Consider the following 72,089-nt stretch of genomic DNA (forward strand, 5'->3'; position numbering starts at 1 on the left):
ATTTTACTGTGCAATAAAGTTTAAATAAATAAATACATACATACATTTATAAAATAAACATAGATATCAATGTAGTAGTTATATAATAATTAATTGTGCATGTACTCGATACTAACAAAGACCGATTTTACGATTTTTTTAGTCTAAATAATATTCCATTTTGGTCACAAACTAGTTTCTTACATTAGTGTTATGTAAAGCAAATACCTTTAGACTCAATCGATCAGCTTACAAAATTAGAATAATATTAAAATATGGTATTCAGCATTTTTTCATCACAACTGAATATATCTATTTCTTTATAGCTATATTATTGTACAAAAAACAGGTGCATATAAACAGGTCAATTTCGGGGGTGCATATTTATGAAATCTCAAAGTAAATTCTGTAGATACTTGTGTATTTATGTGAATAATAATAAAAAGGGGAGACTGTTTAGTATGTTTGTCGAAAAAATATAAAAACAACGAAGTTGCGGGAAGTTAAATGTTCCTATATAATTTTCAATTGATCTGATATTTTTTTTCGTGGCCATAAACGGATACTTATACCTTTTTTTTTTTAAATAGACAGAGTTTTCTCTCGTGAAATATTATGAAATATTAATTTTTGGAGGAAAAAGTAATCCATTATTTCATCACATCAATATAATTCGTAACTGCCAAATGTCAAAACGGTTAGTTGGTCAATTTCGATTAAAAGTAACAAACAATGAATAATATATTACAAAAATAATAAAAAAATATATATTATATAACTGTAAGTCGATACCAATATGTCTGTAACTATTTACTTCTTCAAAAATGGAGGACATCTTTAATTCAGATATATTTTTAATGTTTGTAACCTCGTAACTCCGTCGTTTATAAACCTATTAGAAAAATTCATTTTTTATCTAAACTTTTAGATTGAATAGTTTAGTTTTAAATCAATTTAAAATTTCATCCCAACCATCTGGACGAGTGACCGTCCTCCACCGTGCGTTTTTCAAAGCACTTTCTTCCACGCACAAGCACTCTTTGGAATCAACTTCCAGCAGCAGTATTTCCGAACCGATACGACAACATAACCTTCAAGAAAAGAGAATATTCCTTTTTAAAAGGCCGGCAGCACACCTGCAATGCCGTTGGTGTTGTGGGTGATCATGGGCGGTGGTAGTCACTTACCACCAGGTGAGCCGCATGCTCGTTTGCCCCCTGTGTTGTAAAAAAAAATTATTTTGCCACAAACAATTTCTTTTGTAGAACACATTCTATTTTTGTTGTGTTTGTACCCTGATAGGGTAAGGATTGTACGTATTTTACGTTTATATATTAAAGTACTACTTAAGTAAGTTAGTTACTCATATAAAAATATGATTGAGTAAACTGCGAGGGAAGATTAAGTCTTATTTTCTTCATTAGTACACCTGTACGAAGCCGGAGAGGGTAGCCAGTTAAGAATGAAAACTTAAAGGTAAAGAAAAGTCTTTATTTTTTATACAACTTAGAATGGCAAACAAGCTGACGGCCCACCTGGTGGTAACCGTCGCCTATAGACATGAGCAGTACCATGCACATAACAGAGTATACTGTTTCGCCCATGATACCTCCCATGCGTTGCCATTCCTGAGGACTCATGTGTTATTCCTCTGTAAGCGCTTTAATATTTACTATTATTGGAATATTGAATTCTTACTTCGTCACAAGAGGAACACTTATTGTGAAGGATACTGTTTGAAGTATGTACTTACAAACTCATCACACGTACGTATATGTAACAAGCAAACTAAGCGGGTTTAAGCAAGCGACCCTGCTTAGAGGAATCGCTTAAAAGCATTGTCTTGTTTTCACCCTCAAATAAGATGTCGTATTGTTTCGTCTCGGGGAATTCTTGGCCAACTCTGCAAAGTTTTTCGCGTATGTATTTCATCATGATAATATGTGCGGAGGGTAACTTTATGAATATTAAGTTATCCTTTCCCTTGCTTGGATAAAAAATAGTCTTTGTTATTTATAAATAACATATTGGGGTCTCACATTACACTGTCTGACAAACTTGCAAAGAAACTTTTACTTATTTTGAAATAATATTATATATATATTAATCGATATAGAAGGATAAGCAAGCTTAAATGGCAATGGACCGGTCACATAGCTCGAAGAACCGACAATCAATGGGGAAGAAAGATTCTTGAACGCGGTGTAGGACCACCTCCCACTAGATGGAGTGACGACCTGAAATGCATTGTACAAAGTCAGTGGATGCAGGTGGCTCGGGACGGTTCCTGGTGGCAGTCTATGGGGGAGGCTTACATCCAGCAGTGGATGAATAATGGCTGAAATGATGACGACGATATTAATCAGTAATGTAGAAAGTTTTTCATGAAAGAAATTATCAGTGTGTTTGATACACAGTTTACCTGATAATAAACGAAAAGCTAGAAGTGTCACTTAAGTATTCCTACCCTTTGTTATATTAAAACTTTAAGTCACAGTAGAAGTAATTATATATATATATATATATATATATATATATATTGTATATGTTATTTATTCATTTATTAAATATATTATTGACCACATTACAAAAAAAATATTTGATACAGAAGTTGGACTTAATGCTGTGTGGCATTCTCTCCCAGTCAACCTTTGTTTTAATAAATTTTAAAATTTTTTATGCAACTTCTAAACGAAAATAGAAAAAAAAACAAACTGACAGTCCACCTGATGTAAAGTTTAACCGTCGCCTCTAGATGTTTTTCAAACACCTACGGTTTTCACCTAATGATTAACTAGTATAGAATGCAATATGGCATTAAGTTCGCCATATGTACGAATTTTATTGTGCACTAGCGACACGCCCCGGCTTCGCGCGGCTACACATTATATCACGTCACATTAGAAACCTCTAAAATTATCAGTGTTTCTCTACAATATTATGTATATATTATACATATAAACCTACCTCTTGAATCACTCTATCTATTAAAAAAAACCGCTTCAAAATCAACGGATTTTGAAGCGGTTTTTTTAAAGTAGTTATTAGTTAGCGTAGTTTTAAAGATTTAAGCATACATAGGGACAGACAGCAGCGACAACGACTTTGTTTTATACTATGTAGTGAAAAACAATAAATAAATAAATATAAATAACCCACAAACACTACAGACTACAATGCAATGCCGAAAATACAGCCATACAAGTACAGCTGTTTAAAAGCCGAAACACGTGTGAGATGACTTGCAGTAACCCTCAGGTCGTTTGAATTTAGAAATTTACCACGGACTTTGTTCACTAACTTACGTGAGATCATGCAAACCGGTTTACACCTGTTCTTAGATTATATAGAAATAGTGTCCCCATAGAAATGCTTCGAGAAACACGAATAAATTTTTTCATACAATTTTGCTTGATAAATAGTTTATGTTTCCTTTATAACTTCTATATTTATTTTGTCTTATAACTTCTGCATCTTTTTAATGCGTAAACGCTCATTTTTTTTTATTAAATAATACATCAAGACGCATTGTGTGCGTAAGTATATAGAACACTGATTTTTACTGCATAATCTATGATTGTTGCAAGGATCGTGAAGTGTGAAGCAAATTGCGACGTCCCACTGATCAGCCGCTACATTCACGTCATTCGTCATATTTTACTGGAATTATATACTGTCACCTCTTCTTTTCGTATACACACATCTGCAATGCCGTAGGTGTTGTGGGTGACCATGGGCGGCGGTAGTCACTTACCATCAGGTGAGCCGCATGCTCGTTTGCTGCCCCTGTGTTGTAAAAAAAAAATACAAAAGATATTGTAAATTTATATATTTAATTTACTTACATATTAAAATCATATCCGAATCAAGAACAAATTCGTTATTACTGCACACCCAGTGAAGTTAATTTGGAACTACCCAATCTGCAAGGTCAAACTAACAGCTGACATAAAGTTGACCCTTTTTGAGTTTACTTTATCTATATAATGTAAGCACCTATTACAGTTTTGTATACCGGATAATTTTAACTAGTAAACGAATACAGTTCCTAACGAGCCTGTCGCCGGCACAGCTGCCATAAATCGCGGCCGAGTTGCGACAATAATTGCGATCGTAAACGCGACTGACACGCGATGCATTAAAAAAAAAACAAAACTACTAACTCTATTGTACCATATATTATAAGAAATACGAGAAACGAGTGTCTGTTTGTCAGTCTGTTTGGTTACAGTTGTGGTTTTTTTTTGAATGGATAATAATGGAATTGTACGAGTACACACTGAAACACTCAGGTTCTGAAATGAGCTCCCTGCCGAGGACTGTCCGACTCGACCCACTGAAACTGCGCAGAGATGTTGTATCTCTGTGCATCTTCTACTGAATTTATCATGGGGAGTGTTCTGAGGCATTGTTCGGATTGATACCTGCTGCTGATTTTCACCACCGTACAACCCGCCACAAACTCAAATTTCATTCCAATCATTTAGACGAATGGCGGTCTTCCACTGTGCGTTTTTCTAGGCACTTTCTTCTACGCACAACCATTCTTTAGAATCAACTTCCGGCAGTAGTTTTCCGAACCGATACGACAACATAACCTTCAAGAAAAGAGTATATTCCTTTTTAAAAGGCCGGCAGCACACCTGCAATGCCGCTGGTGTTGTGGGTGATCATGGGCGACGGTAGTCACTTACCATCAGGTGAGCCGCATGCTTGTTTGCCCCCTGTGTTGTAAAAAAAAAGAGGTATTCCTAAGAGACTACAGCATTCTTCAAAAGTAGAGTAAAGAGGTTTCTTAAAAAAAAGAGGGTCAGCAACGCGCGCGTAATACCTCTGATACTGCAGGTGTTCATAGGGTACAGTAACTACTTACCATCAGGTGGGCCGTATGCTTGTTTGCCACCTGAGTGGTATATAAAATTGTAACCTTGCCTGCGCTAACGGTATACGCTGGCGGGACACCAATGAGGGATATAGGTAATATGAAAAGACAGATCAGTTAGCCCTTCGTGATGGATACACGTGGAATTCAGCACGATGGTTTCCAAGGGGACCATGTGGAGGTCGATCTGACAGGATATATTGCTAGGAATATAGGTAAGCTTAAACCGGTAGTTATTACATTAAAATAAAATTTTTATGAATTCGAGCTTTCTCGACCTAATTACACGTAATTAGATCGAGAAAGCTCGATTAAGTTCGAGATCGTTTAAATTTATTAAAAGGTAGATCCAAAATGTTCTTCAGTATTTTAGTATAACATTTAATGCCCATTCTCATAAAGGACCTATTTTTTTTTTGATGGATGAAAATGATATGGTAGCTCCTCCTGTGCTAACGGGATACGCTGGCGGAGCACCAGTGAAAGGTGATAGATGAGAATGAAAACAGGCCAGTTAGCCCATCATGATGAATTCATTAGGAATTAACCATGATAATTTCCAGGGAGAACCGCGAGGAGGTCGACCTGGTTGGATATATTGCTAGCAATGGGATTCTCAGTCTCCATTACTAACAAATCCCTTTCCCGTCTAAAAGACCTATTAACTCTTTCTAAACGATACTTCGGAACAGTAAGTTCGTTCGCTTTAATATAAACCCGTTATTAGTACAGTGCACATAAGTAGATATTATTACTACAATTTATATATATTACTACGTATTATACCAACCCCTATAAGAGAGTACCAATTCAAAATACTAGAATACTGTCTCGGTAAACTATAAATGGGCATTCGCCTCCAATTTACGTACAATTTTTGTAGGCTTTCATTTCATTCGCTCGCGAATGTAGGTCCTAGCCTATTGTTGGCTGACGCATTGTGATATTCAGGCTACTGGCAACCAACGAGCTATTTTTCCATTCTCCATTATGAGCGGTTATTATTCTCATTGTTCCCGGCACATACATATTGTCTTAATAAGGCTCTAATGCGAATAATGCTAGGTAGAAAGCCAGTAGTCTCGGCAGACATAAGTATATTAATTGTTATAAGACATGAGGGACCAGAGGGAGACTTTGTACAAAAGTCGTTTGCTTGTGTACCTCTGTCCCATTCGTGTTTCAACCGTGAAGCAGTTATATTTGCATGGCTGTGTTTCGGTTTGAAGGGTGAGATATGGCGGTGAATTTACATAGTACAGAGGAATAACACCTGAGTCCTCAGGAATGACAATGAATAGGGGGTATCATGGGCGAAACAGTATACTCTGTTATGTCCATGGTACTGCTCATGTCTATAGGCGACGGTTACTACTTTCCATTAGATGGGCCGTCAACTTGTTTGACATTCTAAGTTGTATAAAAAAAAACATACACTAGTATGGGCTATTTCAATAGAATTTATTAAAAAACTAACCAAGTCCTGAATGAATGTACGAGGTCTGTCCGGAAAGTTCGTATAAAAGTATTCTGGAATGCGATAAAGAGGAGTGGGGAGGCCAGGTAAGCGCAGGACCCCTTCCTTATGTCCCTAACAATGCTTCAGTTCTGGTCTGACCGCCGTGCGGTGCGAACTGGCTTGTCACGCCATCTGTGAAGTTACCTCTTAACGAAACCCCGTCGGCATGGAGCCCGCTTCCGTTGAAGAGCAGCGCGTCGTAATCAAGTTTCTCTCGAAACTCGGCAAGAATGGCCGTGAAAGCAAAGAGTGGAAGACATCCGGGGAACCACGAACAAAAAAATCAAGAAAATCCCGCTCAAATGTCAAGACAATGTTGATTGTTTTTTTCGATGTTCGGGGGATTGTCCATCAAGAATTCGTCCCTCCAGGCCAGACAGTTGATGGAAAATTCTACGTCGATGTGCTCAGACGCCTCAAAGCTCGTGTGGCACGAGTTCGTCCAGAATTGGCGCGAGAGGGGCGTTGGATTCTTCACCACGACAATGCCCCTGCCCACACCTCTCTTGTTGTCCGTGAGTTTTTGAGTAAAAATTCCATTACGGTGACCGAACACCCCCCTATTCGCCGGATTTGGCCCCGTGTGACTTCTTCTTGTTCCCAAAAACCAAATTGGTACTTCGGGGGCGGCATTTGGGGGACATAAATGAGATAAAAAAAGCTACGACGGGGCAGCTGAGAAACCTACAACCAGAGGACTTTCAAGGAGCCTTCTCACAGTGGAAACGGCGTTGGCACAAGTGCATTATGTCACAGGGGGAGTACTTTGAAGGGGATAAAATTGATTTACCTGAATAATTGTAAAATAAAATTTTTAAAAAACTTTTATACGTACTTTCCGGACAAACCTCGTATTGAAATCGTTATTTCTTAAAAACAGATATTTCAATTATCTTAACACTACATACAAATTGAAATTTGCTGTGCCGAAGTATTATTTAAAAAAAAAATTTGTAAGATTGGGTATTAAATATTATAAATAGATATGCAAGATATTTCAGAATTTTATAACCAGAATTGTCGTGTTGTAACCATGAATACACATTACTTTCATGTTCTATGGGAATCATCACGATGAGCCAATAGGTTTAAATGTTTTTTTTTTTATGTTTTTATCTACATCTTGTCCACGTCACACCAATTGTTAGGTCCTCAAGCTAAAATCCCCTTTGTTATGAAAAACTAATCGAGAAACGAACCCGAGATCTCATTTACGCAAATCAGTGGGCACGTTGCCCACCGCTCCGCCACGGATATCTTCAACAATATATTTAGTACTCCCAAATACAAGCTAAAATATTTTAATTAAACACAATGGCCGTCATAAAATTGATCTGTTATAGAGAAGTCCGTCGTTAGGGAACCCAGGTGACACCTTTCATTAATCTCCCCGGACAAAACTCCCAAGAATCTTAATTTGAAGTTTCTACACCTCTTTATCGGAACTATGCGCAAAGAATCCCCGAAGAGGTATTCATTAAAACGAGATAACGGGTGCTTCCACTCTGTACATTCTGCTTTAATATTTTGTATGTCCAAAGTTTTATTGTTAAATAGCATTTTATATTAATTTAAAATACGAGGTATTTATGATATTTTATTAATAGAAAAAAAGTATACAAAAGTCCAATTTGTTCTTCAGAATCATCAGACTTCAAATCTAAATAATTTTATTTCCAAATTTAATAACATAATAGATATAAAATAAGACAACTATATTCGATCTAAGTAAATTAGTACCAATATTTTAAAAGACAACGCTCCTGCAGGCAATATAATTATAAAAAAATTATAATTAGACACAATCACAGATAATATAATATAAAACAAACATTATTTATTTTATACCTATAATAATAATAGTCCACTTCTTATATCAAAATTATTTCCGTGAATATGGTCAATAAGAAATAAATAAATATGTAATATAATTTATTAAAAGTCTAAATAGACATATCACGTAAACGATCCATTAAAAGTGCTTAATTATTATTTTTAAGTAAATTAATAGTTTAAATTAACATATCATAATTTTCAATCGACTAAAACCAGGGGGAAAAGGGATTGTTAGTAATGGAGACTGAGAATCCCATTGCTAGCAATATACCCAACCAGGTCAACCTCCTCACGGTTCCCCTGGAAACTATCATGGTTAATTCCTGATGAATTCATCATGATGGGATGGATTCATCACCCTTCACTGATGCTCTGCCAGCGTATCCCGTTAGTGCAGGCGGGGTTACCATACCATTTTCACCCATCAAAAGAATCGACCAAAAACGCTTACTACCCCCTAGTTTGGTACAAACTTTTTAAAACCTTACATGATTAGGTCACGTACAAACGGGCCTGTATTGTTTATGATTATTGTTTCATATATGGTAAGGCTGATTTTCAAGGCAGCTCATTATGATCTCTTACACCTTTTTTTATATTATTCTTTTATGTATGTTATTGTACTGATGATTTCCTGGGTGAGCGTATCGGAAAACTTTACAGCTCATCCAGTTGATTTAATAAATAAATATATTATATTATGTAAAATTATCAGGTTCTCAGCGATCCTAAGAAGCTCCCAGTAGGCTGACTTACACGAATTATCTATAATTAGAAACAAACCGTTTGACGTCTTCTCGTATGACTTTAAGATCCCAGCTGGATTGTATCAAAAGTTAGCCCACAAGTCTAGCAAATTCTCAATCGAGCAAACCTTTATCTGGGGGAACGGAGTTGTTAGTCATGCGGACTACCAGTGCCATTGCTAGCAATATACCCTGTCAGGTCGACCTCCACGTATTCCTCCCTGGAGACCATCGCCCTTAGTCCTGGGTGCATTAATCGCGACAGGCTAACTATCCTGCCTTTTCAATCTCACCTGTCATCCCTTACTGGTGGGGGAAAGGGGACTGTTAGTAATGAGGATTAGTAACCCTATTGTTAGCAATATACCCTCACAGGTCGACATCCTCGCAGTTTCCCTTGGAAACCATCGTGATTGATCCATTAGTGAATTTATCACGATGAGCTAACTGGCCTGCCTTATCATCCCTCACTGGTGCCCCGCCAGTGTATACCGATAGCGTAGGCAGGGTTACCATTTCATCTTAAATCCAATCCCTTACTAGTGCCCCACCAGTATATACCGACAGCGCGGACGCAGTTGCCATTCCATTATCATCAATTAAAATCCTTTATGTGACACAAATTCCATAAAAATTACTCATAAACGCAATAAATACTTAAATTCTTCAAAAGGGAGGTAAAGAGGTTTCTTCAGGGTCGGCAACGCACGCGTAATACTTCTGGTATTGCAGGTGTTCATAGGCTACGGTAACCACTTACCATCAGGTGGGCCGTATGCTTGTTTGCCACCTCAGTGGTATATAAAAAAAAATTATATCTACACTAAACATAAACCTATTCTTTACCCGTTGAGGTTATAACTTCATTTTCTCTATTGCCTCTCAAAAAGCCGAACAAGAAAATCTTATGTTTAAAATTCAGCATCGTTGCATCCAAAAATATTAAGAATTCCAAAGATGAAAGTTTACTACCTAAAAAGTATAAGTAAACGTCGAAGTCGGATTAAAGTTAGTAAGCCGCCGGAGATAAAATATCTTCGCCATTTGGTGAATGGCGGAGTCGTTCCTTCGGTTCGGATGCTAAAGGTGAAGTTCCGAAACACACGATAGCCGAGTGATACAGTTTTATAAATTACTACTTTCCTGCGCGAATCGCCAAACTTTTAAACTCGTTTTTGTGAGAAGTTCTTGAATCTATATGCAAAAATTGAGGGATTTATATTATATTACACTACAAGAAAAATCAATAAATTGCAATTAACTGAAGTCATTTTGTAATAGTTCCCATGGTACTCTTAATTTCCTTGTGCCATTCGTTTTTAAAAGAATAATTGATTTAAAATTTTCAATCGTAACAAAATTAATGTAAAATTAAAAAGAATATCCATGATAAATACAGAGCAATGATAACTTTCTACATTTCGAAGTCCTTTAAAAACTACGAGACAATATGTTTTTAATCTTTGTAATAATAAGTACTTGGAAGCTTGAAATCAAATGAAAAAGCTAGAAAAAGAACGGAATAAGTAGATGGAACCAGAATCAAATAAAAAAGCTGGAAATAGAATAGAAGTAGATGGAACCAGAATCAAATAAAAAAGCTGGAAATTGAATAGAAGTAGATGGAACCAGAAAATGAAACTTAAAGAAAAGTCCATTAAATTTTGTCCCAATATTATAGTTAATTGCACTGCAAATAGCCGGGTGTCGCGTGTATTAGATTTAACCCCAAGGTGCTCGGGCTTGTTGAGGGTAAGTTAGCAAAGCGTGGCGTCTAATGAAGTTTCCAAGTTGCTACAGTTGGGGGATTAACTAACTTACTGTTTAGATATTAAGTTCGAAATTCCCCCGTGTTGAACTTAGAAGCGTTAATGTGACCAGCAACATTTTCGAACAGAATAGGTTAGTTGAATGCTCCTATTGAACGTTAGAAGTTTTCACTTGATATGATGATGTGCAGTGGAGGATGTGAGCCTACTATGACTCACAGGACAGGTACTTGATATAGTTTTTTTTCTATTCTTTCTTATTTCTACTTATTCATTTAATATTCGACTCGACCCACTCAAACTGCGTAAAGATGTTACATCTCTATGCATACCAGAAGGAGACTTTGTACAAAAGTCGATTGCTTGGATACCTCTGTCCCATTCGTGTTTCAACAGTAAAGCAGTTGTGTTTGCATAACTGTGTTTCAGTTTGAAGGATGGGATAAGGCTTAAATTTACTGGGTACAGAGGAATAACACCTGAGTCCTCAGGAATTGCAACGCATGGGGAGTATCATGGACGAAACAGTATACTCTGTTATATCCATGGTACTGCTCATGTCTATAGGCGACGGTTACCACTTTCCATCAGGTCATTCAACAAACTGACGGCCCATCAGCTTGTTTGCCATTCTAAGTTGTATAAAAAAAAAATCTTTTACCGAAATTATCATTCGCTGTGCTCTAAGGAATGGTTCGAATTGACACCTGCTGCTGATTTCACCGTGTGTTTTCAATGCACTTTCTTCCACGTACAACCACTCTTTGAAATCAACTTCCAGCAGCAGTATTTCGAAACCGATACGATATCATAACCTTCAAGAAAAGAGCATGTTCCTTTTAAAAGGCCGGCAGCACACCTGCAATGAGTCTGGTGTTGTGGGTGATCATGAGCGGCGGTAGTCACTTGTCATCAGGTGAGCCAAATGCTCATTTACCTCCTGTGTTATAAATAAAAAATATTTATTGCATTTATACTTTATTGCACACAGTTATAAAATACTAAGAAGTACAACAATGAAAAGCAAATATACGAGTACTAAGGCGAACTTAAATCTACAAAAGTTCTCTTCCAGGAAACCCCAAATGGAAAGAAGCATCAATGACAGCGGGTAGAGCGGTGTACAGTATTATAACCATTTACAAACATAAGAACTAGACAAACTTAAGTTTATACATAACCAATTATGTCATATTTAATTCTTCCTTCTTTCTTCTTCTTTCTTTGTTTCTCTAATAACCTAAAATTAGTAATGACTCTCCAAAAATACTCTTTTTCATCATACCAAATTGTTTTTACATGTATATGTATTAAATCGATGAATAAAAAATATTATAAGCTTTAAAACGTAGAATATGTAGCGTATTTGGTATAGTACGCTGAATCATATCTTAATCACATTTATTTATTTATTTTATTTACACATACACTAAACAAACATTTCACTTAAATAATATCATTAATTAGATACAATCTCTCTTTAAGAACAATATAAATTATACATTTTACATATAACAAAACAACATAATAATGAAGTTTACATAATTATATAATAATATTACTATTTTAGTTTGAAATTAAAATATAAAAAAATTTAAAAAAATCATTAAAAATTAATGTAGCATTGTTTGTGCAAAGGACCTCATCAAATGGAATTCTCTTCCAATGGCAGTGTTTTGTATGTGTAAAAAACGAAATGTTTTCTGTCAATTTTAACTCGGCTAATAACATTAAATCCGTATACATTTGTGATACAAGTTCGTGCCCACTCTACTAGGCAATCCGCCAGCATTATGAGGCAATATCGTTAAAATTTTACTGGGCACACTTAAAGTAATGCGATATTTATGACGTAGGAGAAAGGAGAGTTTATTGTTTCATGCTCGAGGAGACGAATAGGGCCGGCAATTTATGTTGCCGTTAACTTAATTGTTATAGTAAACTTGGATTATAACCGCACAAATCATTTGTATTATATGAACTGTAATTGTCACACTACCAGAAAGAGACTTTGTACAAAAGTCATTTGCATTACCTCTGTCCTATTCGTGTTTCAGCCGTGAAGCAGTTGTGTTTACATGGCTGTGTTTTGGTTTGAAGGATGAGATATGGCGTGAGTTTATAGTGTACAGAGAAATAATACCTGAGTCCTCAGGAATGGCAACGCATGGGGGTATCATGGACGAAACAGTATACTCTGTTATGTCCATGGTACTGCTCATGTCTATAGGCGACGGTTACCACTTTCCATCAGGTGGGCCGTCAGCTTGTTTGCCATTCTAAGTTGTATAAAAATAAACTAACATTGTGGTGAGTTTTGACGCCATCAAATTCAGTTTACATGCAATAGAAAATAATCAAGTAAGGTGACGTCAATATTTTAAATTAAATACGAAATTAACGATTTTTTTTGGCTTGAATATACCGTAATTTTTTTTTATACAACTTAGAATGACTAACAAGCTGACGGCCACTTGATGGAAAGTGGTAACCGTCGCCTAGAGACATGAGCAGTACCATGGACATAACAGAGTATACTGTTTCGCCCATGATACCCCCATGCGTTGCCATTCCTGAGGACTCAGGTGTTATTCCTCTGTACCCAGTAAATTCACGCCATATCCCACCCTTCAAACCGAAACACAGCCATGCAAACACAGCTGCTTCACGGTTGAAACACGAATGAGACAGAGGTACCCAAGCAATCGACTTTTGTACAAAGACTCCCTCTGGTATAACTAATAACTCAAATATATATTTCATTGTTTTCTATATTGCAACATACAGTATAAGTACTGCATTTAGGTTATCGCACACTCCATTAAATATCAAACATCAGGAAATAACTCAAACAGACTTGACCGACCCGTCAATCGAGTGACGCACGGTCAATGTCGACGCGATCCATCATGGCGGACGCGGAAAAAAACGTATGTTTCAGCGCTTCAGCGCCATACATCACTGACAAGTGGCCGTCAGCGCTGCGAGTGGCAAAAGTCACAAATTACCACCGTAACCTTTCACTGACCTTTTTTATAGACACAGGGTGGCAATCAAAATGCCTCTGATGGTAAACCATCGCAATTATGAATGCTTACAACACCAGAAAGAATTATATTGCTTGAATGCCTGAATGTGACAGAAAGTGACCTCTATAAGAATATAATATCAAATGGAGGCGAATGTAATGGGCACACACAATGCATTTTATTTATATTTCTTTTTATTATTATTTTTAATAAGGAATTCCGCGACTGACTCTTGGCCACAACAGAATATCAGTGTTTTGCTCTTTTGAGGGCAAAGTAATAAACTGAGTTGTGACAATTTTGTGTTACTATGGCACGCTTGTTGATTTATATATTTTGTTTTGTTGCTTTTTTATTTTCATTCTTTTATCTCTTTTGCTGTGTATTATGTGTATGTTTTTTTTAATTGTAATTTGTGTGCTGTAAGTAATGTAAATAAATTATCTATCTATCTATCTTATAAGTAATAAGAAGATAACTCTCCATTTCTAACAGTATATCAGCAACACTGTCAAGTCTATCTCCACGTTCTGGATTTCCCTCCCGCTGGTGAATTCATTACGATGGGCTAACTGACCTATCTTCGCTTGTCATCACTCATTGGGGGGAAGGGATTGTTAGTGATGGAGACTGAGAACCCCATTGCTAGCAATATACCCAACCAGGTCGAGCTCCTCGTGGTTCCCCCTGGAAACTATCATGGTTAATTCCTGATGAATTCATCATAATGGGCTAACTGGCCTGTTTTCATTCTCATCTATCACCCTTCACTGGTGCTCCGCCAGCGTATACCGTTAGCGCAGGTGGGGTTACCATACCATTTTCACCCATTAAAAAAAAATCATCACTCACTAGTACCCCGCCAGTGTATACCATGCACGGGTAAAGTCGTCATTCTATCAGAAAAAGAATAGAAAAATATAAACAATGAATTACCAAAATCTCATTTTGGAGTCAATTGTAATACATACTAAATTAGACCACTTGTTATTTTAGTTATCTATCTAGTTATTTTAGAAAATGTATAATGTTATATTTAAACAGAAAAAAAAACATGAAGAATCAACGGACCTAATGTCTAAAGAAATATAAATACATAAATAAATATCAAATAGTGAAATATATTGTGAGACGTTTAGATATTATCTTGAACTCAGCTAGACTATGGACGTAATTGTGATGAAGGAGAAGCAACAGGCGGCAGAGATCCACATCATGTCCAGGTGTATGTTTGTTCATAAATTTATATGACGACATTACTCATAATGACATTACTCCTTACATTGTTCATAATGTCATATTCGTGTTACATGCTCTCATTTTGTCCTATAATCTAAACCATAATGTTATTAAATCAAAAACAAAGTAAATTAAAAACAAATTTTTAATTTAATTATATATATTTTTGATATCCGATAGCGCGGGCGCGGTTACCATACCATTTTCACCCAACTAAAAAAAGAGCTTTATCGAATCAAAAATAGTCATATAACGTATTGTTTGTAAACGTCTAAAGTCACACAGACAAAGTCACGGTTAAAAGCTAGTATGACAAAAATTTAAAAGGAAACTACATCCGAAATAGTAATATTACCGTATCCAATTCCAACGGGTAATAATCATAAATTTAAATTACGTTCGCTAAGAACTATTATCAACTTTGCATGAAAACAACTTAGTAAACTAGGTAGGTATATGGAGCACTAACGTTTTATAACCGCCATGCAGCTCGCCGTTACTGTAGTAATGAACAATTATTCTTATGTATCCTAATATTAGGATAAGTGGAAACTCTGTATTATATTCTTAGATTATATAGATAGAGCATCGAATCTCAAAAACGTGTCAACATTCTGTCAGCTAATTGTCAAAATAGCTGACTCGTTTTTTTATCAATGTTCTACCTACTTATCGCATACAATGTGTCTTGATTAGAGATGGGCAGTGGGAAAAAACCCAACGGGAGTATACCCAGGTTTTTTCCCATTTGGGAAAAAACCGGGTATTTATATGGGAAAAAACCCAATAGACGGGTATTTTCATTATTTACCGTAATTATCACGATCTTAAAAAAATTTATATATTTTTTTATGTTTAAAACAAATGCAGCGAAAAATAGGTAGATTGTGATGCGTACATATTTTGTGCCAGCGTATATAAGGCACTAGCTATTGACTGTTGTTCGAAACGTCAAAATGTGTAGCCTGATTCAGAAACTAGAATAAAACCAGCAGTTTTTTATAACAACAAAAAGACGTCTTCTTGTTTTATCATAAGATTTTTTTGCGCATTGTGATGGAATGTTACTTAATTGCAGAAAGAATCTCTATTAAAGCTTTTAAGAATATTTGACCAAAAAAAAATAAAACAAAGATAGATACTTACTAACAATTATTTATTACACTTTATAAAAGTTACAACACTTTTGTAAAGTTTTTTACAATTGAAAATTTTTAGTCACTGTCGCTACTGTCATAGTCATTAAATATATTATTAATATTACAAAATTCTATTTCTTGTGTATATCCACGAGATGTTGAAGGTTGTTCTTCATTTATTGGGCTACCCAACGGACTTGATAATTGCCTGGGCGTAGATAACGACTCGTCATCATCGTCATTGTCATCATTTTTATGTTTGTGTAACAGGTTCCAATTATACGATATAAAAGCTATTTTTGCTGCCCTGTCTGTAGTCAATCTATTTCGTTTATGACTATGTATATGCGCATGCGTGCTAAAAGATCGTTCAGTGGCTGCTGAAGTACAGGGAGCAGTAAGAATACGTACTGCAACCCTACTAAGCAATTTGGACTTGCAGAGTCCTCTCCACCAAACTACCGGGTCAATTTCAGCGACATTCTTCCATATAAATGGTCTGCTCCATAAACCCTGTTTAGCTCTATAATTGGCTAAATCTACACCAACGTCAATATTGAGCGATTGGCTCACGTCGTGTATAAATTCCATTGCATCCACCTCGTGTTCTTCTTCTAATTCAATGCCTTGCGATCTTGGATCTAATAAATATGCAGCATAATGAATGGGTTTCAAACAGTTATCTGCTCGCCTAATTACAGCATTTGTAATATGTTGTTTATGATGCTCATTTAGAACAGATATATCTGGAAATGCAAAATTTAATGTAGACTTAATATCTTTGAAAGCCATGTAAACTTCATTTATAAGTATTTCATTGCCTTCCAGTTTGAAAATTTTGTCTGTTATAGGTTCCAGTAGCTTTATACAATTTTCTACCATGGTCCAAAAATTTAAATCCAATAAATTTGATTTTATTTCGTCTAAAATAGTGGCATCTTCGTGAACAGCTAAAGTCTGTAATGCAACTTTGGATTTTTTTAAACTTTTTAACGCAGTGCAGTAACTGCCCCAGCGGGTTTTCCCTGGCAATTTTAATGTTTCACCTGAACCTTTTTCTTTTACAATCTGAGCTAATAAAGCGCTCATACTTTGGTTTCTTTTTATTGCTTTTATCGTATCTGTGGCAATCGATATGAACGCATTAATAGGCTCTAGTTTTAAGCAATCTTCGCAAAGCAAATTCAATGTATGCGCTACACATCTCAGCGGTATTATATGTGCATATGAATTTTTAACTATCTGAAATGCTCTTTGAATATTATTTGCGTTATCTCCGATAAGAGTTACAAATTTGTGGCCTCCATACACTTTTATAACTTTGATTATTTCTTGAGATACATATTGGCTTGTATGTCGGTTTGTAAGAGTATTAAGGCTTTTAATAAAAACAGGCTCGGGTTTTGCAATAATGAAGTTGATGATGCCTTCATTGCGCTGATTACTCCAGCCATCACATTGCAAATGCAAATCATTTATAGACTTCAGTTCGTCTGTAATTTCATTGACCATTTCATTATAAATAGTTTCCAAATGTGTTGTGGAGATAGCTTTTCTAGATGGTAACTTATAAAGTGGTTGCAAATTGTCAAAAAATCGTACCCACAGCGGATGTTCAACGATGGATAAAGGAGAACCGCTAACAAATATTGCCTTCGATAAGAGCTGATCTAGATAAAGTTTTCTTTCTGTTGAAATTTCTGATGAAGTCGTAATAATAGAAATTGTATCCGTCAAACTTTTATCCTGTGACAATTCATGATGTGATTCCTCTTGCAAGGGCAGATTTGTGGCAGTTGTGCTAGTAACAGGTATTTTCTGTAGTTTGTTTTTGATAACAGTTGGACATCTATAACATTTCAACAGATGGCTGGTCATCTTGCTAACATTGCCGAATTGGTAAACTTTATCACAGTGTTTGCATTTTACTGTTTTACTGGTTGCCGAATGAAAATAGTTTTCCCATACATCAGTATTTTTCTTTCTGGGCATGATGTGATCTAAGGAAAAAAAAATGTAAAAACAGTAGAAATGCATAGAGTTGTTCTAAAGTATTGTATATTTACAGAGTAGGTGAACATTCGGAACTAATATGAAATAAATATAAATGGCCAAAAGAAGGAATTTATATTTTGCCCAATTTGCCTAAAACGCCCGAGCGTTTGGCCATTTCTATACATGACTCATTTCTACTTTTGTAAAATATTTATTTCCTACAGTAAATAAACTTGGAAAATCAAAATATATCAATTTCAATGAATAAAAGTACAAGGTTTGCAAGGAATCCACAAATATAGTACCTAAAACTTTTATAGTCTAATATAACAATTATTAAAGCTTAAACTTACCGGTAAATTACCGTTCATAAAAAGAAGTAGGTATCGAAGTCCGTAAGAGTAGCAGTAGTTGTCAATCCAAAGTAAAAAACGTATTTAATCACTAGGAAATCAAAAGTCCACAAAACAAAATCCAAGTCGTCAATTAAACCAACAAATTAAAGCAAGTGCGAACAGTACGAAGCCAAAACAACGTGTGAGATAGACAGATACGCGTACGCCACTGCTAATACCTGCTACCCCGCCCCCCTACCCGCATACGTAGTTTCGGGTTACTTGTCGCTACACATAAACAGAAAGGTTTTTTATTTAATTTCATTTAATTTAATTAGATAGCATGGAGTACATGTATATAAAGTATTTATTAAATTATGAAAGTAAACAAAGTTAGATTAGCTCTAACTAGTACTAATAGTACTTAAATAGTATGTATCATTTGATATATACATGTATCTACACATTACCTAGATGTTACATATGCTAAATATGAAAAAACCCGAATATTTTCCCATTCGGGAATTTTCCCCGGGTTTTTTCCCTATTTTTTCCCACATTAGGGTTTTTTCCGGGTAAAATCCCATCTCTAGTCTTGATGTATCTATATTTATTTATTTAATAAATAAAATGAGTTTTTGCCCCTTTTTTTTGCCCCCTGCAAACGAGCATGCGGCTCACCTGATGGTAAGTGACTACCGCCGCCCATGATCACCCACAACACCAACGGCATTGCAGGTGTGCTGCCGGTCCTTTAAAAAGGAATATGCTCTTTTCTTGAAGGTTATGTTGTCGTATCGGTTCGGAAATACTGCTGCTGGAAGTTGATTCCAAAGAGTAGTTATGCGTGGGAGATATATAAACGTGCAAAATTTATAAAACAAAATATACAAGTTATTAAGGAATCACTCATAACTACTCATATTTATAACAATGTCTTGCACAATTGTCTGCATGTGCTACCTTATATCCTTTAGTTGCCTCTTAGGACACTAATTATGGCCACAAATTGTTTTTTCCTATAAAAACACCACATAAAAGGTAGGTTTGTTTTTTACCTCTTAAAACCCCAAGGGCTTAAACAATTATTATGAAATTTAGTATATAGATACTATATGGAATGGAGATAAAGTCAATTCTTTTATCCGCTCAGTGAAAATATCCCGGTAATGCAAACAAAGTCAAAAATCTGGATATATTATTACTATGTCAGTCATTTAGATTTTTTTTCTTTAAGAGTTTCCTCTTGTCGGTGCAACTAATTCATGCATCTTCCTCCAGCCATTTCTATCCCAGGCCATATCCTTTATCTCCCTATACGACATGACACCTAGTGTTTCCTTTATCTGTCTCATGTAGTTAATCCTCGGTCTTCCTCTTCCTCTTTTGCCCTCTATCTTTCCTTCTACTATGCTCTTAAAAAAATCGTCATGGCCCAGCATTTTGCCTCTTCTATTTAGATTAAACATTGGTAAATCACTCAGTTGGTTATCCAACCAATTCATATATTATAATATACATATAATTTTACATATATATGTATAGCTGAATAGTTCAAAACTTTAACACAATAGTCTGATATTTAATGTCATTAACAAGCCACCCTTGACTGGAACTGAGTGGTACTGGCCACCAGGGGTGAGCGGGACAGACGGACAAATGAGATTACAGCTTAATTCCCTGATTGATGTGACCCCAGCGTCAAGCGGAACTGTTCTATAATCAACAGAACGTATATAGATAAGACCAGCAAACTGTATTGAATCTAATAGAAAATAAAATATAGATAGATAGACGGATACTCTTTATTGTTTCCTCCATAGGATTACAATAGTAAACTTATTATAGATTTTTTTATACAACTTAGAATGGCAAACAAGCTGACAGTTCACCTGATGGAAAGTGGTAACCGTCGCCTATAGACATGAGCAGTACCATGGACATACAGAGTATACTGTTTCGCCCATGATACCCCCCATACGTTGCCATTCCCGAGGACTCAGGTGTTATCCCTCTGTACCCAGTAAATCCACGACATATCCCACCCTTCAAACCGAAACACAGCCATGCAAACACAACTGCTTCACGGTTGAAACACGAATGGGACAGAGGTAAGCAATCGACTTTTGTACAAAGTCTCCTTCTGGTAAAATATATTATGACAATGGCGACTAGAAGATAAAACATTAGACAGAAGAAGCAAAAGGCTGTACCTTTTGCTTATATTATTATGGTAATAATTTTATTGATAGTTAAATAAGTGTGTGTGTGTGTGTGTGTGTGTGTGTGTGTATCTAAATATGTCAATAAATTATTATATGAATACTTAGCATACTTTACCTCATCACACTTAACTTTCGCGAAAATATCATCAATTTCGTGTCTGACAATTCTCTAAAATTTTATTTATTTAAAAAAATCTATCAAAAATATCTACTTTTCTAGCATTATAAGGTACCAATTTATCACAACAGCAATAGAAATAATAACAACCGTAGCTATAGGTGCACTATGTATTCGTAATTAACACGGGTCTTGGCTAGTTACGTGTCCAAGCTACGTTGCCTATCCTCCGGTACGGAGCTGCGAGTACATAGTGCCCGTGTCAAAACCGTCCCGCAGTTAATATTTCACGCGGTAAGTCGACACAGATTTATGGCATCAGATCCGTTGCTACAATTAACCAGCTCGCCGCCAGGTTGCGCTTGTGTAGCGGCCTGCCGGAACGCGTCCTAATAGTGGCCGGCGAAGTACAGTACTAAATTCACTTGTTGATTTACTAACGTTAGTAATGTTTTAGTAATTACTAATTACTAAATATTTGACCTGGAGAGAAGGGTTATTTTCCATATCTTATCGTTATTTTATCTATATCGTTATTTTCCATTCCGTATGGTGAGTGAGGGAGTCCGGAGGCCCATCCTATACCCATCCCCTTCCTTATCCTAAAATCCTCCCCCAACTCCGTCCCCCCATCTTTCAATACCATGGCAGTAAAAAAAAATAACGTACCCCACAGGTACCAGCAGCCATGTTGCTGGAGAATCCTCCCTCGAGCAACCACGCTCGGGCTGCCCTGCGTATTCTGGGGGGGGGCAAAATTCCGCTCTACTTCTGCGGCATCCCCTTTGCTCAATGTGAGCCTCTGTAATATTAGGGGAATTCATTCAAACCTGAACGCTGTCCACCACCACCTAGAAAAATTGCTCTTCCTCACGTCGACACAGATATCCCCTCCTAACGAAACATCATACCTGACCTACCCGGGGTATAAGCTTGAACATTGTTTTGTTTCGCGTGCCGGCGTATGTGCGTATGTCAGAGAGGATATCTGCTGTAGACGCCTTGGGACTCTTGAAGGTACGGACCTGTCCATTCTATGGCTGCGCGTAGATTGCAATGACCATCCCCGCATCTATGCGTGCCTATACAGGTCCCACAGCGGTAACATCGACCAAAATTGAGCACGTCCAAATGGCTACAGATTCCCTGCTTGAGCAGATTCCTTCCGCTGAAGTCGTGATTGTTGGCGACTTTAATGCCCACCATGCCGAATGGCTTGGTTCGCGTACAACCGACTATGCGGGAAGATCTGTTCATGACTTTGCTTTGGCTTATGGTCTGACAATTGTTTCCTCGCCTACGCGAATCCCTGATGTGTTGGACCATTCACCTTCTGTGGACCTTCTGCTGACCACCCACCCAGACAACTATGTGATCTCCGTCGAAGCCCCGCTTGGATCGTCGGATCACTGTTTGGTGCGGAGCGAAGTGCCTCTTACGAGTCCGACTCCACCTCGTTCTACGGGTAGACGTCGCATTTGGCACTACAGGTCGGCAGATTGGGATGAGATGCGGATTTTTTTCGCATCTTACCCATGGAGGCAGGTTTGCTTCACACTGGATGATTTGCCGATTCCATTGCTGATGTGGTGCTTCAGGGAATGGAATTATTTATTCCTAACTCTGTGGTGCCCGTCGGCGGGAAATCCCAGCCCTGGTATGGAGCCTCCTGTAGAACAGCATTTCGTCTGAAACAGGAGTGCTTCCTAACCTGGGCTAAAGGTGTGGCGTCGCGAGATCCTAACACCAGTGCTCTTAAAAAGAAGTATAACTCTGCCTCTAGGTCTTTAGTTATAGCCACAGCGAAGTCAGAGCATATTAGTAGAATTGGCAAGAGACTGGCTAGTTTGCCCTCTGGGACTCGAGCTTTCTGGTCTCTTGCCAAAGCTGCACAAGGGAATTTCTGTAAGTCATCTTTTCCACCTTTGCGCAGGGAGGATGACTCGTTGGCCCAGAACGCTAAAGAAAAGGCCGATCTTCTTGGATCCATCTTTGCGTCAAACTCGACATTGGATGACGGGGAGAAACCACCACCGACCATCACGTGTTGTAGGAGCTCTATGCCTGACATTAAATTCACGCATCGCTCAGTGCGTAGAGCACTTTTTTCCCTCGAAATCCATAAGTCGAGTGGGCCTGATGGTATTCCTCCAATTGTGCTTAGGACGTGCGCACCAGAGTTGGCTCCGGTTCTTACGCGTCTTTTTCGGCTTAGCTACTCATCGGGCATAGTCCCAAAGTTTTGGAAGACTGCTCTGGTGCATCCGATCCCTAAAAGGGCGATCGCTCAGATCCAGCTAACTATAGGCCCATAGCTATCACTTCCTTATTCTCGAAGGTTATGGAATCCATCATTAACCGTCAACTGCTCCGGTACCTAGAAGAGCACCGGCTGATCTGTGATCGCCAGTATGGCTTTCGACAGGGACGTTCCGGTGATCTTTTAGCTTACTTAACACACCGATGGGCAGTGGCAATCGAGAGTAAGGGAGAGGCCTTAGCAGTTAGTCTGGATATTGCGAAGGCCTTTGATCGGGTGTGGCATAGAGCGCTGCTTTCAAAGCTACCTTCATTTGGGTTGCCTGCGAGACTGTGCATTTGGGTCGCCAGTTTTCTCAAGGAACGTAGCATTAAGGTCGTAGTCGACGGTGCATGCTCTGATTTAAAACCTTTGAATGCTGGTGTCCCGCAAGGCTGTGTACTATCTCCGACTCTGTTTCTTCTGCATATCAATGATATGTTACAGATAAGTAATATTCATTGCTATGCGGACGACAGTACAGGAGATACATTATATACCGGTCATGCAAAGATCTCGCGGGCACATACCGATGAGTGCCGGAATAGACTTTTGTCTGAAATCGAAACTTCACTCCATCAAGTTTCGATCTGGGGTGAACAAAATCTTGTCCAATTTAACCCCAAAAAGACACAAGTCTGCGCGTTTACCGCAAAAAAGACGCCGTCTGTCGTATCTCCTCACTTTCAGGGCACTTCCCTTGATAAAAAGTCAAGTCTAGGAATTCTGGGCGTTGATATATCTTGCGACGTCCAGTTTTGCGGTCATCTGAGGAGAAGGCTAAGATAGCTTCAGGAGTGCTCAATAGGGTGAGACGATATTTCATGCCAGAACACCGCCTGAAATTATATAAAGCCCAAGTCAGGCCGCATATGGAATACTGTTCTCACCTGTGGGCAGGAGCGCCACAGTACCAACTCCTTCCGTTAGACCGCATTCAAAGTCGGGCGGCTCGAATTATCGATAGTCAACGCCTTACTGTCCGACTTGACCCATTGAAACTGCGCAGAGATGTTGCGTCTCTGTGCATCTTCTACCGAATTTATCATGGGGAGTGTTCTGAGGAATTGTTCGGATTGATACCTGCTGCTGATTTTCACCACCGTACAACCCGCCACAAACTAAAGTTTCATCCCAATCATCTGGACGAGTGGCGGTCTTCCACCGTGCGTTTTTCAAGGCACTTTCTTCCACGCACAACCATTCTTTGGAATCAACTCCAGCAGCAGTATTTCCGAACCGATACGACAACATAACCTTCAAGAAAAGAGTATATTCCTTTTTAAAAGGCCGGCAGCACACCTGCAATGCCGCTGGTGTTGTGGGTGATCATGGGCGGCGGTAGTCACTTACCATCAGGTGAGCCGCATGCTCGTTTGCCCCCTGTGTTGTAAAAAAAAAAAAAAAAAAGGGACTCTTAGTAATGGGATCTAGTAATTTATTTATTTATTTTCATTTATTTATTTATTTATAAAAGACACACCAACAATATGCTCACAATAATTAAGCAGACAATATACAATGTTATTAGTAAGTAAAAGAGAACAACTACTATTAAAAAATGTTTAAAACTAAGTTTGAACAAAAAAATCTTACTCCTCACTACCAAGCTTAAGGCCACGTCACTTAAACGTTAACACGTCAATTAAAGGTGTTTTCTCAAACATACTCGGAAATGTGAGCATTATTTTGACAATCTTCTTCGAGGTAAATCAAAATTGCCGTACTGGCCAGATACATGCGGGCAGTGGCCGGCAAAACTTGTATAAAAATCCATATCTGTCGTGTTTTGCGACCAGATAAATTACTATGTAAACTCATATCTGTCCTGTAATTTAAAAATGGAATGACTTTTTACTTCGGAACATGGCTACCAAGGAGGTAACTAATACAAGGTTTTATTTAAATTTCGAACTGGTTTGCAAATAGAAAACTGTTTATTGAAAAAAAAAACAAAGGAACATGATGGCGCGTGAAAAATTATTATTGTTCGTTATTTGTCATTGAACTTTAAAATTGTGTTTTGATTTCCGCGCATTGTTTGAGAAAAGTACTATACAAGCCTTGGCCACAACTAGGCATTGATGACACTCACGTATGTGCGCCTCGGCTACGCCTCGGCCCACATTTGTACGTTCGTCCATCAATGCTTCAGTTGCTGGCCGCTGCAGTAATGTACTAATACAGCTCTCACAGATAAGCGTCAATGTATACTCACTAACAATTATACAATTAGAAAAGACCCAACGACCAATCCATATTATTAATAAGCCTAGTAAACTGCACTAAAGAATTACCAAAGATGTCGATATCATGGTCAACGTTTACGGCTTAATTCTACGCTGGCAATATACTCTGTCAGGTCGACTTACACGCGGTTCCCCCTGAAAATTATCGTAGTTATTTCTTTTAGGATTCATCACAGTGGGGTAACTGACTTGCTTTCGGCATCGCCTATACCTCGTCATTGGTATCCCGCCAGCGTATACCGATAGCGCAGGCGAGGTTACCATTCCGTTCTCACCTATTGAAAACAGTATTCAACCTTATTTATACAAAAGGAGATCGAAGTCATTAGCATAAAAGAGTGTATTACCAGTAAAAAATAAAAAAGGTCGATTGCTTGGGCACCTCTGTCCCATTCGTGTTAAAACCGTGAAGCAGTTGTGTTTGCATGGCTGTGTTTCGGTTTGAAGGGTGGGATATGGCATGAATTTCTGAGTACAGAGGAATAACACCTGAGTCCTCAGGAATGGCAACACATGGGGGGTATCATGGGCGAAACAGTATACTTTGTTGTGTCCATGGTATTGCTCATGTCTATAGGCGACGGTTACCACTTTCAAATAAAAGATTTTTCCATATTGATTTACAACTGACAAAGTTATGAGGTAACAATCATAAAAAAAACATTTAAATTGAAAAATTCTTTATAATATATATTCTTTATTGCACTTGTAAATTATATTGTTAATGCATTTATAAATATTGTGAGCAAGGGTGGACTTATCTCTAACAGAGATCTCTTCCAGTCAACCCAATGCAGTTAGAAAGCATGTTGTTAGCGGGCAGCTGAATTGCTACAACTATTAATATTTAGAGTACATAAACAAATATACAGTTAAATAAAATATTAAAATATATAATAATTAATATTGCATAAATACATGTACTATAAATAAATATAATACCTACCTACTTATATATTATAATAAATGTTAAAATTAATGAATATACTACCTATATTAGAAATTTATTTATTTATTTATTTACCGGCGAGCGTGTATGAAAAGATTGATGAATGTGGAAGAAGCGAAAGTGGTTTGTTTGAATCGAAGCATTTGTCGTTCCACCGTTTCTGCCTACCCTAATGGGAGACAGGCGTGACAGATATGTATATATGTATGTATGTATTAGAAATTGAGTTTAAAGATTTTAAGGTTTGACAGTTCAATTAGAAATTTAAAAAATACGTAGCTCAAGGGAAAAAATGTAATTTCAACCTTAAATATAACAATTAGAAAACATCACAATCGTTACAGACCTCAGCAGGAAGTTTAAACAAAAACTGGACGAACCCAACCATATAACAGTCCTTAATAAAGGCAGTACACCGACAAATATACCCAAAACTGGGCCCCAATTACCATTAGCAAGTACACTGTCCTCCCTGCATAATACTACGTACAATACATACACAGTACAGTGTTAATTGCAGAACTAATGTTCACTACAGCTTCAGTGCAAATTAATCTTACATTCAACTATTTAATTTATTAATCTCGTAATTATTGTTTAAGAATTAAGTCTATCATAGACAGGGACATCGCTATAGACAGGGAGTTCACCCTCATACCTTACAGCCTAAATGGTCGCGTACAACGCGGTTTCAGAGATATTTTCTCCTACGAACACTCACGTTATAGAATGAGCTCCCTGCCGAGGTTTTCACAAGAGACTACAGCATGGGGTTCTTCAAAAAGGGGGTAAAGAGGTTTCTTCAGGGTCGGCAACGCGCGCGTAATACCTCTGGTATTGCAGGCGTTCATAGGCTACGGTAACCGCTTACCATCAGGTGGGCCGTATGCTTGTTTGCCACCTCAGTGGTATAAAAAAAAAGACTTTATGATAAGAAAAACCACGACTCCAGTCGTAGCGAAACCAGTTACATATTTTGATTTAAAAACTAAACTACTAAATTTACCAATCTGAAAGTATATCCTTTTTTTATTTTATACAACTTAGAATAGCAAACAAGCTGACAGCCCACCTGATGGAAAGTAGTAACCGTCGCCTATAGACATGAGCAGTACCATGAACATAACAGAGTATACTGCTTCGCCCATGATACCCCCCATGCGTTGCCATTCCTGAGGAATCAGGTGTTGTTCCTCTGTACCCTGTAAATTCACTGCCATACACCTGGTTCCCACCATTCAAACCGAAACACAGCCATGCAAATACAACTGCTTCACGGTAGAAACACGAAGGGGACAGAGGTGCCCAAGCAAATGACTCTGTTATGTCCATGGTACTGCTCATGTCTATAGGCAACGATTACCACTTTCCATTAGGTGGGCCGTCGGCTTGTTCGCCATTTTAAGTTGCATAAAAAATTTAAGTTACACTATATACAAAAAACAAAACTCTCACAAAAGCTACAATATCGGTGACTGGAACTGAGCAATACAAACACTGTTACTAATTGCACTGTACTGTAGCGACGTAACAGTAGATCGAGGTTAAATAAATGTTCCGGCAAAGGATTTTGCAATTATCTTCACTCATGTAACAGTGGTATTGTCCTGCCGCGGCCATGTTATAGCCACGCCGGCAATCGATATCACGAACTGATAAACCTTACTAACCTTACTTACTTGGGGGAAAGGGATTGTTAGTAATGGAGACTGAGAATCCCATTGCTAGCAATATACCCAACCAGGTCGACCTCCTCGCGGTTCCCCCTGGAAACTATCATGGTTAATTGGCCTGTTTTCATTCTCATCTATCACCCTTCACTGCTGCACCGCCAGCGTATCCCGTTAGCAAAGGCGGGGTTACCATACCATTTTCACCCATCAAAAAAAAACCTTACTTACTTTCTAATAGAAACATGTGTTAATCCATCTTTTATAACTTTTAAATATATATATATAATTGTTATTTTTCTGAAAGAAAGGCTAATATTTTCATATATATTTGGGTGATCAATTTGTACACAGTAAGCCAGTGTATTGTGGAGCTGGTTTAGCTCTTAATCGCCTAATGTTTCTTCCAACAAATCAGCATGTACTTGTATATGTGTACATTGTACAAAAGACAATTGCTTGGGTACCTCTGTCCCATTCGTGTTTCAACCACGAATCAGTTGTGTTTGCATGATTGTGTTTCGGTTTAAAGGGTGGGATATAGCGTGAATTAACTGGGTACAGAGGAACAACACCAGAGTCCTCAGGAATGGCAAAGCATGGGGGTATCATGGGCGAAACAGTATACTCTGTTATGTCCATGGTACTGCTCATGTCTATGGGCGACGGTTACCACTTTCCATCAGGTGGGACGTCAGCTTGTTCGCCATTCTAAGTTGTATAAAAAAAATTGAGAATATTTATTCTTTTTTAAGCCGAATGAAAATAACCTGTAAATGGATATTAATGCAATTATTTCACATGCCATAAGAGATTAAGAACATTTAGTACAAAAGTCGTGTGACCAATGTCTACCTTCCTACTGTCTCGCTCGTGTTTCTACCACAAATCAGATATGCTGGCATGCCCATATTCTTATTCTTAGTTTAATATGGAATTGAATTTAATTAAAGAATGTGAAGAAAACAAGTAAAGCCTGTTTGAATCTAAGCATTTTACATTCTATTGTTTCTGTCTACCCTAACAAGAGACAGTTGTGACAGACATGTATGTATTTATGTGTGATGTGGAATAGAGCAGTAAAATACCCGTAAAAGAACTATGTGGTGCCGACATAGAATAGGCCACCCCTTCCTTTCCTGTAAGTATCGTTAGAGGCAGCTAAGGGAGATTATAGGTCGAGGGATGGGCAGCAACGTTTCTTTTTAAACATTACTAAAGCCTAACGCGGTCGCCAACCTGCCTGCCAAGCGTGGCAACTGGCAAATCCCCTCAAGGGGAGGCCTATGTTCAGCAATAAAAAGTCAACGGTTGATATCATCATCATCATAGCAGTAAAACTAAAGAATACGGAAATATAACACCTTATTTCTTAGGAACAGCAATGCATGAGAAGTGTGTGTGATGTAACAGAATACTCTATGTTTTTTTTTACAACACAGAGGGCAAACGAGCATGCGGCTCACCTGGTGGTAAGTGACTACCGCTGCCCATGATCACCCACAACACCAACGGCATTGCAGGTGTGCTGCCGGCCTTTTAAAAAAGAATATGCTCTTTTCTTGAAGGTTATGATGTCGTATCGGTTCGGAAATACTGTATTGTATAATATCCATTCCATTCATACTCGTATTTAATCTCAACGGTTACCAATCCATTCATTAAGAGAGCCATCAACTTGCTTGCCTTTCCAAGTTATATAAAAAAGAATTTCGAATGAAAATAAATAACACCAGCCCCATACTTACACGCTGGCGCGATGGTATCCACGCCAAAAATTTCAAACTTTTTTTACTTGCAAATCGAATAACGCCGTTTATTACATTTCCCTATTGAGTGACGATAACTTTTTAACCCGGCCTGACGTGGGGTGAATAACTCCGTTGACAGTTGTAAGGGGCAAAGGCTCGAACTTCAGCCCCACTTATTGACCTCGGAGGGACGGAATGCATTCACCGTACATTTATAACGTATCTTTGACAGGTCTAAATTCAGTTTGAAAAAGAAAACAGCGGTACAAAGTTTTCGGGAAAATAAGGGGGAAAGTTGTCGAGTGATATTTAAATTTTATCTATATTGTTGTTATTCTGTCTGTCACAACTGTTATGTGGAGACGTCGAGTTATCGTAAAATAAATATTTTTTTTTTAAAGATATGTATGACATCAATATTATTTTGAAAAAATGTAAATCGTTTTGAAAAAAATTACTGTTAAATTAATACAAGAGTAAATTACATAGATAGACATATAATTTATATGCGTTACATACAGCATACATACGCAAAAGAAAAGAAAGAAAAATAATACATATACAAAAAAGGAAAATATATAAAAGAAGTGGCATAATTTTTCCGTTCGTGCGTGTGCTATGGCGACACAAAATGTGTGACCATTCAGTTTATTGCTTTGCCCTTCAAAAGAGCAAAACGCTGATATTCTTTTGTGGTCAAAAGTAAATAAGCTAACAATAAAAGAAAATTATCAATGATTTATACAATATACGACAATGCGACAGTTCATTTAATTTTTTTTTTCATTTAAAAGTTTCCTCTTGTCGGTGCAACTAATTCATGCATCTTCTTCCAGCAAGCTCTATCCCAGACCATATCCTTGACCTCCCTATACGACATGACACCTAGTGTTTCTTTTATCTGTCCCATGTAGTTATTCCTCGGTCTTCCTCTTCCTCTTTTGTCCTCTATTTTTCCTTCTACTATGCTCTTAAAAAAATCGTCATATCGTATAAGGTGGCCCAGCATTTTGCCTCTTCTATTCTCTATTATTTTAATTAATGTTCTTTTCTCGTTCACTCTTTTCATCTAATAGGTACATGTAATTCTTTCATTTAAAACAGAAAGACCCTTCTTTTTGGATATCTCTTATGAATAACCAAACGAATATATTGATTTACTAATTCTGAAACCAAGATATAATATTCTTATTTAATATACAGTCAGATTTTTCTAGTTCCACAAAAAAAAAAACAAATAAAATTAGTTCTGAGAATAAAACAAAACAGTTCTTCGTATAATTTATTAGTTCTTTATAAGTTTTTGTTTTTCTTTCTCTATATAAGTAAAATATATACTTAGTTAATATAATAATATCACTTACATCCTAATATTATCAATAGAACAGTAAATTTGTTTGTTTGTTGTTGCCACTTTAACGACTGAACCAATTTTCATGAAATGTGATATACGCGTAATAATTGAGACGAAGACGAGCATAGGCTATTTTTAACTTAGTTGGCCAATGTGTCCCGGTCGTACGGATCAAGTCACGGATTTAAATCTTACTACGAATACAAACACGAAAGTTGTTCAAAATATAAAGATGTATGTTTGTTAATTTTTTACCCAAAAACTACTGGACGGATTTAAATAAAATTTAAAATAAATATAAGCAAATAAATGTCCAACTCGACCCACTGAAGCTGCGTAGAGATGTTGTATCTCTGTGCATTTTCTACCGAATTTATCATAAGGAGTGCTATGAGGAATTGTTCGGATTGATACCTGCTGCTGTTTTTTTTTTTTTTTTTTTATAAGTGATAATTAAATAGTAACCCCGCCCGCGCTATCGGTATACACAGGCGGGGCACCAGTGAGGGATGATAGGTGAGGATGAAGCAGGTCAGTTGGCCCATCGTGACGAAATCAACGAAAATTGTTCACGATGGTTTCCAGGGGGAACCACGTGGAGGTTGACCTGATAGGGCATATTGCTAGCAATGGGGCTGTCATACTCCATTGCTAACAATCCCTCCCCCCCCCCTGCTGCTGTGTTTCACCACCGTACAATCAGCCACAAACTAAAGTTCTATCCCAACCATCTGGGTCAATAGTGGTCCTCCACTATGTGTTTTTCAAGGCACTTTCTTTCACGCACAACCACTCTTTGAAATCAACTTCCAGCAGCAGTATTTCCGAACCGATACGACAACATAATCTTCAAGAAAAGAGCATATTCCTTTTCAAAAGGCCGGCAGCACACTTGCAATGCCTCTGGTATTTTAAATGATCATGGGTAATCACTTACCATCAGCTGAGCCGCATGCTCGTTTGCCACCTGTGTTATAAAAAAAACACTTTATATTGATTCACGCGAGCGGAGCTGCGTGATACAGCTAGTAAAATGTATAAATGAATACATCAACAAATGCAACCACAATTCCTTCCTAAGCAGATGTAACCGCCAGCTATCTAATCGCACGCCAGCGACGCTGAGTTGAATCGTAGATTAAAATGAGTTAGTGCCACAAACATGCACAAATTACTCCGATGCAACGGAATGTGACCTCTTGACCCGTTTCGGGGACCCCTCAGTGTGACACTGACGGGACCGTTTCCTGCGGTGGCGGCGTCTACAAGTTATAAGCAACTAATGTTATTAAGTTATAAGCAAGTAATATAATTTTCATGTTTTCTTCTTTTTTTGTCTATTAGTTTTATGAATGTAGGTAGATAGATAGATGATACTTTTTTTTATACAACTTAGAATGGCAAACAAGCTGACGGCCCACCTGATGGAAAGTGGTAACCGTCGCCTATAGACATGAGCAGTATCATGGTCATAACAGAGTGTACTGTTTCGCCCATGATACCCCCCATGCGTTACCATTCCTGAGGACTCAGGTGTTATTCCTCTGTTAATTTTCACTACATCACTACGTCTTCATGTATTCCTTCGAACCTTTATATATATATAAACTTAACGCTATAAAATTACACGTCCAGTTATGCTCCTAAACATCAATACAATTTTCTGACGTCAATTAATTTTAAAATTTTGTTTCTACTTTGATGGTAAGTATCGTTGGTATATGTACTTAAAAATGGCACCAAACTACAAAAAATATTTAATATTTACAATCGTCACAAATTATTTATTAAACTAATTCATAAACAGTAATTTATTTATACCCCACAAGGCTGAATTAAAAACAAAATATAATTTTTAACTAATTTTTTATGATCAAAAGTGTAATAAAAATTATAGATGACAGATAGATAGATGTATAATTTATTCATATTAATATTATATATACATATAATCTGCCCTTCATACGTTTTCTGTTTTTACCCAATGGTTAGCTGGTAGAGAATGCCATATGGCATTAAGCTCGCCACTTGTACAAAGTTTTATTGTGCAATAAAGACTAAATAAATAAATAATATACACATATATGTGTGCGTGCACGTATGTGTGTGTGTGGTGTATATTTTAGTGATATATACACATAAAGCTAATGTAAAATACTACGTTTTCTATCTGTGTACCTGTATGAAGCCAGGGCGAATTGCTAGTCATTAATAAAGCATGAAAAACGTGATAAGTCTATGAATCAACACGTCTAAAACATACGAGTATGATGAATTTGCAAGATACGCAGACACATGTATGCAGAACAGCTATAGTTAACACGCCAACTGACATGTCGAGATTTCAGATGAATTTCATTCAACGTTGCCACGGATGGACGACCTTACACTATTTATACATACATATACAATTAACACATTTATGAAACAAATTACTGAAATTAACCTTCCATATTTAAAGATTACGTCCCACAAAAAACAGACATCAATTGTGACAAAACCATTTATATTGATTTAAAAACTAAACCACTGAACCGATTTTGATAAAATTTCTATGGAAGTAATCCATTAATATATCCTTTCAGATAAAAAAAGAACTTTCCAAAACGATTTAGAACTGACGGAGTTATGAGGTAACAAACATAAAAAAATACAACCAAAGCGAGTGGGGAGAAAGGGATTGTTAGTAATGGAGACTGAGAATCCCATTGCTAGCAATATACCCAACCAGGTCGACCTCCTCGCGGTTGCCCCTGGAAACTATCATGGTTAATTCCTGATGAATTCATCATGATGGGCTAACTGGCCTGTTTTCATTCTCATCTATCACCCTTCACTGGGGCTCCGCCAGCGTATCCCGTTAGCACAAGCGGGGTTACTATACCATTTTCACCCATAAAAAAAAAACAAATCGAGTACCTCCTTTTTATTAAAGTCGATTGAAAAGCCAACAGTCCGTCTGTAGATAATTAGAAATCAATTTGGAATCGGCAGTACACTTGACAGATCACTTAGTCTTGATTAACGTGTGTTTAGCCTTCAAGTCGAGAGATGGCGGCGCGGTGCCGTCTTACGAGTGTCCTCGAGCACAGACGGTAAGCCGTCGTGATTACTGACAGCTAGGCTTGTTCACAACTCACTACACCGCACGACTGACAAGGTATCCTGAGAATTATTACTGAGATCAGGCGACTGGGAATATTAATAGAGTAAATATGAATATTGTATGCGATTACGAAATAACAAAATAAATAAATATCAGAGATAGAGTTTGTACGAAAGCTGTCCACATGAATCTTATTGGTGTTTCTGCCATGAAGCAGCTACGCCTGTATAGCTATATTTAATTTTTTTATATATTATAACTGTGAAATTACACGATACTGTGTCAAAAGACCATCGGTATCATCTCAACCATTATTTGCCTATTGGTGAAAATAGGCCGCCCCCATGGACCGCCATAAAGAACGATCCTGAGTCACCGGCGTTCACTGACTTCCTGCAATGCATTTAAGACTACATCTAATGGAGGGTCGTCCTACACTGCATTTACCCATATGGAATCGCCACTCAATATTTCTTCCCCATCGATCGTCGGTTCATCGAAAAATATAACCAGTCTACTGCCACTTCAGTTTTTTTTTTAATTACGTGACAGAATTCGAAATGAAAATATTCGCAAAATGTAAAGTCATAGTTCTTAAGATTGACATCGCATTAGTGGTATGAGCTAATAAACTAAGATAGTTAAGTCTATAAAGTCTATGGTATGAAGAAAACGGCCGCTTCTGTATTAAAAGATTGTTAGGGAAAAATGTGTTACTTATTTTATTTATTGCATTTTGTTTTTATTTTTTTAATTTTTGTACATGCATTTTTTTTTTTATCTTTTTTCACTGTGCATTTATGTATATTGTTGTTTGTGTGCTGTAAGTAATGCAAGTAAATTATCTATCTATCTATCTATTACAAAATTAACCCTTATCAATTAAGAGAAAAAATATTAAAATCCAAATTGACTAAGGTACCACACAGCATTCTGTAAACCGCTTCAAATATATTTTACTACCCGAATACTTAAATCAACATTGTATTTATTTTTATTTTTTTATTATTTATACACGCGACCGATTAATACTCGTATTTATGATTCGTAATAGTCGATAACTTCCAAGTAACAATCATTATAAATTGAAATTACTTAAACAGCAATACTTAAACGGTTTTAAAACCATGACAAATAATTGTATAAATTGCCAGCCCACGCTCCATAGGATAAAGATACTAATAAAGCGAAGTATCACTATATCTCACTTATTGTTAGGTGACAAAGTGTATCGAGTGATTTGTTAGTAAATATTACAATCGCCAACAGATTTATGCAAACACACCACGCCTCCGTTCCACTTGAATTTATTTCTATCCCACCTTGGTTTGTTGCGCCATCAATGCGTAACTCTTGCGGCCAGCCATGTTAGTTACAGACTACAATCGGGCAGTGCAAAATTAACAATTTTTATATTTACTTGCAATAGGTATTTTGTACGTAAGCAGATACAATCGGGTGCCAAGCATGGATTTTTTAAAGAAGATACTTTTGTTAAGGCGCCTAAATAAATATTTTCTTTCTTTCTTACTTACATTCTTTTTTTCTTTCCTTCTTTTAATCCTTTCTTTCCTTCTTTCTTTCTCTATATATTCTTTTGTTTCTTTCTTACATTCTTTCTTTCTTACACGCTCAGAAAATAACAGAAAAAAGAACTAAAATATATTATAATGATTATTAAGCATTTTTGAATAGTATTTTTTATAAATAAAAGAATTTTATTGCGATGCGGGCGAATCACTGTCGCCACTGCGTCGACCGAAAAAGGTCAGTAATACGTTTTGAGTAAATTGTGTAATGTTTTATAAAAAAAAACTGCCTAAATCAATTCTGGACTATGTTCGTTGATGTGACACAAAAATCTCTGACATCGTTATGAAAAAGAGAACATTCTAAATGAAAGATATGAAGAGCGGAGACACTGCATCTGGCATGAGCTGTAACAATACAGAATCAACGATCCGACGCAACTAACGCGTCGTAACTGCGCCGTTTGTGCGACACAGCCCCTGTTTATTGCCCATCTGGATTACTGCCACGCCGCCATTTTCTTTTTTACCTATCTTATGTATTAGCCATTCCTATTTCAATTCCAAGCCCGCCTAATCCACAAACTGTATAAGCCTAATCCAACATTACGATGTGCCTTCCATGATTTTATTAATGTTATAGCAAGAATTTTAAGTTTTAGTTATGTACTAATACTAACTTACATTAATGACGTCTCAGCTTCACACAAATGCATACATACAAACATACAAACCTTACGCGAAAAATATCTATTATATATCTAGTAAGAAATTATATAAAGCTCAAGTCAGGCCGCATATGGAATACTGTTCTCACCTGTGGGCAGGAGTGCCACAGTGCCAACTCCTTCCGTTAGACAGCATTCAAAGGCGGCTCGAGTCAACTAGTGTTGTGAAAAATGAGCTCCGAGGCGGAAACTCGAGCTCCGAGTCGAAGCTACTGAGTTTTCAAAGCTCGAGCTCTGAGGACTCGCAAGTCTTAAAGGCTCGAGTCAGAGGCTTTGAGTGCAAGCAATCAAAATTGGCCGTACCTACGTTGAATCAACGACTCTCAAAACGTTTATTACATCTACATAGATAGAAAAAAACCTCAAAATAATGATAGAGACAATAACGGGCCATTGTTCATTAAACAAACATTTATACACAATAGGAACCACAGACAGCTCTCTATGTCGGGGCTGTTTCGACGCTGAAGAAACGACTGCTCACGTAATCCTGGAATGTGAGGCTGTGGCCCATCAACGTTTAGAAATCCTCGGAACGGTGAGGTCACTCTGTGAGGCCTGTGAAGAACCCAGGAAGCTTCTGCGCTTCTGGGCGGAGCTAGATTGGCTGTACTAGCCACGACTCATACGCACAACGGCCCAAATAAGAGGCTAAGCGCGGAAAACAGAGTCTTTCTCACATTCACACAAGGCTCGAGTCTTGAAGGCTCAAAAGTCTTAAATAAAGGGTTCGAGTCGAAGCTCGAGCTTTATTTATATACCTAATAATATTAAAATGAAATATTTTTATTTAATTGTGATAAAACATATAAAATGAAATAAAAGGATAGAAAGTAAGAAAATTTTATTATATAATGAATGATAATTCGATTTTTAACCATGCATCTACCAATGCTTCTACCTTCTCCCAAGAAAGAATTCTGGCTTTCTTCGGAAAGAATGCGGGCCATATAGAATAAACTTTATCTAAAGGTCATTTATGTTCACTTGTTGATTTTTATGTTTTAATAAGGACCCAGATGATGCCTTTTCGTTTTGTTCACTCTGTATTTTTATACTGTATTTTTATCAACATCGCCATGTCGTGATTAATGCCTTTGCAAAATGGAGTGCGATGTTTTAATAGAAAATATATGACGGCATACCTTGCACAACAATTTGTATTTCTATTTGTGTTTCTTAAAATGACACCATTTCCAACAAATACGCGGCTTTTTCGACACCATAGAAGATGCTGAAGCATCATTTTCTGTAAGCGAAGTATCAGTAGTATCAAACTCAATGTCTTCCGATGTTACATTATCTTCCTCAATCATTTTGTAAATCTAACAAACTTTAACCAGTAAAAACTACGATAAAATGTATTTTTATTTAAACCAGGCAAACTGCATGAATGGCGTATACAAGTAATTATTACAATAATATTAATAGTAATGTGGGTAGTTCTAAAAACTAGCGATAACACTGAGTCGATGATTTAATGAGTCGAAGACTCGGGAAACTCGAACCTTTTAACAACTCTAGTCATACATATGAAGTCATACCTATGGAGTCATATCTATGGAGTCATATCTATGTAGTCATATCTATGGAGTCATATCTATGGAGTCATATATATTTAGTCTAATATACATATGAGGTCATATCTATGGTGTCATATCAATGTAGTCATATATATGTAGTCATATCTATAGAGTCATATATATGTAGTCATATGTATGGAGTCATATCTATGTAGTTATATATATGTAGTAATATCTATGAAGTCATATATATGAGGTCATATCTATGAAGTCATATCTATGTAGTCATATCTATGAAGTCATACATATGAGGTCATATCTATGAAGTCATATATATGTAGTCATATCTATGAAGTCATATATATGTAGTCATATCTATAAAGTCATACATATGAGGTCATATCTATGGAGTTATATCCATGGAGTCATATCTATGTAGTCATATCTATAGTCATATCTATGTAGTCATATCTATGAAGTCATATATATGTAGTCATATCTATGAAGTCATACATATGAGGTCATATCTATGGAGTTATATCCATGGAGTCATATCTATGTAGTCATATCTATAGTCATATCTATGTAGTCATATATATGAAGTTATATCTATGTAGTCATATCTATGAAGTCATACATATGAGGTCATATCTATGAAGTCATATCTATGTAGTCACATCTATGAAGTCATACATATGAGGTCATATCTATGAAGTCATATCTATGTAGTCATATCTATGGAGTCGTATGTATGTAGTCATATCCATGAACTTATATCTATGAAATCATACATATGAGGTCACATCTATGAAGTCATATGTATGTAGTCATATCTATAGAGTCATATGTATGCAGTCATATCTGTGAAGTCATACATATGAGGTCATATCTATGAAGTCATATATATGTAGTCATATCTGTGAAGTCATACATATGAGGTCATATCTATGAAGTCATATATATGTAGTCATATGTATGGAGTCATATCTATAGAGTCATATGTATGGAGTCATATGTATGGAGTCATATCTATGTAGTCATATCTATGAAGTCATATCTATGAAGTCATATATATGTAGTCATGTGTATGGAGTCATATCTGTGAAGTCATACATATGAGGTCATATCTATGAAGTCATATATATGTAGTCATATGTATGGAGTCATATCTATGTAGTCATATATATGTAGTCATATCTATGAAGTCATACATATGAGGTCATATCTATGAAGTCATATATATGTAGTCATATGTATGGAGTCATATATATGTAGTCATATCTATGAAGTCATACATATGAGGTCATATCTATGTAATCATATCTATGGAGTCATATCTATGACGTTATACATATGAGGTCATATCTATGAAGTCATATCTATGTAGTCATATCTATGAAGTCATACATATGAGGTCATATCTATGAAGTCATATCTATGTAGTCATATACTTGCGACACATAGGTACTTGCGAACTGTTTAAGCAAGACTTATACTAACTGCTCCTTCATCTTTTTATTTTAAATCACTAGTAAAAGTGCAAAATTTATACTAATATTTTACATTATTTTGAAAACTACAAATCGTGAACTATGGTGATGCAAGTGTTATGCTGAAGCGATTGAGTGGGAAGCGTTATTTACCGAAAATATCATACAAGAATTCAGTTAAAATTTCGTGCTACCCTCAAAAAAAAAAACCAAGTGCTTGAAAAAGTTAATAAGTGCGTTAAGTTAATACTGTGCGTTGACTTGTTTAAAATATTATTGAAATAAGTTATTCATCTCGCCTGCAATTACATCATAATTTGTTAAACATGGCACCTACTACTATAAAATGTGCAGGATGTCGAAATGTTATAACAAATAAGGAATATTTGAACTGTTCCAATTGTAAACAGAAATACGATATAGAATGTGTCAATATTGCATCCAAATATTTTTATTCGATGAGTAAAGATATTAAGAGTATATGGAAGTGCCCTGAATGTCAGAATAAAATACCGAAATCGGATAATTCTAATACTCCAGTACGTTGTACGCGCTCTGATCTGCCAACGAGCCACGTGGTTATGGAAAGTACATCTACAATTGACAATATTACAACTCGTTCAAAGAAACAGAGGCGCTCTTCAGATAGCTCAGATGAGGGATGCCTTATAACTGAGGACAAACTAAAACGGATGTTGCAAAAAGAATTGAATAGTATACTTAGATCGACAATTCGAGAGATGATAACAGAACAATTGAACAATATTAATCAACAATTAACTAATTATAAAAATTCAGTGAGCTTTTTAAATGAACAGTTTGAAGTCGTAAAGAAAGGGATTGAATACAACGTTACAACAATCGCTAAACTTGAAAAGGAAAATGCAGAATTGAAAACTACTGCAAGAGATCTATCATCAAGACTTTGTTTGGCTGAACAGCAGCTTCGTGAGAGTAATATTGAGATAGGGGGCTTAGTCGAGCACAGATCTGAACATCTCCCAAACACAGTGGTCCAATTGGCAAAAATCGTGGGCAGTCCTATTGAGGACGTCGATGTCATTCAGGCGGTACGGGTAGCAAAAATCAATAAAAACAGTGATAAACCTCGTACTGTTGTCGCAAAATTTCGTAGTCCACGAATTCGTGACGCAATCCTGGCTGCTGTTATCAGATACAACAAGGCAAATCCTAATGATAAACTTAGTTCTCAACGTTTAGGCTTGGGTGGGCCTCGTGTCCCCATATTTATATCAGAACACCTGACCCCCTCAAATAAGCAACTTCACGCTGCCACACGAAAAAAAGCTAAAGATCTGGGATACAGATTTGTATGGATTCGTAACGGACGTATTTATGTCCGTAAAGATGAGACCTGCCAAGCACTTTTGGTGCGTAACTACGACAGCTTAAATCTAATGATATAACTTATTATTACTATATTATTCTAATAAACTTTCTGGTAAATACGCTTCTCAACTTGCTATATTATCTTTTGGATTTTTTGTTTATTTTTTTTGTTTTGTGTTTTGTATTTCTTTTTTTTATGGATATATATTATCAAAATACTAGAGGTCTAAGAACCAAAGTAAATGAATTGTATCATAATATTTTGTTATGTAATTATAATGTAATTTTATTGACGGAGACTTGGTTAAATTCTAACATTCGCAGTGGGGAAATAATCGATCAGCGATACCAAGTGTATCGTAGGGATCGTGTGATAGCTGCGGAGAGTTCGAAAAAAGATGGTGGCGGTGTACTTATTGCAGTGGATAAAACTATTAAATCGAATCGTATGCAAAGCTGGGAAAGCGATGTCGAAGATATGTGGATTGTAATGGAAATTATGAAAAATAACTCATTAAAGAAGGTCGCAGTCTGTGTGGTATATTTGCCTCCCCCTGTCAAATTGGAGTCTCTCTCGAGTTTTCTGAACGGTGCTAGTGATGTCTTGAATCGGGTTGACGATGTAATAATCCTAGGTGATTTCAATCTTGGTTTTGTTAGTTGGACCACTAATTCAGATAACACCCACTTGGTCCCCAGAATTATCAAACACCATTGGGGTATGCTTTGACCGATTTTATCTCCATAAATTGTCTTCGGCAAGTCAATGGCATTTGTAACGATGAAGGCAAGATTTTGGATCTTGTCCTTACAAATATAGAAAGTTCAAAGAGTGAAATCTCGGATAATGTATTGAGTAGACTAGATCCAAAACATCCGTGTTTAATGCTACATATATCATTTAGTAAATCGGACAAGTTAGTTCCGAGGTATCGTAATACTTTTAACTTTTTTAAAGCAAATTACACTGGAATCGTTGGGGAACTGGGAGAGATTGATTGGCAGAAAGAGTTTAAACATTGTAAAGATGTCAATGAAATGGTCTCAGTATTTTACAGCGTTTTAAATCATACAATAGGGAAGCATGTCACTAAATATTCACCAAAGAAACAAAAATATCCACAATGGTTTACTAAGAAACTTATCAAACTTCAATCTGAAAAGGAAAGAAAACGTTTTATATATCGGAAATTTAAAAATCCCCGAGATGAGATCGAGTACAAGCTTCTCCGCTATCGTTGTCATAAGTTATTGCGAAAATGTTACAGTGACTATTGACACCGCACTGAAATTAATGTAGTTAAAGATCCAAAATCGTTCTGGCGTTATGTTAATGAAAAGAGATCGAATTCAAATTCTATACCATCCTGTATGCGTCTACGGGATTCAGTGGCTGATAGCGGGGACCAAATCGTGAACCCTCGGCATTTTTCGTCTGTTTATGAAAATATCTCATCTAATAATACCAATTACTCTGGTTCTTTTCCTGACAACCTCGGAAAATGTACTGGTACTATTCGGATTGCTGTGAAAGAAGTCTTTAAAAAAATTAAAAAACTAAACATATTTAAAGGGTCTGGACCCGATAACATTCCTCCATTATTTATAAAACGCTGTGGGTCTGTGCTTTCTCTACCGCTCACTCTGATATTTAATCGTAGTCTAGATGATGGAGTATTTCCTGATGAATGGAAACGTGCTAGAATTGTACCCATCTACAAAAAGGGGGATCCTAACAATATAATGAACTATCGGCCTATATCGTTATTATCATGTTTCTCAAAATTGTTTGAATCCTTAGTTTGCCCAATTGTCAGTTCTCAAATTGCCAATTTTATTTCTGTTGACCAGCACGGATTTAGGAAAGGTCGCTCTGTTCAGACTAATTTGGTTACTTTTACCAACGATTTAAGCCATGAACTAGATAAAGAACACCAAATCGATGCTATATACACTGATTTTAGCAGCGCTTTTGATAGAGTTAACTATGATATTCTGCTGAAGAAGTTGGAATATTGCGGATTTCATGGGAGACTGTTAAATTGGTTTGAGTCATATCTCAAAAATAGGACTTTAAATGTAGCTGTCAAGGGATATGAGTCAGAAAGTTATTATGCTCTATCAGGAATACCACAGGGCTCCCATCTAGGACCGATATTCTTCTCTTTATTTATAGATGACATAACTACTGAAATCAAGCACTGCAAATGCTTATTATTCGCAGACGATTTAAAGCTTTATAAAATAGTGCAATCATTGGATGATATGGCATTAATACAAAGCGATCTGATCGGGATGGAGTGTTGGTGTAAGCGCAATTGCATGTCACTTAACATCGACAAGTGCAACCACAGAAAGTACACCAGAAAGAGAAAACCCCTTCAGACCTACTATACTATTGGTGATAAAGTGCTAGGAGAAGTAAACGAGGTCAGGGACTTGGGTGTACTAATGGACAGTAAATTAACGTTCACATCCCATATTGAGTCTGCGGTACGGAAATCGACTCAAATGTTAGGTTTCTTAAAACGCACTTCCAGGGGATTTAAAGCAAAAACTAAAATTAGCTTATACAACTCCTTAGTCCGAAGTCAGCTAGAGTACTGCAGTGTGGTTTGGAGTCCATTCTACTCGTGTCATTCACAGCGAATAGAAAGTGTACAGCGTGCTTTTACTAGGCACCTGGCTTGGTTTGCACAAAACATATCGCATAGATGCCCATACAACCAGCGTCTTAAATTCTTTACTATGCGGACCCTGTTCGATCGTCGCCGCCTGCATGATTTGGTATTTCTCCATAGGATTACGCATCATGATATGGACTGTCCTGGGCTTTTGAGTGAAATTAAATATGTAGTTCCTCACGGTATCCCTAGGTATCCCATCAATAAGATATTTTATGTGCCACTGTGCAAAACTAATTTAGGATTGAGTGCTCCTCTTGCAAGAATATGCAATAACTACAATCATATATGCGGTATAAATCCGGATATAGACGTAAGCCATGACTCGTTGGCAGTGTTTCGCGGTAAGATACTGAAGACCATGTAGATTTGATGATATTGTCCAGTCTTGTTTTAGATTTAATTGAATTTTGTAGAAAAGAATATGTAATTGTAAATTTAATTTATTATATTAATTATATTATGACATTTATATACTTATAATCTGTAGTCAATGTTGTGTACGCCTGCTATAGGTATGCATATCAGCATACTACATAAGAAATGTTTTTTAAACGGTTTTATTTAGCTCGACCTGTACGGTATTTATTTATTTGGATCAAAATTAGAAATTGGAATTTAAGCACCTTCCCGTTGTCAGATTGATCTGAAATTTGGTACACACATTTAATTTAGATGACAATACAATATAATAAAATCAATAACATTATAAATCTAAGATGGCCGCCGATACAAAATGGCGGATTACATATTTTTCCTTAACCCCGCAATATGGGTATCAAATGAAAGGGCTACACTAGTAAAACACGATGATTATGTCAAAATTTAAAATTCAAGATGGACGCCGTTCCAATATGGCGGACTAGGTACATATTTTTCCACAACCACCACAATATGGGTATCAAATAATAGGACTACACTGAGACACCCAGACACTAGACACTCGGACACTAGACACTCAGACGCTAGACCCTCAGACACTAGACACTCAGACACTCAGACCCTAGACACACAGACACTAGACACTCGGATACAAGACACTCAGACACACAGACACTAGACACTCGGATACAAGACACTCAGACACTAGACACTCGGACACTAGACACTCAGACACTAGACACTCGACACTCGACACTCAGACACTAAACACCAGACACAAGACACTCAGACACTCGACACTCGACGTCACTCGACACTCGACACTCGACACTCGACACTCAGACACTAAACACTAGACACTAGACACTCAGACATCCAGACACTAGACACTCAGACACTGGACACTCGGATACAAGACACTCAGACACTAGACTCTCAGACACTTGACACTCAGACACCCAGACACTAGACACTCTGACACTCGACACTCGACACTCAGACACTAAACACCAGACACTAGACACTCAGACACTCGACACTCGACGTCACTCGACACTCGACACTCGACACTCGACACTCAGACACTAAACACTAGACACTCAGAGACTCGACACTCAGACACTAGACACTCGACACTCGACACTCGACACTCAGATACTAAACACTAGACACTAGACACTCAGACATCCAGACACTAGATACTATAGATAGAACTATAATCACTTCACTTCACTTGCCGGAATAAATTACACTTTTACCTCTACTACAACAACAAAAATGTCTGTGGAAAAGTTGAGCTTACAGGAGACTAGAGACGAATTTGTCAAAAGGATGCAGGACTTTGAAGGACGACTGCAGAAGGCAACTCTTACAAGCCCAGGAGTAGCGGATATTGCTTCAGAGTTTGCCATTTTTAAACATATGACGCTGAAGAGTCTACAATCATTGCAACACCAAGTTGACCTGCTGGCAAAAGAAGTTGATTTACAGGAAATGCGTGGTCGAAGGAAAATATTGCTTCTTCATGGTGTCTCAGAGAGTGATCGGGAAGATGTTAACTCAGTGGTATGCAGTGTCCTTGTTGATCAATTGAAATTGGTGGAGTTTTCAACAGAACACATTAGCCGGTGTCACAGAATGGGACGCATAACAACCAATGAAAAGGCTCGTCCACTTTTGGTTAAGTTTCGAGATATCAACACTCGCGACATGATCTGGTCCAATAAAACAAAGCTGAAGGGCACAAATGTTTCCATTTCCGAGTTCTTGACAAAAACTCGGCACGATACATTTATGGCGGCCAGACAACGGTTTGGTGTCAGAAAATGTTGGACACGTGATGGGTTTGTTCACGTCCTTGGATCCGATGGGGTACGGCATCGTATTAGTAGCATGACTGAACTGGGTAGAATTGCAGTACCAGGATCCCAACAGCCAGCTCCAGTTGCGGCTAAGGTGGACGTCGGCGTCAGCAGAACGAAACGGGCTCAAACCAGCAAGAAATAAGTCTTGTTAGCTTTGAATATTATATTCTACGGTTTGGTGAGTGAGTTTGGTCTGTATTAACATTAATATCGTTTTACCCACTTTTATTTATATCAAATAATATCATTTTTAATATCATTTCATTCGCTTTTTCTATTTATAATTCAACTGTAATGCGACCTACTTATTAAATGTAAAATAGACGGTAGATTGATTGGTTAGTAGTAGAAGTTTAATTTATCCCACTCAGGGAAAGGCAAAGGTATTGAGCCATACAGCCTAATCTCCAGTAATGTAATTATTAATTAATTTATTAAAGCAAGTAATTATTCTAATTTACATAGATCAATGTCAATATGTTGGTTGACAGTTATCAGATAACATCTGAATATTGGCTACATATCAAAGTTGTATATAATCTATGTTTCTATATTTTAAAAAAAGATATGAACTGTTACCATCCTTAATCTATGCTCATTACAGCTCCGGCACAGATAATACTAGTAATGAATGGATGTAAAGGGGAATACTCAGTACTCAGTACTATTTTTAATGTATACAATTTTTAACATGAATATTCTTATTATTATTATATTTTTTGTATTCAAGTTTATATTTAGATTTTCTTTTTATTGTACTTTTTTTGTATTCAAGTTTATATTTAGATTTTCTTTTTATTGTACTTTATGATTAAGTCAAACTTATAAATTTTCTGTGCCGGGATAGCTGTAGCTGTTTTCATTCATTTTTCAGTTACATTTACCCTAACCATTTACCATATTATTGTAACCTTTTAATATATCTTTACTACCTGTATGTATTGACAGGCTCACTCACCAAACCTGTGGACGAGTTATTAAGCGAAGTAGTATTATTTTTTTTATTTTCTTTCCTGATAACCGGCAGGTGGAGTATGCATGTACTCGTATTATTTTTAGTAATTTAAATTATATAATATATATTTATATATATTATTATTATTCTAATATATTATTATAACTAGTGTATTTAATTTTTTATATTATATTCTATTTTTTAAGATATTCATTTAGTATTTATTAGATTATTTATTTATTTTTCTCAAAGTATGCACAATTTATTTTGCAATAGTGACGAGGACATTGATAATGATGATTACTTCTCTGTTTCTACACATAATTCCTCTTGCAGCACTAACAACAGTTTCAATAGTTTGCCATGCCTATCGGATTCTTTGGCTGCACTGTTTTCAGATGTACCTAATAATCTCAACATAATTCACATTAATGCCCAAAGTATTCCAGCACACCATTCTGACTTGATTGTTTCTCTTAATCAACATAACATACACGCTATATTAGTTTCTGAATCTTGGTTAAAACCATGTCTCTCCTCTGCTTCCTACTCCCTCCCAGGCTTCCAACTTATACGAAATGATCGAACTGGCGGTGGCGGTGGCGGTGTAGCTATTTATCTCCGTTCTCATTTCACTTACTCTGTAGTTAGTATATCTGCACAGCCGCCCCCAAAGAATGCTGGTGAGCACCTTTTTATTGAAATCTCTCTCTCCCATTCAAAATTACTTCTCGGAGTCTACTACAGTCCTTCCATGCGCAATGATTATTTTTCATCTTTTGAAAAAACTCTCGAATCCCTCACTCCTTCCTACAATCACACAATCATAATGGGCGATTTTAATACTTGTCTCCTAAAAAAAAATTCACGTGCTTCCACTCTCGTATCTACTGTAAAAGCTTGTAATTTAAATATACTCCCGCTATCTGCGACACATCATTTTCCCGACTCTACTCCTTCACTCCTCGACCTAATTATGATCTCATCCCTGCAAAATGTCGCGAGGCATGGTCAGTGCGCAGCGGACTGTTTTTCTTATCATGATCTGATTTATTTGTCTTACAAAATACGTTCCCCAAAAGCAAAATCTAAAACTGTTTTCCAGCGTAGTTTTGGCAGTATAAATGTGGAGAGACTACGTAGTGACGCAAAAACAATTGACTGGACACCTGTTAAAGACGCAATATCCGTAGACGAGCAGGTCGTACAGTTTAACAAATTGATTGTTCAACTGTACGATGTGCATGCTCCCATTAAGGCCATAAAAATTAAACACACTCCGGCTCCATGGATTAATAATGAAATTAGGATATTGATGCACAGAAGGGATGTAGCAAAGACTCGTTACAAGCATCGTCCCAGTGACGATAATAAGACCAAATATTTAAAACATCGAAATCGCTGCAATAGAGTGTGTAGGGATGCACAACGACGCTACATTCATGATTCTATTGCAGAACGAGATTCCGGCAAAGTCTGGAAGTTTCTTAGGACATTAGGAGTCGGTAATACCCAACCGAATAACATATATACTAACTTAGATGTTAATTCTCTCAACTTGCATTTTTCAACATCTCCTATAGTTGATGTTAATAATAAGACCAAAACATTATCAGATCTTTCCTTGCTTCCGACTCCTAATTATTCGCCGTTTGTTTTTAATCGACTTACAGAGTGTGACGTTAAGAGCAGCATTAATTCAATAACATCGAATGCAGTAGGTACCGATTGTATCAGTCGTAATATGATTATTCTAATTCTCGATGAGATATTGTCTGTAATTTGTTTAATCCTGAACCGCTCTATTGAAACTTGTGTTTTTCCAAAGTGTTGGAAAGAAGCACAAATTATCCCCATTCCAAAAAAAAACAATCCTATCTCTTTCTCTGACTTGCGACCTATCTCAATCCTACCATTCCTCTCTAAAGTGCTTGAACGCCTTATTCATACTCAACTGACAAAATTCCTTACCCAAAACAACCTATTGAATCCTTTTCAGTCTGGCTACCGACCCGGTCATAGCACAGTAACAGCACTAGTTAAGATCACTGATGATATTCGATCGGGAATGGAACACGGCCAACTGACCATCCTAACACTCCTAGATTTTAGTAATGCATTCAATACCGTCGACTTTGACATCTTACTAGAACTGTTACACTCTCTTAACGTATCTCCGCCTGTAGTTGAGTGGTTTCGTGATTACTTGTGTGGACGTCGGCAGCGAGTTCGAATTAACGATGTGTCTTCATCTTGGTGCGATACGTTTGCTGGCGTTCCGCAAGGTGGCGTCTTGTCTCCTCTCCTTTTTTCAGTTCTTATAAATACTATATCAAACCAACTAACTTCTCTCTACCATCTATATGCAGACGATTTACAAATGTATACTCAGGCTCCTTTAGACGACTTGAACGATGCTATTGCATTAACTAACCAAGATCTCAAACATATAAGTAAATGGAGTAAAGCTTTTGGCCTTAAAGTAAATCCTTCCAAATCTCAGGTAGTACTGGTAGGTAGTCCTAAGCTAATCCAAAAGGTAGATTATTCAACGCTTATACCTATAACTTTTGGTGATGTGGTTATCCCCTTCAGTGTATCGGTAAAGGATCTAGGTGTAATTATTGATAGTTCTCTTACTTGGCGGCCACAAATAGAATTTGTCAGCAGAAAAGTTTTCGGATCAGTATGCTCACTTCGTAGACTACGTAATTTCCTTCCTACTGCTACCAAAATTACGCTATCCCAATCTCTTTTACTTCCAATTCTTGATTATGCCGATACTTGTTATCTGGATCTTACGGAGGACCAGCTTAACAAACTTGAGCGCCTTCAAAATGTTTGTATCAGGTTTATTTTCGGTCTTAGAAAATATGATCATATTTCCCAGTTTCGCGCTAAGCTCAAGTGGCTTCCTATTCGTTTTCGCCGGAATACTCACATTCTTTCACTGCTCCACAATGTCCTTTTCAACTCTTCTTCCCCTCACTATCTGAAGGAGCGGTTTGAATTCCTGCATACCGTCAATTCTTTTAATCTTAGGTCTTCTGAGGGCCTCCAGCTGAAGACTCCGGTACATTTCTCAAACTTTTATGACAAATCGTTTACGGTGCAAGCTGTACGGCTTTGGAATGCTCTACCAGTTTCCATACGAAGTATAAAATGTCTGGTTACTTTTAAAACAAAAGTTAAGGACTTTTATTTAAGCAAGTTGTCATCTCCTTAATATGTTTATATGTCTGCTTAGCATACTTATTTCTTGCATATTTTTCGTGAACGTTTATATGCATGTATGTATATGTGTGTATGTATGTGTATGTGTATATGTATGTATATGTGTGTGTATGTATATGTATGTGTATATGTATATATATGTATATATAATAATAAGTAAGGATAATTTTTATATTATTATATGTATTACATATCCCATATCTAGAACTAACAAATTTTTTTATCATGCCTCCTACCAAATTGTTTATAATTACTCCTCTCCATCCAAAGGTTGCCTGGAAGAGATCGCTCTTAGCGATAAGGTCGCCCATTGTTTTCTCATTGTGATTATTTCTTGTGATTGTTTGTATTTATAATAAGTTTACTGTTGTAATCTTTTGGAGGAAACAATAAAGAGTATCTATCTATCTATCTATCTATCTAGATACTCAGACACTGGACACTCGGACACTAGACACTCAGACACTAGACACTCGACACTCGACACTCGACACTCAGACACTAAACACCAGACACAAGACACTCAGACACTCGACACTCGACGTCACTCGACACTCGACACTCGACACTCGACACTCAGACACTAAACACTAGACACTAGACACTAGACACTCAGACATCCAGACACTAGACACTCAGACACTGGACACTCGGATACAAGACACTCAGACACTAGACTCTCAGACACTTGACACTCAGACACCCAGACACTAGACACTCTGACACTCGACACTCGACACTCAGACACTAAACACCAGACACTAGACACTCAGACACTCGACACTCGACGTCACTCGACACTCGACACTCGACACTCGACACTCGACACTCGACACTCGACACTCGACACTCGACACTCAGACACTAAACACTAGACACTCAGACACTCGACACTCAGACACTAGACACTCGACACTCGACACTCAGATACTAAACACTAGACACTCAGACATCTGGACACTCGGATACAAGACACTCAGACACTAGACTCTCAGACACTTGACACTCAGACACCCAGACACTAGACACTCTGACACTCGACACTCGACACTCAGACACTAAACACCAGACACTAGACACTCAGACACTCGACACTCGACACTCGACACTCGACACTCGACACTCGACACCCGACACTCGACACTCGACACTCGACACTCGACACTAAACACTAGACACTAGACACTAGACACTCAGACACTCGACACTCAGACACTAGACACTCGACACTCGACACTCAAATACTAAACACTAGACACTAGACACTCCGACACTCGGATATAAGACACTCAGACACTAGACTCTCAGACACTTGACAATCAGACACCCAGACACTAGACACTCAGACACTAGACACTCGAAACTCGACACTCGACACTTGACACTCGACACTCAGACACTAGACACTCAGACACTAGACCCTCAGACACTCAGACCCTAGACACACAGACACTAGACACTCGGATACAAGACACTCAGACACTAGACACTCGGACACTAGACACTCAGACACTAGACACTCGACACTCGACACTCGACACTCAGACACTAAACACCAGACACAAGACACTCAGACACTCGACACTCGACGTCACTCGACACTCGACGTCACTCGACACTCGACACTCGACACTCGACACTCGACACTCGACACTCGACACCCGACACTCGACACTCGACACTCGACACTCAGACACTAAACACTAGACACTAGACACTAGACACTAGACACTCAGACACTCGACACTCAGACACTAGACACTCGACACTCGACACTCGACACTCAAATACTAAACACTAGACACTAGACACTCCGACACTCGGATATAAGACACTCAGACACTAGACTCTCAGACACTTGACACTCAGGCACCTAGACACTAGACACTCAGACACTAGAGACTCAGACACTAGACAGTCGAAACTCGACACTCGACACTTGACACTCGACACTCGACACTCGACACTCGACACTTAGACACAAGACACTCAGACACTCGACACTCAGACACTAGACACTAGACACTCGTCACTAGACACTCGACACTCAGACACTAAACACCAGACACAAGACACTCAGACACTCGACACTCGACGTCACTCGACACTCGACGTCACTCGACACTCGACACTCGACACTCGACACCCGACACTCGACACTCGACACTCAGACACTAAACACTAGACACTAGACACTAGACACTAGACACTAGACACTCAGACACTCGACACTCAGACACTAGACACTCGACACTCGACACTCGACACTCGACACTCAAATACTAAACACTAGACACTAGACACTCCGACACTCGGATATAAGACACTCAGACACTAGACTCTCAGACACTAGACTCTCAGACACTTGACACTCAGGCGCCTAGACACTAGACACTCAGACACTAGAGACTCAGACACCCAGACACTAGACACTCGAAACTCGACACTCGACACTTGACACTCGACACTCGACACTCGACACTCGACACTCGACACTCGACACTCGACACTCGACACTCGACACTCGACACTCGACACTCGACACTCAGACACTAAACACTAGACACTCAGACACTCGACACTCAGACACTAGACACTCGACACTCGACACTTAGACACAAGACACTCAGACACTCGACACTCAGACACTAGACACTAGACACTCGTCACTAGACACTCGACACTTGACACTCGACACTCGACACTCGACACTCGACACTCGACACTCGACACTCGACACTCGACACTCGACACCCGACACTCGACACTTGACACTCGACACTCAGACACTAAACACTAGACACTAGACACTAGACACTCAGACACTCGACACTCAGGCACTAGACACTCGACACTCGACACTCAGACACTAAACACTAGACACTCAGACACTCGACACTCAGACACTAGACACTCGACACTCGACACTCAGATACTAAACACTAGACACTAGACACTCAGACATCCAGACAATAGACACTCAGACAGTGGACACTCGGATATAAGACACTCAGACACTAGACTCTCAGACACTTGACACTCAGATACCCAGACACTAGACACTCTGACACTCGACACTCGACACTCAGACACTAAACACCAGACACTCGACACTCGACACTCGACACTCGACACTCGACACTCGACACTCGACACTCGACACTCGACACTCGACACTCAGACACTAAACACTAGACACTCAGACACTCGACACTCAGACACTAGACACTCGACACTCGACACTTAGACACAAGACACTCAGACACTCGACACTCAGACACTAGACACTAGACACTCGTCACTAGACACTCGACACTTGACACTCGACACTCGACACTCGACACTCGACACTCGACACTCGACACTCGACACTCGACACTCGACACTCGACACTCGACACCCGACACTCGACACTTGACACTCGACACTCAGACACTAAACACTAGACACTAGACACTCAGACACTCGACACTCAGACACTAGACACTCGACACTCGACACTCGACACTCAGATACTAAACACTAGACACTAGACACTCAGACATCCAGACAATAGACACTCAGACACTGGACACTCGGATATAAGACACTCAGACACTAGACTCTCAGACACTTGACACTCAGACACCCAGACACTAGACACTCTGACACTCGATACTCGACACTCAGACACTAAACACCAGACACTAGACACTCAGACACTCGACACTCGACGTCACTCGACACTCGACACTCGACACTCGACACTTGACACTCGACACTCGACACCCGACACTCGACACTAAACACTAGACACTAGACACTCAGACACTCGACACTCAGACACTAGACACTCGACACTCGACACTCAAATACTAAACACTAGACACTAGACACTCCGACACTCGGATATAAGACACTCAGACACTAGACTCTCAGACACTAAACACTAGACACTAGACACTAGACACTAGACACTCAGACACTCGACACTCAGACACTAGATACTCGACACTCGACACTCAGATACTAAACACTAGACACTAGACACTAGACACTCAGACACTCGACACTCAGACACTAGATACTCGACACTCGACACTCAGATACTAAACACTAGACACTAGACACTCAGACATCCAGACACTAGACACTCAGACACTGGACACTCGGATACAAGACACTCAGACACTAGACTCTCAGACACTTGACACTCAGACACCCAGACACTAGACACTCTGACACTCGACACTCGACACTCAGACACTAAACACCAGACACTAGACACTCAGACACTCGACACTCGACGTCACTCGACACTCGACACTCGACACCCGACACTCGACACTCGACACTCGACAATCAGACACTAAACACTAGACACTAGACACTAGACACTCGGATATAAGACACTCAGACACTAGACTCTCAGACACTTGACACTCAGACACCCAGACACTAGACACTCGAAACTCGACACTCAACACTTGACACTCGACACTCGACACTCGACACTTAAACACTAGACACTCAGACACCCAGATACTAGACACTCAGACACTAGACACTCGGATACAAGACACTCAGACAATAGACTCTCAGACACTTGACACTCAGACACCCAGACGTTAGACACTCAGACACTAGATACTCGACACTCAACACTCGACACTTGACACTCGACACTCGACACTCGACACTCGACACTTAGACACTAGACACTCAGACACCCAGACACTAGACACTCAGACACTAGACCCTCGGATACAAGACACTCAGACACTAGACTCTCAGACACTTGACACTCAGACACCCAGACACTAGACACTCTGACACTAGACACTCGACACTCGATACTCGACACTCGACACTCGACACTTGACACTCGACACTCGACACTCGACACTCGACACTCGACACTCGACACTCAGACACTCAGACACTCGACACTAGACACTCAGACACTCAGACACTCAGACACTAGACACTCAGACAATAGACACTCGACACTCGACACTCGACACAGTCGACAGTCGACACTCGACACTCGACACTTGACACTCAGACACTAAACACTAGACACTAGACCCTCGGATACAAGACACTCAGACACTAGACTCTCAGACACTTGACACTCAGACACCCAGACACTAGACACTCTGACACTAGACACTCGACACTCGACACTCGATACTCGACACTCGACACTCGACACTTGACACTCGACACTCGACACTCGACACTCGACACTCGACACTCGACACTCAGACACTCAGACACTCAGACACTCGACACTAGACACTCAGACACTCAGACACTCAGACACTAGACACTCAGACACTAGACACTCGACACTCGACACTCGACAGTCGACACTCGACACTCGACACTTGACACTCAGACACTAAACACTAGACACTAGACACTAGACACTCAGACACTCGACACTCAGACACTAGACACTCGACACTCGACACTCGACACTCAGATACTAAACACTAGACACTAGACACTCAGACACTGGACACTCGGATACAAGACACTCAGACACTAGACTCTCAGACACTTGACACTCAGACACCTTTTTGGCCTCAGTTCCGTCGAACCCAAATGTACGAAACAGATATATCATCAGTTTTAATTGACTTTGGCACAGACGGCATGCACGTTATTTACCCTAAAGCCATACAGTTTCCAGCAAAATTCAATTATGGTACGGCTGAAAAAAGGATGTTGCCCTTAGTTTTGTCATGAGCATTCACCGTCCATAAAATGCAGGGCAGCACCGTCGACCATGCAGTAGTATATTTGGGCTCAAAATGGTTTGAGGAAGGACAAGCATACGTGGCTCTAAGTCGAGTCAAGTCTCTGGAAGGGCTATGTATTGAGGAATTAGATTGTACTAAATTATCAGGTAAGAAACCATGTAATAATGATGCACTGAATGAATTAAATAAAATGAGGAATATTCGGTAAACAATTTCACTAAATACTAAAAACAAGAAAATAAAAATCGGTAAAAAAACTTTTAAGTTAAACGGTTTTATTTTATGTGCACTGAAAACTACAAAATAAATAAATAGTTACTTACCTATCAACCTACGTAGGTGATCTCGGTCATTAATATCTCTGATGGTAGTGGTTGTCATAACATGAACCATGTCAGCGGCCGAAAGGCAGTTCATGAGAGAACACTAACACCAGGGTTTGCTTGGTAGGTAAACTAAGCAGCCCGCACTATAACAAGTAGGTATTTTGACCTTCTAGTTCAGAAATATTTTAGTACTAGGCAGAATAGCTTTTAGGCATATTAGACTAAAATAAAAACGTGGGGCCCCTCTGAAATATCATACCTATAGCAGAGCATATCTTATACTTTGGTAGATCATGAGCTCGGCGTTCGCTGGTGAAGCCGTAACGGCTGGTTATTGATGGTCAAAACCTCCAGTTACGATTATAGTAAGTCGATTCAGCGGACCCTGGACTCCGGAGCTATGAGGTTTCGGATGCGACCGGGATAAACCGCTAGGATGATGATGATGACGATTATAATAAGTCGATGCAATCCACACTTAGTATAGTAGAAAGTAATACAGAAATAGTTAATGGGCCCCACGTTTTTATTTTAGTCTAATATGCCTAACGTTTAACTTAAAAGTTTTTTTACCGATTTTTATTAATTTATGTATAATATGTATACTGTTGGTGTGCCTAATTCAGAATAAATAAAATAAATAAATAAATATCTATGAAGTCATATATATGTAGTCATATGTATGGAGTCATATATATGTAGTCATATCTATGAAGTCATACATATGAGGTCATATCTATGAAGTCATATATATGTAGTCATATCTATGAAGTCATACATATGAGGTCATATCTATGGAGTTATATCCATGGAGTCATATCTATGTAGTCATATATATGTAGTCATATCTATAGAGTCATATATATGTAGCCATATCTATAGAGTCATATCTATGAAGTCATACATATGAGGTCATATCTATGAAGTTATATATATGTAGTCATATCTATGGTGTCATATCTATGTAGTCATATATATGTAGTTACATCTATGAAGTCATATATATGTAGTCATATCTATAGAGTCATATATATGGAGTCATATCTATGAAGTCATATATATGTAGTCATATGTATGGAGTCATATCTGTGAAGTCATACATATGAGGTCATATCTATGAAGTCATATATATGTAGTCATATGTATGGAGTCATATCTATGAAGTCATATATATATAGTCATATGTATGGAGTCATATCTGTGAAGTCATACATATGAGGTCATATCTATGAAGTCATATATATGTAGTCATATGTATGGCGTCATATCTATGCAGTCATATATATGTAGTCATATCCCTAGGTATCCCATCAATAAGATATTTTATGTGCCACTGTGCAAAACTAATTTAGGATTGAGTGCTCCTCTTGCAAGAATATGCAATAACTACAATCATATATGCGGTATAAATCCGGATATAGACGTAAGCCATGACTCGTTGGCAGTGTTTCGCGGTAAGATACTGAAGACCATGTAGATTTGATGATATTGTCCAGTCTTGTTTTAGATTTAATTGAATTTTGTAGAAAAGAATATGTAATTGTAAATTTAATTTATTATATTAATTATATTATGACATTTATATACTTATAATCTGTAGTCAATGTTGTGTACGCCTGCTATAGGTATGCATATCAGCATACTACATAAGAAATGTTTTATGTATGGAGTCATATCTATGTAGTCATATATATGTAGTCATATCTATGAAGTCATATATATGTAGTCATATGTATGGAGTCATATCTGTGAAGTCATATATATGTAGTCATATCTATGGAGTCATATCTATGGAGTCATATCTATGAAGTCATACATATAAAGTAATACATATGAAGTCATATCTATGGCGTCATATCTGTGTAGTCATATCTATGAGGTCATATCTATGAAGTCATACCTATGGTGTCATATTTATGAAGTCATATCTATTAAGTCATATCTATGTAGTACAAATACGCTGCTTTTTCGACACCATAGAAGATGCTGAAGCATCATTTTCTGTAAGCGAAGTATCAGTAGTATCAAACTCAATGTCTTCCGATGTTACATTAAACTCGAGCCTTTTAACAACTCTAGAGTCAACGCCTTACTGTCCGACTTGACCCACTGAAACTGCGCAGAGATGTTGCATCTCTGTGCATCTTCTACCGAATTTATCATGGGGAGTGTTCTGAGGAATTGTTTGGATTGATACCTGCTGCTGATTTCCACCACCGTACAACCCGCCACAAACTAAAGTTTCATCCCAATCATCTGGACGAGTGGCGCTCTTCCACCGTGCGTTTTTCAAAGCACTTTCTTCCACGCACAACCATTCTTTGGAATCAACTTCCAGCAGCAGTATTTTCGAACCGATACGACAACATAACCTTCAAGAAAAGAGTATATTCCTTTTTAAAAGGCCGGCAGCACACCTGTAATGCCGTTGGTGTTGTGGGTGATCATGGGCGGCGGTAGTCACTTACCATCAGGTGAGCCGCATGCTCGTTTGCCCCCTGTGTTGTAAAAAAAAATCTAAAGAAAGAAATAAATATTTATATTCAAATAAAACTAAGATTCAATCATTTTTAAATAGTCATTTTGCAGCGATATTAAAAATGAATGAAAATAATAATAAGTTGTAATATTGTTTTTACTAGATATATAAAGATTTTCCATAACCTTTACCCTTATGGGTGAATTAAGTTAATCCATGAGGTTGTTCATACCCATAGGCGACGGTTACCATATTTCTATTATGTAAACCATCAGTATGTGGGGGGAAAGGGATTGTTAGTAATAGAGACTAAAAATCCCATTGCTAGCAATATACCTAACCAGGTCGACCTCCACGCGGTTCCCCCTGGAAACTATCATGATTAATTCCTGATGAATTCATCATGATGGGCTAACTGACCTGTTTTCATTCTCATCTATCACCCTTCACTGGCGCTCCGCCAGCGTATCCCGTTAGCGCAGGCGGGGTTACCAATCCATTTTCATCCAACAAAAAAAAAACCATCAGTATGTTTTGGTTAACAATCAACCCCATCAATACTAGTTAATATTTAATGACCTTTATGAATATAGAAATTGACATTTCATCAGCATAAGTATTCAGTGACATACGATATAATGAGATTCTTTATGCTGCAATAATATTATCTGTGAGGGGGGAAAGGGATTGTTAGTAATGAAGACTAAGAGTCCCATTGCTAGCAATATACCTAACCGGGTCGACCTCCACGCGGTTCCCCCTGGTAACTATCATGGTTAATTCCTGATGAATTCGTCATGATAGGCTAACTGGCCTGTTTTCATTTTCATCGATCACCCTTCACTGGTGCTCTGCCAGCGTATCCCGTTAGCGCAGGCGGGGTTACCATACCATTTTCACTTATCAAAAAAAAGAAAATGATCTGTGACAATACTATTGAAATGTAACAAGTTATTAGTTCCGGAACGCAGAGCTGAGTGCGGCGTTTACTTGATATCTTTGACACCTAAAAGGAAATGCAACTTGCAAACCAGCTGAAACAGCACTCGTTAAGCGATCTCACGACTGTAGAACATTTCATAGTCATAAAATATGTAATTTAATGTGATTTCTAAACTTAGAAATAGCGATACGTTTTACGTTTAAAAAAATATACGGACAAACGATAGGAACGTTCTTTTAACGTTCTTTTTACTTTGGGATATGGCGTGAATTTACTAGGTATAGAGGAATAACACCTGAGTCCTCAGGAATGGCAGCGCATGGGGGGTATCATGGACGAAACAGTATATAGTCTGTTATGTCCATGGTACTGCTCATGTCTATAGGCGACGGTTTCCACTTTCCATCAGGTGGGCCGTCAGCTTGTTTGCCATTCTAAGTTGTATGAAAAAAAACACTAATAATTTATTTAAACTTGTGTTGTATCTACAAAATATCCCAGGATAATGAATTTTATATAAAACCAACAACTTGGGAGGTAAAACCTACCGATTGCTAAAACAGTAATTGTAATGAGGTAGGGGTTTCCCTCTATTTATTTTTTTAGAAAAAGATATAGAAATAATGGTTATTGCGAAGCAATAAATATAGATTACTAGCAAAGCGCGCCCCGGCTTCGCATTAGTGCAATGTAGAAACAATGTGGTGTCCGCGTGGAGTGATTAATAATATTACTAATGTATCCGTCTAAATAGTTTTACAAATACCACATAATTTTAATATACCACTAATACCACAATACCACATACCAGCAATATTTCCGAACCGATACGACATCATAACCTTCAAGAAAAGAGCATATTCCTTTTTAAAAGGCCGGCAGCACACCTGCAATGCCGTTAGTGTTGTGGGTGATCATGGGCGGCGGTAGTCACTTACCACCAGGTGAGCCGCATGCTCGTTTGTCCCCTGTGTTGTAAAAAAAATTGTATAATTTTTTTAAACATTTAAATGGTTATAGAAAGTATATATATATATATATATATATATATATATATATATATATATATAATACAGAATGCCAAAACTTACTTTTTTGTAATTCTAAATAAGAGAAACAATAGTCATACATTATTTTGTTATAATTCAACATTTTCGATTTAAGCTTTCCAATCGACTCGATGTCTTCCGACATCTTGAACAATTATCGTCATGTTTCAACAAATTAAAACATTACTAAATTAAGTGTATAAACCTTCCTATTTGATAGTTCTATCTAGTGTTGAAAATTGCATTAAAATCTGTTGCGTAATTTAAAAGATATGTATGTACATACATGCATAGATACGGCAGGAAGCGACTTTGTTTTATATTATTACAATAAAATGTTTACACAACATCTTGTTTAACAGTACTCTGTTTCACGACTTTTTTATCTATTTTTTAATTTTTTTTTTTTTGCAGAAAAAAATGTGTGTTTATATATTTTCCTATTTGTTCTTAGTTACCTAGTTTCTTCCATCGAGATTTTCCTGAGGTCTTGGCATAAGTTACGCCTCATTCCGGTGTTGCTTTAAGAAATAGCTGGCTATATACGGTAGACACGGTAGCACTCAAATAAATAACAAGCGGCTTGCCTCGGACATGGCTCTAGCTCCTGACTCGGGGCTAGTGTTGCCAGATTGAGTATTTTTTCGCAATTTTGAGCAACAATTATTATGATGACGAGGTTTTGAAAATTTTGGCAATAGTAAACCATTCATAACGGTTTATATGTAGGTCCATATAAACACCTCTGAAGGTGAACATGAGGTAAAGAAGTCCGGCGTAAAAACATCTTATTTTTCATCATTCACATATGAATAATATGATAAAACATAGTAAAGACGGATACAAGATGACAATTAGGTAAAAGAGAGATAGATAGATATATAGATTTAGTCATTTACCAGAACATTGTTTTTACAGATATTGATCTATTGTGAAGTACAAATGTTCGCCTTATAGTCTAAAGCGTGCAAAATTATTATTGGATACAAGATAATTACATTTAATACATACATATAAGTGACTTAACATTACATCTATTTATTCATATATATATATATATATATATATATATATATATATATATATATATATATATATATTATTATTTAAACTTATCTCTAAAAGAGATTTCTTCCAGTTATTTGGGTAGTAATTTAATATCGGATCTGGCAACTCTGCTCGAAGCTGGTAACTCGCGGCTGGCTTCGTACACTAAGTGCCACAGTTTTTAATTTTAAAAAGCTTTTCCCATGATTGCCCACTAACACTAGCTGTTAAAGAAAGTTATTGTCCGTACTGAGAGAATGTGCTCTTTTCCTGCCGAATAAATATAAAGATGATGCTTCGGGGTGAAGACAAAAGGCGAATGAAAGAATTTTTTTAACACTGAAGCATAAAGATATATTTATTTAACAAAGTATGTTTGTATTAGCACAGAATTTATCATTGATTCCTACACTAGGCAAGTCTGTCCTGTAGGAAACAGAATTCGTGTTTTTTTTTTTTTTTAATAGGTGATAATGGAATGGTTACCCCGCCTGTGCTATACACTAGCGAGGTACCAGTGATGGATCATAAATGAGAATGAAGTAGGTCAGTTAGCCCATCGTGACGAATTCAATAAGAATTGTTCACGATTGTTTCCAGGGGGAACCACGTGGAAGTCGACCCAATAGGGCACATTGCTAGCAATGGGGCTGTCAAACTCCATTACTAACAATCCCTTTCCCCCTCACAGAATTCGTGTTATCATATACATGCATACAGATATTAAAAATAGGCTTTTTAGCGGTGCTGAAATTAGTTACACACTTTGTATAATGCAATCATTTCATTTAGATCTCACCACCAATACACATGTATGAATAAGTATTAAGAATGTGTGTGTGTGTATGCGTGTGTGTGTGTGATGTGTGTGTGTGTGTTGAGTATTGTAATTGACTATTATAATTATACTAGCTGACTCTGCAAACGTTGTTTTACCATATTAAAAAATAGGGCTTGATCGTAAAAGGACGAAAATTTGAAGTTATATGTATTTTTTATGTTACATCATAATAAAATAAAAATAAAAAATTTTGTTAAAAAAATTGAAAAAAATATTTTACGGATGGGTCAACCTTATCATTGAGGGCAATGAAAAATAGATGTTGGCCGCTTCTCAGACCTACCCAATGTGCACACAAAATTTCATAAACATCGGTAAAGCCGTTTCGGAGGAGTTTGGTAACAAACACCGTGACACGAGAATTTTATATATTAGATTAAAATATTTTATATATGAAATCCCAAATGAAATGCTTACTTAAAACTGCAAATGTCAATATGAGCTTGTTTGTCTTACACTTGGAGGATTAACAACTCAAATGATTGTCATTAAATTTGGTACACATGTACTATTTGGTATAGAAAATCAATTGTTCTGATAACACGAATGAAGTCGTAGGTATTAAATAGTGTAAAATTAATTTAGCCACTAAAATATTGACAAGTAGTTTTTACCCGCAACCTTGTGTGCGTGACAGGCTTGCGTGATAGATTTATTTGCCAAAACAATGTTCTGGCAAATAAATCTATTTATCTGTGTATCAACGATATGTTTTTATTTTTATACCACGAAAATGGCAAACAAGAACATAGCCCGTGTGATGGTAAATGGTCTCAGTAGCCCATGGACGCCTGCAACACTAGGAGTGTCACTGAAATAAACTTAATATTCCCTTTTTGAAGAACCCCATATTGTAGTCTTTAATATAGATATATATGGGGGAAAAGAGTTTGTTAGTAATGAAGACTGAGAATCCCATTGCTAGCAATATACCCAACCAGGTCGACCTCCTCGCGATTCTCCCTGGAAACTATCATAGTTATTTCCTGATGAATTCATCATAATGGGCTAACTGGCCTGTTTTCATTCTCATCTATCACCCTTCACTGGTACTCCGCCAGCGTATTCCGTTAGCGCAGACGGTGTTACTATACCATTTTCACCCATCAAAAAAAAAAGAAATATATATGTTGATTTACCAGGAAAAAGTATGTGGAAGAAGGCAAAGGATATATGTATCCTTCGCCATCCCAAATACTACGTGTCTATCTAATTTCATGACGATTGGTTTAACCATTAAAGTGCTAAGTGATAGCAAAAAAGCAGACTCACTTTAATTCTTGTAGAAAAAATTTTTACCCTGAAATTTCAAAGACAACAATAAAGTGACAGAATCATCTGACAATAACGAAGATTACTAAGTGCCTTTATAACATTTCTGCAAGGATAGTAAGCATAAAATATTTTGGCATCATAACATAAAATCTATGTAAATCACTCTTGAAAATGTTATCTCATATTTTTTACTTTAGACGTTCCTGTCCAATTTCACTTGGTCTAGGGACGCGTTGGATATAAAATATATATATATATAGCTATCTCGGCTTTACTAGGCCATATAATTTTATGCTCCTTACAAAACGTCGAGTGTAACATAAAATTATAAGTTGCTAGACCAACCAATTCCACTTTTATGTTAAATTGAACATCTCCTACATATTGTCCCACTCCCATCTGACGTCACTCCCAGCCCGCTATTGGGCACTGGTTTCTCCTATTGCAGAATTAGACAGAATATAACATGGCACAAGCCTGAACAGCAGCGTCCCTCTTAAAGCATCTTTAAAAGCCTAATTGCGGTTGCCAACCCGCCTACCAATCGTGGCAGCTACTGGCATTTGTTTTTCTTATGGGGAAGGCTTATATCCAGCAGTGGGCAGTTAAAATAATAATGATGATAAGCCTAAACATCCCATAAACAGTTGAGAGAGAGAATAATTAAAAAGTAATAGTTTTTACTTTATTAAAGATTACTTAAAATATAAATCATAATTTTATATAATAATTCGACATACACAATACATATTTAACATATAATTTTGTTTGATTAATATGTATATGTATGTACATATATATATATATATATTAAATATTTATATATTTTTAATTTGCCAAAGATGCTTTTTTAATTATACAGCACTATCATACCTACTTGTACAACAATTAGTCCATTACCTTAAGGTTGTCTTAAAAAGATTGCTCTCAGCAATAAGACCGCTTTACAGTACTTGTACAATTGTATCGTTGTGTTTGAAAATTGCCTTGCTTATTTCCTATTTTTTTTTAATGGTTGAAAATGGAATGGTAACCCCGCCTGCACTAATGGGATACGCTGGCGGAGCACCTATGAAGGGTAATAAATGAGAATGAAAACAGGCCAGTTAGCCCACCATGATGAATTCATCAGGAATTAACCATGATAGTTGCCAGGGGGAACCGCGAGGAAGTCGACCTGGTTGGGTATATTGCAAGTAATGGGATTCTCAGTTTCCATCACTAACAATCCCTTTCCCCCCTATTTCCTATATTGTATAATGCAAATAAAGTATACTCATTCATTCATTCATTATTGTCAAATTACTAACTATGCGACATATAATTCAAATATTAATGGTAGTATAAACAATATTAAAATAATACACATAATCATTAGCTTTTACATCTAAATGCGAGCTCAGAGACAATACACACTGCAAATACGTATTGGACCATAAACGCCCGACCACTGAACAACCATTAGTATGGCAAATAAACGCCTCGCGGGAAATAACGCGGGTCAATCACCCGCGACGCCACTGTTACGCCGCGTAAAATTTTATATTGACAAAATTTTAACAAATTACGTTCATGTTCACCCATTGCGAGGACGTACGAAGGTGTCCGTAAACATTATACTTCGGTCATAAAACATAACAAGCTTATAAACCGCCGCGTAATCGCAGCGCCGCTAGAGGGCAGCGGGGGCCTCCCCGCGGGACCATTGCTCGCTCGCCCCCCAAATTACGCGGCCGACGTAATTTTGAGCTTTTTTCTTTTGTTATTCTTTAAGGCCTCCCGAGATTCGCGACGTTATGATCTCATTTTGAGTTATGAGGAAAAACTCTTAGGAGGTCCCGGCTCGCGAAATTATTGTCCGCAGGATTAGCTGCTTACTGGGGATTTGGGCCTTTTAGCGGAGTGTCGTCTCGCCTATATTTTATTGCGCCGATCATTTTTGTCCCTAATTAGAGTTATTAATAAAGTATTTTATAAATATAAAGTTGCAATATTCGTATTTGAATAAGTCACACTCATTATTTGCCATGAAAAAGAAAGTAAATGGGACACAAATATCATTTACGCTGCTCTAACTACCAGTTTAGGATACAAAATAGCAATTTTTTTGATGAAGTAAAGTTAATTATAAGTATTTTTAAATAGGTACTTTTTTAATGATGGTATCATCCACTTGGAATGCAATTTGCAGCTGAGACGAATGGGCAAGAAACTCAGCTGACGCTCTTTTCAAACAAAATTTGATTTATCAATTATAAATATATGTAAATACAGGCTACAGAACAATACAATACTGTCTGTTAATCAATCCGACTTTATTAAAAAGAAAACTTAGTCCCTACATCGTCTGAACAGGTTTCTCTGTCACACTCATGTTTCTACCGCGAAGCAGTCGAACTTGTATGTTCGTATTTCACTTTAAAAAATATCCAACTCTTCAAGAATCATGAAATTACAGAGTATGGCACTATGGAGGAATAATGTACTAGTCTTCACAATTATTAGTGTAAAGTTACCACATTCTATCAGACAAATCGTGAACTTATCATCGCAAATTACATAAAGGAATGAAATATACTCTCAAGACAATTTCATTAAGCTACAGTTTTTGAACAAAGGTAAACAGAATTGTACAAAAGCGATGGCTGCACAAGAAACAGGAAACTTTTTGAAGTTCCCGAGTCCCGAGATAGCTAGTCGCAGTGGCATGATCACACCACTGGGACCTATAGCAGTCAGGTATTGTCCGTTGTTCTTTGGCTACACTGTGTCTGCTCGCATAATTTTTTTGGTCGTGTCATAAAAATTTAATAAGCATACGACTATTATTTCGTTTCTGAACAAATATTTAAGCATACATTTATTGTATTACAAAATGGATTGCTCTGTTGAGGTTTCTCGTCGACAACTTACTACTACAAACAATTTTTCTCTCTTAGGGAATATAATTTAAAAAGTCAATTAATGTCTTCTCTTCCCTCATGACCTATTCGTACAAACCTTCATAGTTCTATACTTTTTTCTTCTTGTTCTTACTTCCAACTTTTTTCTTCAATGGTCAAAATTGTATGCGTAGATACAAAATGAAATATACATAGGTAATACCTACATCCAGATACTTTTGTTTAAATATAACTATTGCTGTGGTCTCATTATGGACCCGAGATATCTACTTACCATTTATTTACTCGTATTTCTGACACTAGCAACTGTACTTACTTTCTATGTTTCCGTTTGCAGAGATGTCTATGTATGATCTATATGAAAGAAACGAGTATATTATTATGTAACTTAAATTAGAAGTTACAGTATATTTTGTGAGGGGGGAAAGGGATTGCTAGTAATGGAGACTAAGAATCCCGTTGCTAGCAATATACCCAACCAGGTCGACCTCCTCGCGGTTCCCCCTGAAAACTATCATGGTTAATTCCTAATGAATTCATCATGATTGGCTAACTGGCCTGTTTTCATTTTCATCTATCACCCTTCACTGATGCTCCGCCAGCGTATCCCGTTAGCGCAGGCGGGGTTACTATACCATTAACACCCATTAAAAAAAAGTATATTTTGTGACAAGCAAAGCACGGTTCATGTCCATACGCAAATGTTACAGTTAATTAAAATCACAGCTCGATTGTTATAAATCATATAAAAATAGTAAAAGCTATTTTGCCACGAATTCAAACAATTATTTTAATATAAATTTAAAATAATACAAGTGTCGAACTCGCCGCAGTGATCCGAGATATGAAACGTGAATATTACCACCCACCAAAGTTTAATTCGACGCAATCGATTCCGTTCACAATTCCGTCCATTGGAACGTTTGTTTGCCCTCGGATTGTGTGGGACGTTTTAAAACGCGGCGCGTTGGTGTCTCGTCGCATCGCGGCCGCGGCTGAAAGCGGCAAATCTGTTGTAACATCGGCTTAAAGGCCTGAAATGGACGGCCGGTACAAAATACAAGCGTATGCGGGAACAGATGCTACGCAGAAAATAACGACGAATGACGTGCTTGTATGTAAACATATTTAATTAGATTTTTTTTTTATTTTTTACACAAGTTACATGGTGTCTACAAGTTAACTTTGCTTAAAAAAAAAAACAGATTATTAAAACAGAAATTTCGTAACAAAATTCAAAAGAATAAGGGAGCCGTCGATTACGACCAGAATTGTCAAAATCAATTTAATATCAAAATTCTCAGGTAACATAGCCACAAAAAAATATAAATGAAATATATCTAAGAATGTTTTTATTTATTTATATGTTTTTGTAGATTCACTTTTAATTATTAGCTTATTAGAAATATGTACAATGTTATTTATATTCAACTTGAAAATTCATCATTTTCAAGTTCTCCTTTAACCAAAGGTTGTCTGTAAGAGATTGCCCTAGCGATAAGACCGCCTTTTGTACCTTTATGTGTATATTTCAATCTGTATTTATGTTACTGTATTTCACTTGAATTATTCACTTGTCATTGTATATTTTTATTTATGGTGCAATAAAGAGTTAAATAAATAAATAATTTTCAATTAATTTTAAATTACATCATGAACTATTGTCGGACATGATCTCTAATAATATGATAGCTCCACTGAAAAGAACATTGGCTTCACGATACTATAGTGTCGGTTTAAACCTCTAAATGCTTCGAATAGATCTATAATGCTTATTTTTACCTATCCTAAATGGTATTAACGCGTTTCAAATATCCACTTAAATTTACTAAGTTTTAAAGTAAATATTTTTCATTATGTTAAAAATCTATATATTATACTAGCAACCGGCCCCGGCTTCGAATGAATGCAATATTTGTTTGTGAAACTCTTAACCTGTTCAATTCCTTAAATACTAATACTAATTATAAGTAATCTCCCAACGCACCACACCGCGGCAGCATACCCAAGATACTGGCAGCATTACCTCTTTAGATTACCAAACTTATCTTTTGGGCAACGTAGCTAAAGTAAATTAATTATCGAATATCGAAAAGAGCGATCGCTATCGCTCGTCGCCCGTACCACACCTCGCAGCACTCAGCGCTGGCAACGAGCGCCGAACAGTGTCCACTAAAATTAAAGCAAACTGCAACAACAAAACTTCTACCGACGTCTCTGTAGTAAATGCGATTCGGAACTGCTATAGACAATGTTTGATCTGCGCTTTGTTTTGAACCAAATCTTATGTCTCAATTGATTTTTTTTTGATACCACTGAGGTGGCAAACAATATACGGCCCACCTGATGGTAAGTGGTTGCCGTAGCCTATGAACACCTGCAATACCAGAGGTATTACGCGCGCGTTACTGACCCCTGAAGAAACCTCTTTACCCCCTTTTGAAGAACCCCATGCTGTAGTCTCTTGGGATAACCTCGGCAGGGAGCTCATTCCATAACCTGAGTATTCGTGGGAGAAAACATCTCTGAAACCGCGTTTGAATCGCGTTTCTAACGTCATAATACTGACTCTTATTATATCTACGCCAATTTTTTTATACAACTTAGAATGGCATACAAGCTGATGGACCACCTGATAGAAAGTGATAACCGTCGCCTATAGACATGAGCAGTACCATGGACATAACAGAGTATACTGTTTCGCTCATGATACCCCCCATGCGTTGCCAATTCTGAGGACTCAGGTGTTATTCCTCTGTACACTGTAAATTCACGCCATATCCCACCCTTCAAACCGAAACACAGCCATGCAAACACAACTGCTTCACGGTAGAAACACGAATGGGACAGAGAATGTTTTTAAATTACCAAATTACAATTTACAAACATCATCAATATTTATAACATTACTAAATTTACAAAGAGTTTAAAATTTAAATTTACACTAATATAATAAAGAAGAAAAATTTGTATTTTTGTGTGTATGTATGTTTGTAATGAATAAACTCAAAAACTACTTTGTCTATTTCAAAAGTTCTTTCACCATTAGAAAGCTACGTTCACCCTGAGTAACATAGGCTATATTTATTGCTAGAAAAGATTAGGGATCCTTACTAAAACTTTAGTAACGTAACTCAAAGTGTAAAAAAATGCTATAAAATATCTTTGGTCGCGTGCGCTGCTGAAACTATTGGTAATAGAACAAAAGTATGTTCTACAATACTGAAGAAAATATCAATATGTACAAAATACTATATGTCCAACTATTATCGTTGTCACAATAACCATTTTATGAAATGTTGTAAAAATGTCCACCCGTGCGAAGCCGGGGCGGGCCGCTAGTTTTATATGTATTTAGTATATTGATTGACCGGGATAAAAAATCTTATCCTATATAGGATACCTAAAAGCTACTAATGTTCAAATAAACTTATTTATTCCTTTGAAGATTCCAAATACTTTAAACTATGAAATTCCAATAGTTCACTGGAAGAAAACTATTTAAATTTATTGTCAAAAATTATACTGAATTATTTAATATTGTTTAAATTTTGATAGCTAAATACGTTGCCAATCTCAATATAGCCGAAGACTGGTTCTATAATAAATTCGTAAAGATTCAAATGTATACAACTTCACAGCGAGCGAGCGCAAATTCTCAAAGATTTTGAGAGCTTTTGTTGACACCTTGGTAACTACGAACTATGAAAACTTACAAAGTAACCCAATTAATTCAATACGATAAACTAAGTAATATTGGGTACCTCTGTCCCATTCGTGTTTCTACCGTGAAGCAGATGTGTTTGCATGGCTGTGTTTCGGTTTGAAGGGTGGGATATGACGTGAATTTACAGGGTACAGAGGAATAACACCTGAGTCCTCAGGAATGGCAACGCATGGGGAGTATTATGAGCGAAACAGTATACTCTGTTATGTCCATGGTACTGCTCATGTCTATAGGCGACGGTTACCACTTTCCATCAGGTGGACTGTCAGCTTGTTTGCCATTATAAGTTGTATAAAAAAAACTATGTTTCGGTTCCATGAGTCATTGACAACACGCACTAGTTAAAGAGGTAAATAAAATACGTAGCTAAAATATGTACATATTTTGTGGCACTGCAATTCGAGAACAATTAAACAAGCGTTGTTTAAACCAAATCCCATATGAATCAAGTCCCGAACACAACCAGTTTTAAATAAATCAGAAGTGGTCGTATTCTATCAACTTGTAGTCGCAGATAACAGTTGTTTCCAGATTTTGGCGGGAAAGCCATTTTAGCTGATTTATCTATCGGCCGGCGGCGGTCGTCTACAGTTCTGTTGCAGGCGACGATAGTGCCGGCTATCTCAGGATTTTGTGAACAAACGAGACACAAAGCCGACAGAATCCTAGTGTTGCTGCTTTGAAATATAGTGTTTAACTGAATTGCAAGATTTCACAACTCGATTATAGTATCTATGGAGGTCCAACATGGTTTTAAAGCAATATTTAAAATGTGTACATCTCTAATGTTGTCTACAGACTGTAAAGCAGCTTGAATTAAGGCCGTAAATTTTTCCGTTCATTGTTATATTAATATACGCTTATTTTTTCATTTATTATTTTAAAGATTAAAATAATGTTTGTTTTTAAAACTATATACAAAAATATATACACGATTTATAATTGAAATGGTAAACAAACTAATCTACACTTATATTATAAAGAGGAAATTTTTTTATTTTTGTGTTAATGTATGTTTGTAATGAACAAACTCAAAAACTACTTTGCCGATTTCAAAAGTTCTTTCACCATTAGAAAGCTACATTCACCCTGAGTAACATAGGCTATATTTATTGCTAGAAAAGATTAGGGATCCTTACTAAAACTTTAGTAACGTAACTCAAGATGTAAAAAAAATGTTATAAAATATATTGCGTCGCGTGGGCTACGGAAACTATTGGTGATAGAACAAAATAATGTTCTACAGTATTAAAGAACTATAAAAAAACTTCGCTATACTATATGTCCAACTATTATCGTTGTGTCACAATAACAGCTTTTTAAAATATTGTAAAAATGTCCACCCGTGCGAAGCAGGGACGAGCCGCTGATAGTAAATAACTGCCGTTTTTAATCAACGTAAGTTATATTTTATTTTTTATTAACAAACTTAAATTAATGTTGATTAGTAAAATAAATGGCAAAAACAAGTTAACGACTATTTAAATTTTTGGCCCACCTGATGGAAAGTGGTAACTCCGTCTTATTATTTGCGAGATATATTATAGACAGTTTAAATATATCAGTACATGTAGTGACGACTATCTAAGATTTGCAAGAGTATTTATCACATAAATGTGTGATAAAGATAATCTTTTTGGATCAGCTTAAAAATTAGAAATACTCTTCTGTTGTTCAACCTCAATAGGAGTTGAGCTCGAAGAAGAAGCTGTCAACTACATAACGTCAGGGGGAAAGGGAGTGTTAGTAATGAGACTTTTTAAAAATAGAGACAGCCTTATTGCTAGCAATACACCCTATCTGGTCGACCTCCACGCGGTTTCT

At 37.3% G+C, this 72,089-nt stretch overlaps 2 protein-coding genes across 2 annotated transcripts; one reads left to right on the forward strand and one right to left on the reverse strand.

The window, feature by feature from the left end:
• Positions 1-16,138: 16,138 nt before the first annotated feature.
• LOC113521813 (uncharacterized) lies at positions 16,139-18,684 on the reverse strand. The gene is made up of 2 exons (XM_026907469.3): positions 18,487-18,684; positions 16,139-18,138 (listed from the first exon to the last, which is right to left on the reverse strand). Exon 2 carries the CDS (start codon positions 18,128-18,130, stop codon positions 16,214-16,216), a length of 1,917 nt encoding a protein of 638 aa, XP_026763270.2. The 5' UTR covers positions 18,131-18,138; positions 18,487-18,684; the 3' UTR covers positions 16,139-16,213.
• Positions 18,685-45,096: 26,412 nt separating this feature from the next.
• On the forward strand, positions 45,097-46,400 carry LOC128200560 (uncharacterized). The gene has a single exon (XM_052894386.1). It carries the CDS (start codon positions 45,153-45,155, stop codon positions 45,879-45,881), a length of 729 nt encoding a protein of 242 aa, XP_052750346.1. The 5' UTR covers positions 45,097-45,152; the 3' UTR covers positions 45,882-46,400.
• Positions 46,401-72,089: the final 25,689 nt, after the last annotated feature.

Source organism: Galleria mellonella, unplaced genomic scaffold (genome assembly GCF_026898425.1).
Source record: "Galleria mellonella isolate WM207_F2 unplaced genomic scaffold, CSIRO_AGI_GalMel_v1 utg21, whole genome shotgun sequence".
In the NCBI taxonomy this organism is placed as follows: domain Eukaryota; kingdom Metazoa; phylum Arthropoda; class Insecta; order Lepidoptera; family Pyralidae; genus Galleria; species Galleria mellonella.

Coding starts and splice junctions, on each gene's coding strand:
- LOC128200560 (XM_052894386.1), top strand. CDS start 45,153: ATGTCTGTGGAAAAGTTGAGCTTACAGGAGACTAGAGACGAATTTGTC.
- LOC113521813 (XM_026907469.3), bottom strand. CDS start 18,130: ATGCCCAGAAAGAAAAATACTGATGTATGGGAAAACTATTTTCATTCG.